The sequence below is a fragment of the Lolium rigidum genome, chromosome 1 (genome assembly GCF_022539505.1).
Source record: "Lolium rigidum isolate FL_2022 chromosome 1, APGP_CSIRO_Lrig_0.1, whole genome shotgun sequence".
In the NCBI taxonomy this organism is placed as follows: Eukaryota; Viridiplantae; Streptophyta; class Magnoliopsida; order Poales; family Poaceae; genus Lolium; species Lolium rigidum.
In genome coordinates, this window is record NC_061508.1 from 337,930,144 (window position 1) to 338,001,812 (window position 71,669).

Genomic DNA, 71,669 nt, shown 5'->3' on the forward strand with positions numbered 1-71,669 from the left:
CGACAAAACATTATCAATGAAAGCATAAAGTGATATTACAAGTCAAAAATTAAATGATCATAGAGGCTTTAGTTGACTGGTTATAGTCATAACATGATGTAAACATGCACCAAGTCAGCCAATAAAGCATCAAAGGAGAATACCACAATATTATGCTTTTTATGATGAAAACAACACATGATTCTTTTAATAGCACATAATGCACTCTCACATATTTGATAAAAGTCATGCTACAACAATAGATACTAAGCATGTAATAAGAATAAAATCCAACATGACATGCTAAATTCTATGCCACAGTCTAGGCAAGCTTTCTTTTGCATCACTATAAGCATGAAACATTTTACTCGTCTCCAACACCAATCAATTTATTTGAAAAAACTCTCAGAGATGAAAATCAATATGGACCAGAGAGCTAATCATACATGAATAAATAATACTAACAAGCTCTGGACAAAATAATAATAGAAAACCAAGAGCTAAACGCGGTACTAGAAAACTAGAACACTCGGAGAACAATAAGAGCGAAAACTACAGCGTTCTATGCAATTAAAATAGAGCGTGTCTCTCTCCAAAACAAATATGCTAGGATCCAACCATATACTACATAAAAAAACTAAAAAAACTAGAAACAAAAATAAAGATGCTCCAAGGACAACACATATCATATGAAGCAATAAAAATATAGCGTATAGAAAGATGACCTCATGCTTTGTTGATGAAGAGGGGATGCTATGAGCATCCCCAGCTTTGACGCTTGTACCTCTTAGATATTTATTCAGGTGCAGGGGCATCTCCAAGCTTGAGCTTTTTGTCCATTCTTCATCTTATTACATCATTCTTCTCTCCCTACACTTGAAAACTTCCTTCATACAAAACTTTACACAATTCTTTATTAGCAGTATTAGTACAATCAAAATAACAAATTCACTTGGCTTCAGTCTAACATGTATCAAACACCTATTAAAACATTAGATACTGTAGCAACCTCTTCAAAAAGCTCTTTGCTCAAAAGAACTTTAAAAAAGAGATTAAGAGGCAAATGCAAATAGTGGCAAAAATCTATCAAAATAAAACAACAAGTAAGATCGATTTTTTCGAAAATCTTCTGTTGCTTAGATTGAAAAGTGTTCAACTAACGAAAGTTAGATAATAACCCAGAGAATATGCTCAAAAATTGTAAGCTCAAAATTACGTTCTGACGGGGAATATGAATTTTTATGGTGACATCACATAAATTTTTTCTGGACAACAACTTTCCCAAATCTTACGTTCTTCCTATTAGAGGATATTCTTGGCACAAAACGAAATAAAAATGATAAGGAGAGGTTATTGCAAAGGTAATAACTTCCAAGACTCAACAAAAAAAATTACAAAAATAAAACATGGGTTATCTCCTAAGAGCGCTTTTCTTTAACGCCTTTCAGTTAGGCTCAGTAATTTGGAAAGATGCTCACATAAGAAATATGAATTAAAGCAAAAGAAAGCATCAAGGAGAAAATATGAAACACATTTAAGTCTAACCCACTTCCTATGCATATGAATCTTGGAAAACAATAAATCAAAGAAGCATATAGTAACAAGTATGGGTAGGTAAAACAAGAGCAACTCAGAAACTTTCAATATAAAGAGAGGTGTTTTAGTAACATGAAAATTCCAACAACCATATTTTCCTCTCTCATAATAATTTTCAGTAGCATCATGAACAAACTCAACAACATAAATATCACATAAAACATTCTTATTATGAGCCAGATAAATAAAATAATTATTACTCTCCACATAAGCATAGTCATTCTTATTAATTGCAGTGGGAGCAAATTCAATAAAATAGCTATCATTATTATTATCGTCACCATAATCATCAGATATAGGAGACATATTGTAATCATAATTAATTTTCTCCTCAATAGTAGGTGGACTGAAAATATCATATTCATCATTGTAATCATCATAGCAAATTTTCTCCTCTAAAGCTGGGGAACTAAAAAGATCATTTTCATAAAAACTACCTTCCCCAAGCTTTGACTTTTCCATAGCTTTATCAATAATGGTGTTCAAAGAATTCATACTAATAACATTGCTATTAGCATGCAAATAAAGTTTCATTGGTTTTTTAATTTTCTCTTCAAACACTTCATGTCCTAGCTCAAGATAAATACTATAAAGCTCTCTAATTTTGTTGTTGTTTTCCATTAAGCCTAACTAGTGAAAAACAAGAAACATCAACATGGGAGGTGCGCATAGAACAAACTAAGCAAAACAATAACAAAGTAAAGAGATTGGAGATGGGAGACTCCCCTCGCAGAAATCCTCTTTCTCCCCGGCAACGGAGCCAGAAAATCTTGTTGGTAGTTGACGTGGAAGTCGGCAACCGCGTTGGGGAACCCCAAGAGGAAGGTCTGATGAGCATAGCAGCAAGTTGTCCCTCAGTAAAAAACCAAGGTTTAATCGACCAGTAGGAGAAAAGCGTGACTTCTGAAGGTGTTGCTAGCTGACTATTGGCAGGACGCACTACCGGCATCAGCAACAACGTGGAACCTGCACACACGGCCAAAATACTTTGCCCCAACTCACAGTGAGGTTGTCAATCTCACCGGTTTTGCTGAACACAAAGGATTAGACGTATCGAGTGGAAAAAATGTTTGGGGTGGAATTAAAGAGAACAGTGCTTGTATAAAGTAAACATAACAGGATTGCAGTAGAAGAACTTATCGGTGTCAAGGAAGGGACCGGGGTCTACAATTCACTAGAGGTGTCTCTCCATAAAGATAAATAACATGCCGGGTGAACAAATTACAGCTGAGCAATTGACAGAATAAAGACCATACATGACAAGATGATTACTATGAGATTCGTTTGGGCATTACAACATAATACATAGACCGTAATCCAACTGCGTCTATGACTAATATCCACCTTCCGGTTATCGTCCGAACCCCTTCTAGTATTATGTTGCAAGCAACAGATTATCGCATTAAGCATTGTGTGTAAAGTAAACAATAGAATTACCCTTGGATAAACATTGTTGTTTTCTCCCTAGTAGCAACAACACATCTACAATCTTAGAAGTTATTATCACTCTTCCAGAAAACTAGAGGCATGAACCTACTATCGAGCATAAATAACCCCTCTCGGAGTCACAAGCATCTATTTGGCCAGAGTATCTACTAGCAACGGAGACCATGCAAGATCACAAATAACATATGACAAGAATATATAATCTATCTCAATATAGTATACAATATTCATCGGATCCCAGCAAACACGACATGTAGCATTATATAAGGATGATCTTGATCATGATAAGCAACTCACAAGATCTAAACATGAGGCCAAATTAGAGAAGACAACCATCTAGCTACTGCTATGAACCCATAGTTTAGGGATGAACTACTCACACATCACTTCGGAGGTAGGCATGGAGATGTAGATGCCTCCGACAATGATCTCCCCCTCCGGCAGGGTGCGGGGAAGAGCTTCAGAACCCTCCCGAGCTAGGGCCTGCGATGGCGGCCGTGATGGAACTTTTCGTGGATGGAGGCTCGGGTGTTTAGGTTTTTCCCGAGACCATGACTAAAAATGCAGAAGGGCTAGGTCGGTGGAGGCCAGGGTGGCCCACACCATGCCTTGGCGCGGGCCTAGGGCTAGCCGCGCCAAGGGGTGGTCTGGCCCCCCTATGGCTCCTCTTCGTCTCCCCTTCAGACTTCGTTGTCAGTACGGAAAAATATTGACTTCGGCTTTTGTTTCATCCAATTCCAAGAATATTTCCTATATAACTTTTCTGAAATACAAAAAAAACAGAAAATAGGGAACTAGCACTATGGCATCTTCTTAATAGGTTAGTGCTAGAAATGTATAAAGTGCAACGAAGTATGAGAAAAACATATTGGAATTGGTGTAAAACAAGCATGGAGCATCAAAAATTATAGATACGTTTCCGACGTATCACCCATCTCATAAAAGTTTTAAACCGCCTATTCACCGCCCTCTAGGCGACATCCGTGTAATTTCACCTAGCCTCCACCAAAGGGTGGGACATATGTGACATGTTTTGGTAGTAGGCGACAATGCAGATTGACACTCCACCATGGTCGGGGTCGTAACCTCTCAATCCGGAATGATATGTGTGAATTTTGTTGGACGACAACGCGAGGGAGGTCCCAACTCCTCAAGCGCATTGGGTTATCGGGGTCGGCATGGCGGAGGTACTAGCTCCTCCAGCCGTTGAGGCCATCCGGACGGCATCGAGGTTGATGTCACCAGAGTCGACGAGGGTTTCTTGAAGGTAACTCTATTGTTTTTTATTTGTAGAGTTACTTCCAGGTCTCGCGACATGTCGAGGGTTAATAGAGTAGGGAACTCGGTGTATTCTTGGTGTTAATCTGCACCAGAGGGAACCAGTTCTTCAAGCATAGGGTCATGTGGGCGCCACACGGAGGTTATCGTTGGTTGGTACCTCGTTAGCTCACCCAACAATGTTGACCTCATCCCGGTCGTCTCTATAATTTATAAGGTAACAATCTTATTTCTTGCACGAGTGAGGATTGCTTTTATTTACGAGGCATCCACCTTGCTAGTAACGACTTGCTTCGGAGGTGGAGCTAGCTTACCTTGTATCAGCAAGTAGCTTTGATGTCACGACGTCATTCACATAGACGATGCCACTGTTGTTGAAATTGAACAACTGATGATTATGGGGTGTCTCAAGTGGCGTGGTTACATAGCGTGTCTAATGAAGTTAATAGGGGGATGTGTATGCTGCCCTATAGTGAGGGTCGTCGTTATGAAGAGTTGACACAACGATGTTTTTTGAGTAGATTGGACTGCCTCGTGGAAGCGTGTGTCTTAATCCTTCGTCAGAAGATCATTGAGGGTGTTGATCATGGACCCCGGGCCATCGATAACTTCCCGAGGGTGAAGTCAAGCTACCACACAATGTAGGCCCAAGTCACGGATGATTCCTTGGGTCCGAAACTAGAGTCTGTGGTGGACCTCTATCCCTCTCCGCTTCTTGTATTGAGTATGGAGTGAATGAATTCTCCACCCTTATTGGGGGGTTTATATAGGGAAGAGATCCTTGACAAATGACCAAGGCTACCCTTCATGGTGGTAGGTAGGAGGGGCATAAAGCTATTGTTTGGTCCATAGTTCATGAGGCATGTGGATGAGAGAGGAGATGAGTCATGGTCCATGGTGGACTATCCCAATTAGGCCTCCATCCAATAGGCTTCTTCCTTCATGAACTTTATCGTTAACCTTATCTTTTATCATTTGTCTTGATCTTTGGCTTGTTGATAATGCCATGACATGCGTACTTGTTGACTCGTATTGGCTTGTCTTTGCTTGACATTTTCCCATGTATGCAACTAAATAGTCTTGGGGTGGTCCCATAGAAGGTAATTGCCCACTTCTACAATAAAAGGCCGTGCGAAATGGTAGGAGGTGACAAAAACATTTCCGCCGACTTTTCCGTACATGCACGAGCTAGCGCCATCTTCAATATTACACGAGCTCGACGCAACTTCTCCCATGTTATGTTGTGCAGAGCTTTGCTGGATGGCCATTTTGAGTGTTCCTCCGAGTGCAATCTGAAAGGTGCTTTAATAACGTGATGGCCGGAATTTAGAATGACCCAGGTTACCAAACACGCAATTTTTTTCCTGTCAGAGTTGAGAAAGAACACAGTAGGCAACTATAATATCCTAGAACATAGGGAAAACGAGGGATAGATTTAGAAATGGGTTGTGCATTTGATCGCAAAACGGGGGAAATTTTCGCTCTTAATTGCATAAAACCTAAGAGGGATCAATGTTTCTCTCTCGTTGCTATTAGGGTTAGAGCAATGTGAGTGCTATAAACTTCGACATGATCTCTTTTGAAAATTAGGGTTTTGAGGAGAATTTGAATTGGCATTTCAAATTTGAATTTCAAATATAGAAGTATATAAGTAATCAATATATATAAATGAATTATAATTCATAATTCAAAATCATACAACACTTACACAAAATAATTCAAAAATGAATTTCAAATAATTATAAAAAGCTCCTAAGGAAAACCTTGAGCTCTATTGATCATATTAACACACATACATTGTCTTTACAATATCTTTTATATACAAGAATGGGAAATATAATAATAAAAGTAAAATAAGATTACAATGTTGATCTATAACTACAAATCCTAAACTACAAGAACGGATCTTCTTGTCCATGGATACATTGAAGCCTTGAACCTGCATACACAAAGTAACAAACCAGAAATGGGATAATACAAGTGACAATGCCACTGGTCAGTTTCCAAAACAATGCCACTAGTCAATTTCCAAAACAATGCCAAAGGGAGATAAGCATCAACCAGACCATGGTGGAGCCAATGATGGGCTCAAGCTTCAACCCAAGCACACACACAGCTCACAAGGAGCTGTGCATGCTCAATAGCCAGACACTCTGGCTTAGTCACCAATGTGGCACATGCCTGTGTGTCAAGCCAAGACAGCAACGCAAGCTGCTACAAATAGGCAGAGACAGCTGGGGATGTCATCAAAATCGACCAGACCACATTTAGCTAGCAGCAAAGGATAAACAGTAGCAGTTCATAGCCTTTTTTCCTCAAGAACACAGCAAAACCCTAGAAATCATCCATTTTATCCAAACCAACCAAAGCCAAACCAACCAGTGACCATGGTAACATAAGCAAGACCATTCAGGAGCTAGGAGGAGAAGGACAAGGCAATCAAATCCATCAAGAAAGGCTCAATAGCAACCAAAAATGACCATCTAGGAGCTGGAACAAGGTATAACTTGTACCTGGAGTGGATCTAGAAGATCCAATCCATCTCTTAGCATGCTCACACAACATATTCATGAGCAGATGCTCATGACAGGGTTAACATCACTTGGTTTGACCAAGAGGGGCTGGCAGAAAGAGAGCAACTAGAGCCATATACTATCCAGATGCTATTTATGTGCAAATAAAAGAATATAGGTGCACATATAGCAAACCAGTAGAGTATTACATAGTTATTAGGAGCTACAGAGACCACCTAGCTATCTGTTATCACCAGAATTTGACCGGATCAGAGGTGGGCCGTGATGGGAGATGGGCTTGAAGAATATATATATAGAAGAAATACATGAATCGGCCTTGTGTACCAAGTTTGGGCTAGTTTGCCCATATATCTGTAACATAGTAGGATACGTGTCGTTTAGAAGTTAGAGTTTAACCCGTGCACGGTTAGGTGCACGCCTGAATTAGAAAGTCCCCCGGACTATAAATATGTATCTAGGGTTTATGAAATAAACAACAACCAACGTTCAACACAAACCAATCACGGCGCATCGCCAACTCCCCGTCTCGAGGGTTTCTTCCGGGTAAGCACCATGTCTGCCTAGATCGCATCTTGCGATCTAGGCAGCGACACGTTTATTCGTCATCCATGCGTTGCTCGTATCGAAGCCTTTTTGATGGCGAGCAACGTAGTTATCATAGGTGTTTTAGGGTTAGCATCGTTCTTCGTATCATATGCTATCGTCGTGCAACCCTTAGGCATCTAGCCGCCCTTACGCCTGTCACGGGTGTAAGGGCGGCACCCCGCTTGATCATTATTTAGTAGATCCGATCCGTTATGATTGCTCCTTGTTCTTCAAGGATTAGTTTAATATCTGCATTGTTAGGCCTTACAAAGGGTTGGAGGATCCAGCGGCGTGTAGGGTGTCGTTTGCTAGCCCTAGACAGGACGTTCCGGGGATCAACCTCATGTTGGTTTTTAGGCCCTATCTAGGATCGGCTTACGATCACCGTGCGCGAGCGCGAGGCCCAATCACGAGTAGGATGTTCCGATTGTGCGGTGAAAACCCCAAATCGTAGTAGGTCGCTTCAGCTTTATCTTGATCAAGCAGGACCACCATCCGATCGTACACCTCGTACGTATCATGGGTGGATCGGCTCTTTGAGCCGATTCACAGGACAACCCGAGAGCCGATCGAGGCTCGTATTTAACGTTTACGTGTATGCCATGCAGAAACTAAGCGAGGCATCATCCAACACCTTCCCGACCAGGTATAGGTCAGGTGGCACGCCCTTGCGACAAAGCATCGGACGTGTGACCGAAGGCTTTGCGGGCCGTCGCTCGGAGGGACCAGGGGCCAGCCGCAGTCCCGGGAGATTCCCGGCTCTACGGTGTTGCCCGTCGCTGCCCGCCGGTGGGTTTCGACCGCAACACATTTCGGCACGCCCGGTGGGACCATCTTCGACATCCACCGCATCGCCATCTACATCCGAGATGGCGGAAGGCACTCCGGTCAAGTACGAGGATCCGACCGACGAGCTCAAGAAGAAGCATGACGAGATCAAAGCAGTCCTCGAAGCCGACCTCATCGGCTCTTTCCACGTAACCCGCTCCCATGGCATCAGGTGGAAGGGGTTCTCACCGAAGGCGCGCTCGATGGAGTGGACCCGTCCGCCCCGTCGGAAGAACGCACCGGGTCGCCGCGTCGGGAGATCAACTTCATGGTGGCTCATTCGCCGCACCGCCACTCGAGAGCCCGGTGAACACTTTGGAGCGTGTCGCTCTTCGCGTGATCCAGGGAATCATGAGCCATCGGTACTCTCCGTCGGGACCGGCTCCGGGGACTTACCAAGGAGAGATGCCACTCCAGGTCCCGTCCACCGCCGCCGTTCGCGTTGGCAGCACCGAAGTGCCGAACTCATCGGCATACGTCGTCTACAAGATTGGTGGTGACCCTAGTGACTATCAATTCCTACATGAGGCGCCCAAGGAGATCCCGCACGGATACACGTGCGCATACGTGCCGACCGCAAGAATCGGACACTCTCGAGCCGAGGCTGCAACAAGCAGGGACCTCCGGGAACAGCAGGAGGAACGTCGGGAGCAGATCTTGAGAAGCGTACGTGGCTAGCTAAGTACGCCACTCCGACAAACCTCCGCAGCTCAGCTCCCGCAGCTTGGCTCGGAATCGGAAAAACAAGCATGGCTGGCTAAGTATGCCACCCCGGCGAATCTTCAGGGTTCGACACCTTCAGCCATCACCGCGGATCAGATTTGTACAATTCTGAAAGATCAGTTCGGCATGATGCCGAAGAGGAGGACAATCGGCTATACCAAGCCGTACCCCAACGAGTACGAATTGATCCCGCTACCACCCAAATATCGGCTCCCTGACTTCACAAAGTTTAGTGGATCAGATGGTTCCAGCTCCATCGAGCATGTGAGCCGATATTTGGCACAGCTCGGGCACGATCTCAGCATCGGACGAGCTGCGTGTGAGGTTCTTCGCACAGTCCCTCACAGGATCGGCTTTCGGGTGGTACACATCGCCGCCACCGAACTCAATCCGGACTTGGAAGCAGTTGGAAGAGCGAGCTCCACATACAGTATCACTCGGAGGCTTCCGAGGCTGGTATTGCCGATCTAGCACAAGTACGACGAAGCGCGGGGAAACGAGTGTCGAATACATCCAGGCGCTTCGAGACCGTGAGGAACCGATGCTATTCGGTTCACATAAGTGAAAAAGAAGCAGTCGAGTTGGCGGTGGTGGGTCTCTCATCATCGATCAAGGGACGTGGCCTCCCAAGCCGACTACCCTTCATTGGCGCACATGGTGCGAAGCCGTCGGCATATGAACAGCGCCACCCGGATGTTTACCAGGACAAATTCAAGCGTGCGGTGGTCCCGGTTGAGGCGATACGAGGATGAAGGTGCTCGCTGGAGATCAAGAGGTAGCAATGGCTGAATGGACTCGGGCGGCAAGCCCCGTGTCCCGTAAGTGGGTTAAGCCACAAGGCCCTCCAAAAGGGTTCGACTTCGACGTGACCAAAGCTGAGCGGATTTTCGACCTCTTACTCACGGAGAAGCAGCCTAAAGGTACCCGAAGGCCACAAGATCCCCACGGTGCATGAGCTGAACGGAAAGCCATACCGCAAGTGGCATAACACGTTCACCCACGCCACTAACGACCGCAGGGTGTGGCGTCGGCGGATCCAAATGGCGATAGAAAAAGGGCGGCTAATTTTCAACCAGCACGCCATGAAGGTCGACACACACCCCTTCCCCGCCGTTAACATGGTGGAGTATACTTACCATGGAGGGTGCCAGCCAGATTTCTCGTGCAATATCAACATGGTGGGACCTGGGCACCACTCTGGTAAGGACAGAGATGAGGGCAGCTGCTCTCATAGCAAAGACAAAGAGGAAGCCGCTCCACGCGATCGGCTCCGCCACGACGGCAAGCGCTACATCACAGAGGGAGAAGTGAGGAACGTAAGATATCAGCGACCTCTCTCTGATCACCTCCTCAACAAGTATGTGGGTCAATACGACCAACGCCGGCGATACAACGACGATGATGAAAAAGATCGTCTAGCTAGGGACGACAGGAGACGTCGTCGGCATGATCACGACGAGGAGCGATATGAGCGCCACGCCAAGGAAAAGTCGAGGGAGCAAGACGACGTGGATAGGCACTGGGACTGCCCCTTCTTCAGACACTCGCCGGGATTCAGGAATGAGCCGATTGCCTACAATCGGCAACCGCCCGTAATGTAAACAAAAGAAGAAGGATGCGGCTAACGTGTCCGTGTTCAAACGTCTAGGGCCTCTCCCGCCTCGGAACAAGCATGCCGAGTCCGCTCGGGTGGAAGATCTCGAGGAACTAGAGGACGATGATGAAGAAGAAGACAAGTATCATCGGCCAAGGTGGTGCCCCGATGGGCTCAGCCATTCCCAAAAGCGAAGGGTTCAACGACTACGTGGGTTGGAGGAAGCCGAAAGGTTATACCCGCACACGTTGAGGAAGGCGCGGCCCGATCCGGCCGCCAAAATTCAGCGAACCCTAGACGAAGAAGGTCGGCCACAAAGGAAAGAGTGGCGCCCCGGACAAAAGAAAGCCGATGATGAGACATCGGCTGGCACAAACATGGTGTTCATCCTTCCAACGGAGTTTAGTGCTCCAGGATTAGACGAAGCACCTGTGGCACAACTTAACTGCGGCCCACGGCCGGTCATCTTTGAGAAGTCACAAGAAAGCATCGACGTGACAAAGGACGGGGTTAGACTGGTTTTATCCACTGGCCTGACCGTGTAACAAAAGCAACATCGATAGACAAAACGTGGCGATGCCGATCCAGGAGATCGGCCCCAAGGATCTATGGAGGAACGTTACAAAACCTTCATCGAGCAAACAACATGGAGGCCGATTCCAGCAATCGGCCAAAATTATCCTCACCATACATTCTGCCTGGGTCCAGCATTTAATCCAACAGGGAATACCTGAAGAGCCGATACCATCAAATCCCTTGAAAGAATCGGCTCGGGGGGCACCTAGGTGGATAAAACACGAGGATATAAAGTAGAAGTGTCTTTCAAATACCCGGCAGCCCAAGATATTCTTTGAGGATGGGTATTGAAGTATGAGGGGCCGATACATAAATCGGCCGTGAAAAATTCAAATTTTTTTAAGCATAGCCGATGCGCAGACATCGACTCTAGCACAAAATTCATGGGATCTACCAGTGGCATGTGCAAAACACAAGGACCTCCAGCTCCGTGTCAGAGGAGTTCTATTTCTGAGCCGTTGTGTGATCATCTCCAATATCAACTTTCAACGGAGGAGGGGTGATCGGCTCTGGCTGGCTCTGCATGGTAGTTCTCTCAGACATGATTGAGCTTAGGTCCATTTGTCTGAATTGCGTGTCCTCGTCTCTGTTTCGCCTTGACTGAGACTCGGGGGGCAGCTGGCCTGATGGATGCTCTGTTTTTGAAAGCCAATTGGGTGGCCATCGGCTAGTCCTGCGGCGCGATTTTCGTCAAGAGTGGTTATCCAGCAGAACTCAAGCTCATTGGTCGAAAAAATGAAAGATAGATCATAAGGGCTTGATGCGCTGACATCGGCTTATTGAGCTTTGACCAAGATTGCAATCACCCCGTGGTCGAAGAGATGAAGGGCGGATTATGAGAGACCGATGCGTTGTCATCGGCTCATTGAGAATCGGCTTAAAAGAAATCGGCAAAATAAAATTGGGGAAATTTCTTCATTAATGAACAGGACTTCTTACAAAGAAAGAGCCGATTGCTCAAAGAAGGAAGAACAAAAGAGGGGTCTGCTGACCAAACTGCTACTACTAGACCTACACTAGTAGATCCTATCTACGGGCCGTCACTGCCCTCATCGTCGTCCTCGGAGCTCTCATCGGCACTACTGCCGATGGGCTCCTCGTCGCTGCTCCCGTAGCCCTCTATGGGAGCTTCATCCTCCTCTTCATCATCGCTGTCGTTGTCGTCCCACCACATGCGGAGGCGTTTCGCTGGCGGGTAGCCCTCGAGGGAGTCGTCGTCATCCTCCTCCTCTTCTTCTGAGGAGGGGCAGCCGTCCCAGGGGAACAGGTCATCCTCGCTCTCCGATTCCAGTTCCCCATCGGCGAGGAACTGGAGATCTTCATCCCCGCTGGTCAAGGACTGGTCATCCTCGGACCAAATGGAGGAGGCGTGGTCTTCCTGGTCCCATTCTTCTGGTGCGCGTATGTCCTCCGGCGTCTCGCGGGAGGAGGAAGACCCATAGGAAGGACCGGAAGAGGAAGAGGAGGAAGAAGACATGGTGGCGCAGGAGGGTTTTTTGGGTGCTAATGCGAAGGGGATGAAGAAGCGAACTGTTTAGAACGGTTAAATAAAAGGGGATATGAGGGAGATTCAATGCCACAACAGTTTCCGAGGAAGTGATGCCCAACAGAAAAATTTCGCAGGCCACGCGGAGAAGTGGAAGGGGCAAGGCATCATGATGAAGGATTCTGCGGCGGTTTCTGCTCTGCCACGACATGACCCGACGAAAGAAAAGCGTAATGATTTTGGAAATGTCATTTCCAAAACCAGGGGGGCATGTGTTATCGACAGAATTTGACCGGATCAGAGGTGGGCCGTGATTGGAGATGGGCTTGAAGAATATATATATAGAAGAAATACATGAATCGGCCTTGTGTACCAAGTTTGGGCTAGTTTGCCCATATATCTGTAACATAGTAGGATACTTGTCGTTTAGAAGTTAGAGTTTAACCCGTGCACGGTTAGGTGCACGCCTGAATTAGAAAGTCCCCCGGACTATAAATATGTATCTAGGGTTTATGAAATAAACAACAACCAACGTTCAACACAAACCAATCTCGGCGCATCGCCAACTCCCCGTCTCGAGGGTTTCTTCCGGGTAAGCACCATGCTGCCTAGATCGCATCTTGCGATCTAGGCAGCACACGTTTATTCGTCATCCATGCGTTGCTCGTACTGAAGCCTTTTTGATGGCGAGCAACGTAGTTATCATAGGTGTTCTAGGGTTAGCATCGTTCTTCGTATCATATGCTATCGTCGTGCAACCCTTAGGCATCTAGCCGCCCTTACGCCTGTCACGGGTGTAAGGGCGACACCCCGCTTGATCATTATTTAGTAGATCCGATCCGTTAAGATTGCTCCTTGTTCTTCAAGGATTAGTTTAATATCTGCATTGTTAGGCCTTACAAAGGGTTGGAGGATCCAGCGGCGTGTAGGGTGTCGTTTGCTAGCCCTAGACAGGACGTTCCGGGGATCAACCTCGTGTTGGTTTTTAGGCCCTGTCTAGGATCGGCTTACGATCACCGTGCGCGAGCGCGAGGCCCAATCACGAGTAGGATGTTCCGATTGTGCGGTGAAAACCCCAAATCGTAGTAGGTCGCTTCAGCTTTATCTTGATCAAGCAGGACCACCATCCGATCGTACACCTCGTACGTATCATGGGTGGATCGGCTCTTTGAGCCGATTCACAGGACAACCTGAGAGCCGATCGAGGCTCGTATTTAACGTTTACGTGTATGCCATGCAGGAAACTAAGCGAGGCATCATCCAACACCTTCCTGACCAGGTATAGGTCAGGTGGCTAGCCCTTGCGACAACATCGGACGTGTGACCAGAAGGCTTTGCGGGCTGTCGCTCGAAGGGACCAGGGCCAGCCGCAGTCCTGGGAGATTCCCGGCTCTACGGTGTTGCCCGTCACTGCCCGCCGGTGGGTTTCTGACCGCAACACTATCCTAGCCAATCAAACCATCAGTTAGTATGGATTTTCTTCACAAAACAAGTCACAATGGCATTCATATACATATGATACCCTACTGTGCATGATATATTGAGAATAGACAACAAATACTGAACCAACAGTGAGAGCAACATAAGAAGTAGCAAGTGCTACTGTGGTCACATCAACCACAAGCCATCCAACAGCCCTAAATCATAGGTCATCATTACCCAGGAGGAGTTCATACTGTTTGTATCTCCCAATTGATCTTGGAGATATCATACAACACAAATCAATGCATATAATCAACACTGCATAAGCAGTTCATATATATAACTAACCAGTGCATGAATACAAGTTAATTCATTGCTCAATAAGCAACAACAACACAGTGAGTCAACTAGTAGGATACCAAAGGCATCCTAGCCATTGATTCATGATCAATGTGCTATGAGAGGCAACAACAGCTCACCAGTACCTGGTAAGTAGCTATAACAAGCTAAGATAATTGCAGTAGCCTAGGCAAGCATCAAGATCATCCAAGCAAGGAACCAGTAACCTAGCCACTAGCATAGAGTGATCCAAATGAAGCATTTGAATCAAATACAGACCATAGGAGAGCACCACAGTCACCACAAGCATCAGGTTGTTAGCCACTACTAACAGGAAGGCAATCAATAAGCAATTGATCAAGCACAGGAGCATCAACAAGTAGAACAAGGCTAGCACATCAATCCAGTAAGCTTAATCAAGCAATGAGCATAGTAGCAGTAGGCTTAGGAGTGGCATCAGCATAGCATAGCATGCGTAACATGCAACAACAACACAAGCAACAGATAGATCAGTAGCTAGAGCTGGATAAAGAAGAGGGGAGAAGAGGGAGATAATCGTGGGCACCTGGTGGCGTTCATGGCGGCACGGTGGCACATGCCAGGCATGGCGGCGCCAAACCGCAGCCAGGCCGGTGCCAGCCACGCACCACCATCAGAGAGGGCGACGAGCAGCACCAGTACGTCCGGAGAGTCCAGATCGACGGAGAGGCGACAAACTCGCAAACCCTAGGCACGGTAGGGCTTGCGCACGAGCAGGAGAGGCGAGGAGCTTCAAATCGACGCGGATAGGTAGACGTACCGTCGTGCGCAGCGTCGAACGCGATCAACGGCGAGCGCCAAAACCGCGGGGAGTCAGCCGGAGTGTGGCGGCGACCGTGGCGGCGACGTCATCGCCACGAGAATCGCCAGAGAGGTTAGGGTTATGGTTCGTAACGAGTGAGAGAGAGGGGAAATGAGGCTGGTGGGCTGACCGACCTGGGGCGGTCCGGTTCAACCCGTGGGTTGCCCTGGTAGGTGGGCCCAGGGGTAGTTTTGTCTTTTCACAAATTCAAATAACCCTTCCACTTTAAAAATTCCAAATAAATTATGAATACCTCAAAAATTCTAGAAAAAATTAGAATAATACATTAAAAATATTTCTCAACCAGAATAAAATAAGAAAGTAAATAAACAATACAAGTTTAAATTTTGGAAAATTTGAAATAAATTTCAAATTGAGAATTTAAGATTTGAAATTTTCCTTTGACATAAAAATCAAGGAAAATTCCAAATGATTTTAAATAATTGTTACTCAAATATTTGTCAAAATTAAATTCTATTATTCCAAATCTTTTTCTTTAAAGCAAATATTTTCCAAAAGGAAATATATTCTAATATCCCAAATTCTTTATTTTAAGATAAAATATTTCAAAAAGTGAAAATTCTATTATTTCAAATCATTTTATTTGAAATAGATATTTTTCAAAGGAAAATTATATTATTCCTAAATTTTTTCCAAATGTTACTTTTCCAATTATGAATATGACTATGTGGTGGGCAATGAAACCATGGTATGTATTGATGGTGGAGGTTCCATTGCAAGGGTTCTACTCATCTAGGACTAACCATCAATGCCGTCTAGTGATTCTAGCGCCGTACATATCGCGTTAACCATGAGATATATAATAGCTCTGGGGAAGTCAGCTGTATCTTTTTCCTTCTGCATATCAACGGACTTGATAGAATTTTCTAACGGAGCACCAGTTTGCTACCACGGGCACCCTTAGAGCATCTCTAACAGAGCCCGAAAAAGTGCAAACTGAAAAAGTGGTTTTCAGTCTTCCAAAAACGTAAGTTCGTTCAATTTTGGCAGTGGCGCAGATTAGAAACCATAAAAATGGAACTGCAAAGCGGAATTCGAAATGGCGCGGTAAATTAGGCGATGATCATAGTTCGACATGAAATTGATGCTCCGATTGATCATCAAAACGTACATTGTTCGACAAACTAAAGCTACATTACTGGTACACCAGCGAGCGCTACTTAGCGAAAGCAAAATGCGACCAATATAGTGACCTGCGCGCGCGGCGATGCCGGTGGTGGCGCAGCGTTTCAGCAGCAGAGGGCGCCGACGCTGTCGTGGATGATCTTCACGCGTCGTCGGCGTCAAGCTCGACTATTTCGAGCTTGACGCGGCGGACGCGGGCCTCCCGGCGGGCCGCCTCATATTCACGGACCTGGCGGACGGCTTCCGCCTCCTCACGGCAGAAGCGCGCGCGAGCCTCCGCCGCGCTGACGGCCTTGGTCTGCGCGAGGACGGCCTCCTCCTCGTTGCTGCCGTGGACATAGTCCCCGGCGGAGATGGTGGGCGACCGCACGGGGATGAGGTCCTCGTCGTCGCTGACGTCCACGACGGGGAGCCGCGGTGCGCGGCTTGACTGGCCGGACGAGGATCCCTCACCGGCGTTGTCGTACCTGGCGAGCTTCCCTGGGGGTGTGAGCCCCCAGTTCGTCGACCGGCGGGCGCTGCGCTTGCGCGCGCCGCTCCGCGTCGGTGCGGAAGACGGGTGGACGCGGCGGCGAGTCGCCGCCGCCCAATCCGGCGCCACAGCCTTCGGAGCCACCACGGGACGCCATCGCACAACATCGGGCGGTGGATCGCTGCCTGGGGCTCGCTGGATTGCTCGCCGGAAATGGTGCTTGGCGGCGGCGGAGGGAGAGGACGGCGGAGGGGAGTAGGGTTTGCGAACCGAACTCCCCTCCGCGAACCCTTTTAATAGGGGCCGTGCGGGGAGTTGTTCGGGCCACTGAACTTCTTTTACGGGCCGGCCCATCTTTTTGGGCTCCGTTCGGCGGTCCGAACCCGTAAATCCGCCGGAAAAGTTCGGTTCCGACGGGATTTACGGGCTCTGTTAGAGATGCTCTTACAGGAATATAATTTCTGAAGAATAATAGATATCATTTCTGGATGATAACTCTAGCAATGTCGGGTGGGGCAAGTGCCCATGCTAAATATCGCAGATCTCATCACCGTTTGTGCTAAATCATGTGCTAGCATGTTACATGATCTCTTTACATTGTTGCAGCACACACGGTGGCTTAAGAGTCCGAGTACATAGCTCGTCGTCACCAAATTATTCTCAGGAATCATAACTACCCTAGCCTAGCCGGAGGAAAGCTGGCCACAAAGGCACATCGAGCCAAATTTCTGGCTCCTGGCTCCTGTGTCTGCATTTCAAAACAAAATTCCATGTTGCCGTATACAGTCGAAATACGAGCAGGCTTATAGATAGAGATCAACGAACTCGCACGAAGAGGTTTTTGCCAAGAGGCTAGGCCGTAGACCATTAGCCGCCATGTTGATCAGTGTCTGGTCTGAAGCTGAAGTTGGGAAAGAACGAAGAATCTTATCAGGAGCAGTCCCGATGCAGCCGCCGATGATGGAGGGCTCTGGAAGACGAAAAGTCGCACCATTCACCCCATGCGTACGTTAAACAGCTCTCGCGTCTCCGCCATGATCGACGTTGGCCACACGGATCGATCGTTTCACTCGATTGACCAAAACGTGCACCACGGGGCGGGGAAGAAGATAGCCAAAGTGCCAAACCATTGGTCCGTTTGGACGGCGGAGGGTTCTATAAGAACGGAGGCACCTCCCTCCGCCAAGTGCACTCAGATACAGCAGCGCAGGTGGACTGCCTAGCACCCTTCTCATCCGATGGGGACACGGTCGACGCTGCTCCTCTGCTTCTTCCTGTTGCTATGCCTCGCGTCCCGCTCATGCTCACAGGAGCAGCAGCAGCAGCAGCAGCTCGCCGGCGGCGGCTACCGTGTAGCGGCCGTCAAGGTGGACCAGGGAGGGCGGCAGCTCCGCGCCGATGTAGCTGCGGCTGGCGGCGGTGCCTCCACGGGCGACATCCAGAGGCTCGACGTGTACGCCAGGTGCGTTCGGTTTTGACAACTTTCGCATTTTTCCACACAGTTACGACCGTTGGTCGCCATTTCTTATTGGAAATCTATGGTATTGAGTTTTGAGAAATTTAGTCCCTATGGAGCGAGAACACACCGCCACTTGTCGGATAAGTGATGGTGGCTAATTTGGATAAAGAAGACTGCCTCATGGCAAGTTGCAACGTCCACCACACAACAGAACCTGCAGCACTGTCTATTGATGGAATAAATATATTGTGTACCAAATTTTGGTCAGTTTGGGTTTTTGGAATTGTTAGTTAGAGCATCAATTATATAGGGCATCGGAGCTAAAAGGTCTCAAGGTCAAAAACTTGCACACCTAATATCAAAGAAAAAAATATGTGACCTACATAAAACCCACGTTAAATGACCAAAATACACTAGACATGAGGGAATTGTTGAAATAAATATGTTGACTAGCCTATTTTCATGAGTTTGGAATTTTAGATTAGTCGGTTAGTGCAGGACAGGGATTTGGTGCACATGGGCACCAGTGCTCTCTCCATTTTTTTGTTTTTTGAAAATTTCAAAATCTCATACTTTTATGTTTTAAAAAATTAAGGCATTAAATATGTAGATAGATATATTAATGAGAATAAAAAATCCCGATAAAAAATATTTTAAATTTTAGGAAATAAAAAAAACAAATTTCTAACAAAATGATACACTATTGTAATACTATTTTACTACCATTTACTGTCAGAAATTTGTCTTTTTTTATATTGTTCAAAATACAAAGTATTTTTTAATGGGACTTTTTTGCATACACCCCACCCGTATATATCTATCTATATATTTAACTTTATATTTTTTTTCAGACTTAGAAGTGTGAGATTTTAAAATTTTCAAAAATCTAAAATGGAGGAGAGCATTGGTGCCCATATGTCAAAGACACTTTCCGTTTGGTGCATCAATTTTATAGGCACGTCCGCGCATTATGACGGTCACTCCATACTAAACGGCTTTGAGGGAAGTGTGGAAAATAAGCGGCTTGGCTTTCTATGCATACTGTTGTATCTAGAATTCTAGATTCTACACGTGTATCTAAACAAACAGGAGTCACTACTTTCCTTGACTTATCTTCAGTTAAAACAAAATCGACGATCGCGTAGTTATCGCGTGGTGTGGTTCGGAATCTATGCAGTACAAACTTATCTGCACGGGTACATGCGCGTGTCGGAATTCTCACGGTGCAACGTCCAACACTGACTATAACCTTCTGAGCGAGTTCACCAAAGTCTCGTCCAAGAACCAAAGTCTCGTCCAAAAAGTCAGAAATCTGATTCTGACGTCCGGCCACTACACTAGGAAATCTGATGCTCTCTGGCCCAGACTCGATCGAGGCTACTACTAGTACTAGTAGCTACTGTAACTATCAAGATAATCCTCCAAACACATGCGCTCTGCTCGAGCCGCACACATCGCCATCGGTCGGTCTGTCGATCGGCATCGATCAGCGAACGGTCGATCGCAGCACAACAGCTGCGCTTCAGTAGATGATACGTCACGTACATACACATATCATTGACGTCTTTTAGCCCATGCTTTGTTGTGCACGTACAACGCAGAACCCTCGCCGGTGCCGACCAAAGGGAAGCCAACAAATTAAGGTACAGCAGAGATAAGGTGGTCACACAAGCACAAATCCACGATTTGGTCCGTATAGTTCCATGCTGTTACGGCCGAATCGCTTTGTCCTTCACCGGCTTCTTTTAAGATTCCTTTGGCCAGTACGTAGCTCCATAATGTTCACTTCATGGAATTATTCCGCTTGGCTCGACGGTGGAGAAAAAACCCAGCACCAAAGGAGTGCCCACTATTTTTTCCTCTCGAGGAAAAAGGGATTTTCTCCGATTATAAGTTTTTGGTTTAGCCGAAGTAAAACTTAGTAAAATTTGACCAAATATTTCGGGTAATATATCACATACGAGTGTGACTTCTTGAAGGGTAGTATGGCTTTACTGATTAAGTAAAGCGGTATAACAAATAGAAACAACATAATAGATTGAAAACTCGGTGTTTTAAGTAGCGAGTTATAGCGGTTTGAGCATAATGCAGCTGAATAGAATCCATGCACAGTTGACCTCTACAGTGTCATTTAGCTCGACTTTAGCGCCCCTCTAGCTTATTTGGAGGTCCATCGCTATTTACCTTAAACCCTGATCCTTTAAACCATTAAAAAAACCCTAAAAAACGTGTCTGGTTCTCACCAAAAGGATCCTCATTGAGTATTATTTTCTACATGTATTGTGTTGCCTATTGTGCCGAGCTAAAACTAGTTGTCTGTTGCACCATCGTAGCGGGTGGAGCCAGCGTCGGGAGTTCTTTTCTAGACTTAGGACAACATCCCTTAAGTTATTTTTCCTAAGGGTATGAGTTTTACATATATGATTTTTAGGTGGTAGACTTAGTCGCTCAGATCAGTATAGCCCCCTCTTTTCTCCATTTTGAAAAAAAAATGTAGTCCCTCTTTCATCTATTTTGAAATGTCGCCCTCTTTCTTTTGGATGAAGTTACTACTATATGAATAGATGAATCCATCAAAATGATTGTAAGCAGTGTTGAATATTCCTAGAGTTCAGGGGGCTCGCCATGACACCACCGAATCTCAAGGTTGATAGATCATATACATACTGACCTTTGGAACATAATAGTGTTTAATTTTCGAATCAATTTAAGAGGAACTCAACCCTAAACCTTTTTAATGCACACCACAATAATTCTTCTAGTCTCTTATATATTATGAATTTTAGAATAGTAGAATTTCCTTATTTAGTTCTATATTTTATTTGAGTTCTTAAGAAAAGCATTTCTCTATCACATGAAGCATACTTTTTGCATGGCTTCCCTACACACCCTTCCTTAGTACTTTCCATGTCCCAAAAAATAAGGCACCTTTGATTTTCGTTGATCAACAACTTGCAAATTTAATTAAAATTTATATTATATATATCTAGAAAATCAGTACAAAGATATATGAAATTAGAATATTACAAAAACTAACACAAAAATAGCATCATTTATACTTTTTCAATCCATATATAATTGTATTTGTAAGGATCAAAGTGGACGTCAAAAACCGTCCAAAACAAAGGGCGCCTTACATTTTGAAACTGGGGAAATACTCGTAGTAAAATTATGTGTTTCCTTTTCACGTATTGACTGTGCCAATTCAATTGCAATTTTTATAATTTTCGGCATGTTTATCACATTTATACCTGTTAGTATGTCTACCATTGTACTGGAGAGTGAGATTTTGGGCGGTAGTTCAAGTAAACTTACGTCAGTGTTCGTCCCCTGCTTTTTTTCTATGGAAGCTTCTATGCTCATAAAAAAGAAACAATCCAAGTTAAGTAGTACCATTGAATATCCCATCTGTCCACAAAGATAGCCAGCAGAGACCAGTCCCACAACTTGCAGAAAAATACTGGTACAACGGAAAGACAGATTACTAATTGTTATCTTGATCTTCTGTCTCCTGACATGATACGGGATAAGCCAGTGTGGCCACCTTGCAATTGAATATCTTGTCAGGGATCTATTTATAGAAACTGATCTACTTCAGCGCATTTGAAAAGTATATCCAAAATTATTGGTGTCACCGATTTGCCGCTGTTTCTGTCAGGACCTTGTGACATCCAGCTTTCTCTGTTGTGTTCCTGAATTACTAGATTGTAAACGGTCACAGCAATGGAGTACTTAGTATACACATGTAGGCATCCTACATAGTACTTCATCCATCCCATAATATAAGATGTTACGGATTCCAATGTATAGTGTAATTGGCTATGATAACATCTTATATTATCGGATAAAAAAATTACACATTTATCATCCTAAGAACTGCACATTTGTGATATAATATTTGTAGCTGCATTTTGGCTTGTGCTTCTATAGGCTTCCAAGACTGAAACCTTTTCCTAATTAAAACACACAAGGATAGATGAGATTGAATGATACCTGTATTAGAAATTAAGGGTAGGATAACTGAGATTAGACGATACCACGATTCCCCTTCAAGGATTTACACTATTTTGAGATTAATTTGAGTGTCTATGAAAGCACAAGCCTTGCATTTTAAGTTTTAGGTCACTGATTACAATAACCCAGCGTTACAGAAAGCGCATGGCCTTTTAGTCCAAGAAGCAGTATCACATCGCGTATCGTCTGCAAGATTCTATAGAAAAAATGTTTATACCCCTCTCCGACAAAGTCGCTATCGACCCCTCTCCGATTTGATTGATTGATCGATACATCGATCGCGCGCCACTGCTTATTTATACCCGCGTAAATCCCATCACGCATTATTAAGCATTCAGCTGGCCCGCTGCCGGCCTCCTTGCGCTGCACACACCGGTGTCGTCTTCGCTTCGCCTGCGTTCTCTGATGGCGACGCCGCGCTCTGCGCTCCTCCTGATCCTCCTCGCCGTCGGCTCCCTCGCCGTGGCGCGGGGCGATGACTGCTGCGGGTACGACGTCGTGTCGGTGGCCGGGTCGGGGAGCGCGTTGTCGGCGCGGCTGGAGCTTGCCGGCGATGCGCCGGCTCTCGCAGAGCTCGGGCCAGACGTGCAGAGGCTCTCCCTCACTGCAAGGCAAGTAGTATGAAATATGATATGATCGCACCATTTTGGTTGCGGTATGATACTATGATGAACTTAGCTTCGTGGTCACTGGTCACTTTGAGGCCATTCAGTGTAGTGGATAGAGTACTGTAGGGTACAGAGCTAGAGCTAGAGGGTTGGAATTAGTATTGCTTCAGGAAAAGATTAGAGCTGGAATTGTTTGTGATTTTTCTTCATTTCTACGTAAGATTAGAGCTGATTTATGAAATGATTAGGACTACCTACCAGATAGCAAGTGCTAACAAAAGAGTGTAGGAGTACAAGGCAAAAAGATAACTTAACGGACACCCAAAAAAGTGAAGTTTTCTGACGATCACACTGGGACTCGAACCCAGAATCTCCCGCTCCGGAGGCGAGCGCCTTATCCATTAGGCCATGCGACCACTTCGTTGAAAAATTCGTAATCTTTACTGAACTTACTGTTTCTGTTCTTTGCAATGCCGTTGGCAGCCTCGAGACGGACACCCGGCTGCGCGTCCGCATCACCGACGCCGACCACTCGCGATGGGAGGTGCCGCAGGACATCATCCCGCGCCCCGCGCCGGAGGACGTCTACCTCGCCGCCGCCGCCGCCTCCTCCTCCTCCTCCTCGCCGCCGCGCACCCGCGTCCTGTCCACCGCCGGCTCCGACCTCGTCTTCACCATCCACGCCGCCCCGTTCCGCTTCACCGTGTCCCGCCGCTCCACCGGCGACGTGCTCTTCGACACCTCCCCGACCCTCGTCTTCAAGGACCGGTACCTGGAACTCACCTCGGCGCTGCCGGCGGGCCGGGCGTCGCTGTACGGGCTGGGCGAGCAGACGAAGCGCAGCTTCCGGCTGCGCCACAACGACACCTTCACGCTCTGGACCGCCGACATCGCCGCCTCCAACGTCGACCTCAACCTCTACGGCTCGCACCCCTTCTACATGGACGTGCGCCCCCCGGGAGCCGCGCACGGCGTGCTCCTCCTCAACAGCAACGGGATGGACGTCCTCTACGGCGGGTCCAGCGTCACCTACAAGGTCATCGGCGGCGTCCTCGACTTCTACTTCTTCGCCGGCCCGTCCCCGCTCGCCGTCGTCGACCAGTACACCCAGCTCGTCGGCCGCCCTGCGCCCATGCCGTACTGGTCGTTTGGTACGCGACCTTTAACATTGCATCCTTCTCGTCATCTTGTACTCTGCACATTCCTCTGTTTCTTGAACGTGCGTGGCATGGCGCTGCAGGCTTCCACCAGTGCAGGTACGGGTACCTCAACGTGGATGACCTCAAGGGCGTGGTGGCCGGCTACGCCAAGGCCAAGATCCCGCTGGAGGTCATGTGGACGGACATCGACTACATGAACAAGTTCCAGGACTTCACCCTCAATCCGGCCAACTTCAGCTTCGCCGAGCTCCGGCCGTTCGTCGACAGGCTCCACCAGAACGGACAGAAATACGTCCTCATCCTAGACCCAGGTACACACAACGGCAAGGGTCGTCGACAAATGTACAGCACCAATAATGGTGAAAAAATGGTGGCTGATCGATCTGATGATGTGCAGGGATCAGCATCGACCCGAGCTATGCAACGTTCGTCCGTGGGATGAAGCAGGACATCTTCCTGAAGCGGAACGGCACAAACTTCCTCGGCAACGTGTGGCCGGGCGACGTCTACTTCCCGGACTTCATGAACCCGCGCGCCGCCGAGTTCTGGGCTAACGAGATCTCCATCTTCCGGCGCACCATCCCCGTCGACGGGCTGTGGATCGACATGAACGAGATCTCCAACTTCTACGATCCGGTCCCGCTCAACGCGCTCGACGACCCGCCGTACCGGATCAATAACAGCGGCGTGCACCGCCCCATCAACAACAAGACCACGCCGGCCTCTGCCGTGCACTACGGCGGCGTCTCCGAGTACGACGCGCACAACCTCTTCGGCCTGCTCGAGTCCCGCGCCACCAACCACGCGCTGCTCCGGGACACCGGCCGCCGCCCGTTCGTGCTCAGCAGGTCCACGTTCGTCGGCTCCGGCCGTTACACGGCGCACTGGACTGGCGATAATGCCGCCAGCTGGACCGACCTCCGATACTCCATCAACACCATGCTCAGCTTCGGCCTCTTTGGCGTGCCCATGATCGGCGCGGACATCTGTGGCTTCGGTGGCGACACCACCGAGGAGCTCTGCGGGCGGTGGATCCAGCTCGGCGCGTTCTACCCGTTCGCCAGGGACCACTCGGCGATCGGCACCGTCCGGCGAGAGCCGTACCTCTGGGCGTCGGTGGCGGCGTCGGCGAGGAAGTCGCTCGGCCTCCGGTACCGGCTGCTGCCGTACATGTACACGCTCATGCACGAGGCGCACACCACGGGGGCGCCCATCGCGCGGCCGCTATTCTTCTCCTACCCGGAGGATGTCACCACGTACGGCGTGGACAGGCAGTTCCTGCTCGGCCGCGGCGTGCTCGTCTCGCCGGTGCTTGAGCAGGGCGCCACCACCGTCGACGCATACTTCCCCGCCGGCAGGTGGTTCTGCCTCTACAACCACTCGCTCGCCGTCGACACGCGCTCCGGCGAGCGCGTGACGCTCCCTGCGCTGCCGGACTCGCCGTACGTGCACGTTGCCGGCGGCAGCATCCTGCCGCTGCAGCAGAGCGCGATGACGACGGCCCAGGCTCGCCGGACGCCGTTCCACCTCGTGGTCGCGCTCGCGGAGGACGGCATGGCCGCCGGGGACCTGTTCCTGGACGACGGCGAGTCACCGGAGATGGGTGGGGCAAGAAGCGAGTTCAGCCTGGTGAAGTTCAGCTGCGCGACGTGGAGCGACGGCAAGATCAGGCTGAGGTCGCAGGTGGTGCACAACTCGTACGCGCCGAGCCGGACCCTGGTGATCAGCAAGGTGGTGATCATGGGGCTCCAGTCAACAGAGCCGCCCAAAAACTTCGCCGTCTATGTCAACGGCGCGGCGGTGCAGGCGAATAGGGCAGTCAGCACCAGTTACAGGAGCAGAGGAGGACTCGGCTCCGCCGACGTCGGCGGGCTGTCGCTCCTCGTCGGAGAGGAATTTGAGCTGAAGGTCGCCATGTCCTATTAAGCTTTAGACAGTTTGAGCATTGGTGTATAAGATTGGATTGAATAAAGACAAGAAATTGAAGCCCAAATATGTGGCACCATCAAGGCAACAATTAGTTGATCCTTCTAGCAATTTAGTACTACATTAACTTTCATATGTGAAGCAATTCTTGTATCACAAATGGTCAGTGTGCACGGAAGGTAAACATTTTTCACCCTGAGATTAGTCAGACGCTGCTGCCATTCTTGATAAATGAAAATCCATCATCAGCACTCATTTGATGTTGCAAGAAGCCTTTTATTCCTTTATATAGAATTTTAGATATATAATAACAATCCACTTGTATAGAATCAATGATATGGGGAATATTATTTGCCGCTACTATCTATCCCCCACTAGGATTATCTACGTCAATACCTGACACCTAGCTCTTCAACTATGCAGCTACTCCACCGTCCTCATCAGAAACAATATATAGTTTCCTCATTGCAGCTCAGACACAGGCCGCTCATGAGGAAGCTGCATGCTGGAGATATCCTCCCGGGGAAGATGACCCAGCTGAGAACCTTCTCCCTCGGCATGGACTGCGCCTCCGAGCGTGGAATCATTTTTTAGCAATGGCAAGGTGCACTTCCTGTTCTTCCGGAAGACGAGGTAGAGAATTGCAGCGATATATATGAGCATGCCAAGGAACCCAAAGATTCCTGCGAATACTTGGGAGACTGTGGACATTCCACTGTGGAGGAGCAGCTTCACAAAGCTTGTTATCAGGAAATAGATGTTGATGATCATGATAAAAGAACCGATCACCCATGTTAGCACAGTAATCTGCATTGGAGTGCCAGTTAGATGCAAATCATAATGAGTAACAGGATCGCTGCAAAATTGTTGTCTATATCCAAGTTATGGGGGTGAACGACTTACGAATCTTGAATTTGTGTGCTGTCCCATCTTTGTTTTGCTACTAGTGAATTTAAGGAGTGGTACTAGAGCAAAAGGAAGTTCAAAGGATAGTATCATCTGCATATAACAGTCAGAAATTAATATTTAAAATTAGAATCGGGAAACAAGCAGCGTGTGACCTCAATGTGCACTGAAGTATGCTATAAAGATTATGAGCAGAGTGATGGAATTACCGATGCAATGATAATCAACTGCCCAGCTGCTGAGGAGCCACCAATTAGTGACACAATCAGACTAGGTACAATTGCCAAGGATCTAGTTAGAAGGTTCCTTAACCAGGGCGTCATTCGAAGATCCAGAAACCCCTAGATTTAGGAAACAAGTAAAGTTTCTCTGCTGTTATATGGCAATTCATACATGTGGAATTTGATCTTTTTTATTTAGCAGGTAAAACCGTAAAATACATAAACAGAACAGCTAAAAAAGAAAAAGCAAGGCACTCTCATTGTTTCCTCCCAAGGCCTATGACACGACCATCCCTTCCCAAGTTATCCATAATATAATTAAGGTTGATTAAGCATGCACTACCAGTGCTAGATCCCCAAGTTCTTTAACTTTCATGTCTATTTTCTTCAACATTTATTTAAACAAGAAAAGTTTGAATAGCTGGAATAGCAAAAATAGCATACATTCAAAATATAATGTTTTTCCTACAATTATTTTCACCATGAACCTACATATATCTCAGAAAGATACTAACGCCATTAACAATCACACGTGGTTGAGTCTTCATGCATTAGAACAAGATATATCTAGTGCGCAATTTACCTTTGCAGTTTGCTGCAAGATATGGCTAATAATAGAAGAATAGTAATAGAAGAGATTAAATACCTGCATGACATATTGTCCTGCATAAGTTCCAGTAATTGTAGAACTCTGGCCAGATGCCAATAATGCAATTGCAAACACCTTTGAGCTCCAATTTCCGAGGACATTCTACAGCAACAGACAGAAGGAAAAAACAGATCAGAATATATACTGAAAAAAGGGACTTCGTAAGTCTATTTGAGAGCTCTTGATGTATAAATAGAGTAAAACCCAAAATCCTCCGAGTATGGCATAATGCTTTTTGTCAGAAAATGTTTCATATTTATTAATATAAGAAAATGCATCAGAGAGGTTTTTGCATAAAACTTGTGCAAATGCTCAGCTTAGCACATGATATATACAGCAATGTCATTAAATAAAAGTCCATCTAATTAGCAGTAAACTTCTGTCGAAACCATACAGAGTTTCGAGCACAAAATGAACAACATATTCTACACTGTCAGCTAACACAACAATGCAAAAACCAGAACTATCTGACCAACCTTTAACAAGAATGAAGCTTTGTTAAGATCTAGATCTTGGCAATTCATCTGATCTTCAGGGTTCAAATTATCTGAACTGCAGACTGCGCCACTAACAGATATGATAGATATGTTGATCAGAAAGGCTACTGTGAGGGCAAATGCACTTTCAATCATATAGAATCTACAGGCTTCCTGCAATAAGGTGGAAAGATATGTTAATTAATTTCACGCTTGTATGTCTGAAATTAGTAGCAAGTCATGCTCTGAACACATAGACTGTATGAGTCAATTTAATAGAACAGACCAGCAAGGTTTGACAAATCCAGGTCAACATAGGATTTTCTTTTTTCGAACCGTGGTCAACATAGGAATATGCAATTATGAGAATGATTAACAAAATGGTTTAAGGTAAAGTAAGATTACTTTGATCCCATGAACTGATCGTGGCACTTTTCTAGATAGTACCAATGCTGAGTGGAGAAAAAGATTATGCCTGCATTTTTTATCAAAAACATGAAAAAGGTCTGCTGATGAAATTTTAAAAAATATTTGAGGGAACTGGGGGTATATGAATCTTACGGCATCACCATAGCACCAAGTAGTGAGATAGCAAGACCAGTAGCTCCATTTCCTTTAATTTCAGGAACAAAAAGACCCCTCACAACTTCTGAAGAATTTGGTTTAGAATATCCAAGTTCAACCAAGAAGCATGTTGCTATTAAGAATACCAGAAATGCTATCAGAAATTCCAATTTACGGACCTGCACAAAGGAAATCAATGTGTAACATGAGAAACAAGACAAATACAAACACAGCTTCTGAACTAACGTATTATAAGCACATTTAAATAGTGATTCTGTTGTATCACAAGTGACAACAAACAGGTCACCAATCAAAGGCAAATAATAAATTACCTATAGCATTGGAAGTTTATGGTAAAAATACTAACTTGTGAAAAATATTGTGAAAGAAAACAGAACATGCTCTTACCCCGTATTGTTGTAGGAACAGGAGCATCAGAGTGCTGAGCCCAGTTATGAGAACACCACACCATATCGGGATTTTGAAGAGCATGTTCAAAGCAAAAGCAGTTCCAATTACTGAAATAAATAGGCAGCCACCAAAGCCAATTAGGATAAATTACAACACAGAGTCCACATAAAGTTTCGTATGTCTGTTATATGCAACTACATTAGCTGAAAGTTTCCACATCACAAACTGCCATTTTAATTTAGATTTGGTTTATGGTACGACATCATCTGCAATATCCTGAAACATCTAAAATATTGAATCCAGGTAGCTTTGCAATTCAGTTAGAAAAATGCAACGTATTCGGCAGAAGGTCAAGTTTACACATTTTAATACCTTCAGGGATGTCGCATGCAACTACAGCCAGTTCTGCGAGAATCCATAAGATGAAATTTGTGACCTTGGGATATTCAGCCCTGCAGTGCTCAGCAAGATGCTTCCCTATGAGATGGTGGAAGTTATAAGAAATATCAGCAACATTCACATGAAAAAACAAACACTCAGCGAAAGAAGTGCTAGTGCTGCATATCTCATAATACTGACCAGTCACAACCCCTAGGCTGGCAGCAAGTGACTGGATGACAAGTGCAGCACAGGACGCAATAAGTATGATCCAAAGAAGCTGCAACCAAAAGAAGATAGTTATGGTTCCTTGTAGAGATGATCATGACATAGCAAGTTTGGTCTATAGAGTTCCATACTTTAAAGGAAAGATAGGATGGACAGTACCCAAAAATATGCTAGAGACAAGAGAAGAAAGGATGCACCTCATATTTGTAATGTGCTCCAGCCTGTAGATCCGTCTCGACTGCAAGAGGGCAATTTTATTGACCGTGAGCTAACAACGATAGCAAATTAGTTGAAATTAGCAATACATAGAGCTAATCTTACAATTGCCAGGATCAATATATGCAATAGAGACGAGAAATCCGGGGCCTATGTATGAAAATAAGTTCTTCCAACTAGTTTTCTGCAATGGGACAAAACAAGCAATAATTAGTTTTCTTCATCTGGATCCAGTATCAAGAAAGAAATTCAGCGCACAAACTGATTTTGGGGCATCAGGTTAAAAACTGAAAATTCTATTCATGCCAGGACATCAGATCCACATGTAAGAATTATTTTGTTGAACGAACGAATGAGCCTAACTAGTAAAGGATGCAAATCAACTGCCATGGCAATATTTTTGTTCTTTATTTTTCCAAAACCAATCAAGAACTATAAAAGCTTCAAGCACATGCTGCATACCTCAGAAATAACAATCTGATCAACATCTATGGTGTCGATAAGAGGGGTGCCGGCTCCATTGGAGAGATTATTGTTCCCGGCGCTAGTCATAAACTGTGGCTGCGACGAGCATTGCCTCGGTCCACTCATCTTACTCTCTCCCAAGGATGCTCAAAGCCGTGGAGCTGCAAACACAATGCAACAGGGGGGCAGTTATTTATAGGTACGCTTTGCAATGACGCTAACTCACTGGGTTAAGTACCGAGAATATGCCTAGTGTGTAGGATAGCAAGAACCATAGCCACTAGCACGATAAGATAAGTTAAACGAACATCAAGACCAGAGAACAGTGGACAGCAGGAAAGATACAGTACACATGTGCACAAAAGTAGCAGTTTCAACCAATCTTAATCGATCGGGCAATAGGGACGAAGGTTGAGCCAAAGACGTCTACTTTAGACGGGAGGATAATATTCGCCTGAGCAAATTGGACGGTGTGGAGGTAAAGACACTTAACGTGTGATTACCAACGCAGCATCGATCGGGGAATATAGAAATAACAACAGTTCCTGATATCTTCTACTAGCGGTGGCCAGTATTGAAATGCAAGCTTCGATTCAACGTACTCCTTTATCCCCATACGTACAGCTAAACAAATGGAACAGGATCCTACGGGCATGTGGCAAGAGGGAAGTAAAATAATGGAAAGGGGTTTATAGAGTGGGTTAACGATAAAAGTGGCATGATGTCATCAATCTGAGACGCCACGAACAAAAAGATGGATTAGCCGACGAGAGTTAAGGAATCTGGCTACGGAGGATGACACTCGATCACTAGCTATATCGCAAAGCTAAAAATGCTTGCTTTTGAGTTTATAAGGTGTGAGCTAATCACGGGACCGAAATTAAGGGCGGGGTCTTGGCCTTTTGCATGCATGCGTGATGAATCTCTTTCCAGGATTCCTAGCAGAAATTCCGTCTCCTAGAGGAAACAAACGGGGAAGGGAAAAGAGATCACTAGCGACTTGCGAGGTCACCAGAGGAATTGCAGAAGTAAACCCAGAACCGAGAAGAAGAAAAACAGAGTTCCGCAAGATCGGCAGCGCGCGGCGGCGGCGGCCGCGGAGAGAAGAGGAGTTACGTGCACGGATCCGACGGGGGGCGGCGCGAGTCGCGTGGCCGGGAGTGAGGGGGCGTACCTGCTGTTGCTGCTGGGGCAAGAGAGCGGGCGCGGCGGAGACGTCGTCGTCGCCGGCTCTTCTTCTTCCGCCCGCCTCTGACAGGAGCAGAACAGGAGTCGCCGGGGCTTCTCGGTCGCGTGGTCCAACGGAGTCCAATCCGAGTAGGTTTTGTCCCGGTGGCGCGCCACGTCGTTCGCCTCCCCGGCAGCCGTCCGATCGAGCGGGCCTACGGATAGGGGGCGAAGAGTTCTTGCAGAAAAACGAAGTCTTGGCATGAATGCAGTGCCGTCACTGCCGCTGTCAGTATCTGCATGAGAAAAACTCGATATATACTAGTACTCCATACACAATCTTCTGTTTTGTCGTTCTCCAAAAAAAAAAATCTTCTGTTTTGTCCTTGTCGATTTATTCCACCCAGCTAGTACTACCTCCGATTCAAGGAATAAGGCGCCCTCGTTTTACGTGTTTTTCGTTTGACTAAGAATTGCTTCAAATATATAAAGATTATTTGTATGAAATTAACATCATTAGAAAGTGTTTTTCAATATGAATTCAACGATACTAATTACATATAATATAACCAAGATTTTATTGCTCAATTTTTATGATCAAAGTTTGCCTTGAAATACGCGTGCGCCTTATTCCTTGGGACGGAGGTAGTACTACCCTACGTTCTTGCGGGACTGAATTTATATTGATCATCCTTATCACTTGATTATCTCAACAAGCATATCTTGGTCAAAGATGGCGGTTTCCTTGGTGGACAAAATTGCGACTGAACATGAACCACGACGTTTTTAAAGCAAACAATGCAACTTTATGAATTGACCTAAAAAAATATATATCTAGACAAAGGACCTAAAATGATCACGGGACCGAAAAAAGACAATGTTAACAAGTACCACCATAAGATATGCATGGACACAAAAGAAAACATATAGGTTGAAAGACGTATCATAGTGTTTGATATTTGTGCTTACCAGCTGGCACCCGATGAAGAGGCCGTGCAATTTCCAATAGGTGGTGGTGCCCATCCTCGATAAGGTTGCATCTTTGAGGGAACATTTTAGCTGCAAATGCATCACCGTCCTCCTCCTCGCCCTCATGCTTTTCCTCCCCATCCTTATCTTTATCCTCGTCACCGCGGAAGTTGAGATATATAATGACTATCGGGGCACTTGAGCTTTCAAGTTATAGTGTATCCTCTCCCCCACTCCCTCCCCCAATTGAGATTTTTCCTCTAGTGAACCGGATCCATTATTCGCCGCTAAGAATTATTGGGATTTTCACTCTGGATGGATCTTGGGGCGCGATTGTTGGTAGGTAGAAACAGACCCCAGGGAGCAGAAAACGGCCCGACTAGATACCCAGTCTACGCCCACGTTGTGGCCCGCACGCCCCTAAAAGCACCTTCGGGCCAGGCCCCTGGGAAGCTCCCGAATCGGTCGTTTCCCGAAGCCACCCTCGTCTCGTGCTTTTTTGAGAATGTGGTGTACGAGTGAATGCAGGCAACGGAGATGGTGTGAGCTTAGGTGGTGCGATGAAAACGTGGCGAGAGATTTTCGATCACCGCCCGCCTTATTTCACCCCTTATCTAGCTCTACTCTCACCGCCCAAATCCAAATCCGCCAATCCACCCACACCCCTCCCCAGTCGAGCTCTTCCCCTTCCGAGATACAAGGGGATGGCTGGAGCTTCTTCACTAGCTATGACAAGGAGCTCGGCAGTGGTCGTCGTCGACTTGCCTTCTCCATCTTCGTCGACACTTGTTCTGTTGGATCCTCATTCGGTGTCTATAAGAAAACTCAAACCCTGGATGTGGTTGATGTATATGGAGGGAAAAGTGCGTAGATCTAACCGTAGATGTGTTAGATTGAGTTCGTAGATGATGGATTTAGATTTTATGGAACTATATTTATGCTTCATAGTGGATTTAGGTAGTGTTATAGATTTACCAGTTCTGTTTAAGTGTTAAATCTACCGTAGGTTGTCATGCATTTCACTCCGTCGAGCACATCCACGGTGGTGTTGCCTTCTGATGGCTGTGGAAAACAACCATCTTTATCCATGTTTAAATCTGATATTAGTCAACTGATGATAAAATATCTATTTCAACTTGGCACTAACCACTAATTATTGCAAAGATGTGCAAATCTCCTCTTTTATTTCTCTGTGTGCAGATATAGACATTTTCTAGGCAGAATCAAGGGCAATACGTGAAGATTTCCAAGTTGTCAAATCTACCAAGTCAAAGAGATCACGAAGATAAGCATCGGAGTTTGGCAAGCACTGGTACGGCCACAGTCTGCCCGTGCGGCGCACTCGTACCAGGTGCCACCACCTTACCCAGGTCAAATGGAACAACTTCCATGGAGAGACCTATATATTAGGCATCACAGGCACCAGAAAAAAGAGAGACGAATAGAAGAAACACCACACACAAATCAGAAGCCACCACGAGATCCGTTTCACCCTTCGCATCTAAGGAGAGGGGAACCGTTGCTCCATCGACATATCCATCCTCCCCCTCTACTTAGTCCTATATCCTACTTGTACCATTGATCTCATCACAATGGGGGTCATTATAATACTATTTTATATTGATCTTAAGAATTCCTTTACAATTTATGATTGTTGATCTTATCATGTGTGAGTAGTCCTCACGAGCTGAGGGCTAAGGTCTAACCTCGCAGCATCATGGGCATCTAATCTACATGGGTGTTGTACTCAATTTTTATTTTAAGATTTTATGATTGTATCTCTATCTCCTACCTCATTCTAGGACTTTTTATGTACCCAAGACCCCGATGATTGATAAAGGTAATGATCTAATGATGTGAGATAGTGATAATCTGTTGCTTCATGTGAAACCCAATGACAATAGGGGGCATGATGGTAGTTTGACATCCATTAGGGATAACGATTCCGTCATTGATCTTAATGATTTGGTGTGTAAATCAATTAATTAATTATCCTTCATAATCAGCTTGACTGGAGTGAATGTGTTGGACAATAATCTATAGATAACCAGCTCGATTGAAGTCTCTGCAAGTAAATCCTTAACCCTGATCTATCTCCATCCATTGATTCACAAACCCCAAGTAAACTAGGAGGTTTTGTGAGACCGAGATTCTACAAGTTGGTAAGGTCTTGATTGAGTAAATCACCACAACGGTCGTTTTCCAAGGATCGATATAAACATAGGTTTTCTAGAGAAGAAACAACTATACTACATCCAATATTTTGGATCGAAGGTATCACCTTTCACTCCGTTGAGCACATCCACGCTGGTGCTTCCTTCTCCTCCATCCAGCTCACCAACCTATGCGCTAAATCCGACCTACTCCCCCCACAGTAGGCGCAACTAATTGTCATGCTTATCATTGTTTATTTGTCTTGTGTAGATCATCTCGCCTGCTGCCGATGTAATAAACAAGCCATCTATGTCATCGATGGTGCATCACAAGGCGCTAGCTCATCCACCATTGTTTTCACCCAAACCAAATATGGTGTGGGTAGCACCTTTGTGAGAGTTCACCCTGAATGGGGTTTCTGAACTAGTAAAGATGAGGGTATAATATACTCATGGCTAACAACATCTGCGTAGTGTGCAACTATATTCTTGACTTCACAGGCGTTACAGTCGCCCCTACTCAGATGTACAGCCACATGAGAAAGTTGAGACTTAGGTGGGCAATGGTGTGCAAGGTTAAGAATGTTTCAGAGTGACATTTTGCAGCGAAAGTTGTGATATCATGATGTGCGTTGCATATAACTTTGAACATGTTCATTCTGTTATGATGAACTCAACTAACAAAATGTATTCTCATTCTTAGAAATCCCCGAAGGTGGTATATACATACTAACCCCTCTAATGATATATTAGCACCAGCTGTAACTAAGGTAGCTGCTATTAAGCAGTACCACCCTCTATGATGAACTGTTTAGCATATGTTGTAGTTCTGTCAATTGTATTGCCAGCTATATGGTAGGTAACCTCACATCACAAAGTAAGAGGTTACCATGTCAGTGGGTAATGTTGCAACCAAATATCAGTAACTAGCTTTAGTGCCTGTTTGTTTGGGCTGCAGCTGAACGAAAAGCAGCTGGAGCTGGTAAGATCTGAGAAGCAGCTGGAGCTGGATGGCTGGTCAAATGTAAAATTGCTGTTTGGCAACCGCATCCAGCTGGAGCTGGATGGCTGGTCAAATATAAAATTGCTGTTTGGCGAACTGCATCCAGGACGACTGGTAGACTGGTCAAATGTAAAATAGAAAATAAAAACAAAAAAATTATTTTCCTTACTATTTAATAATAACAAAAAATTATTTTCCTTATTATTTAATAATAACAAAAATATTATTTTCCTTATTATTTAATAATAACAAAAATATTATTTTCCTTATTATTTAATAATAACAAAAATATTATTTTCCTTATTATTTAATAATCACAAAAATATTATTTTCCTTATTATTTAATAATAACAAAAATATTATTTTCCTTATTATTTAATAATAACACAAAAATATTTTCCTTATTATTTAATAATAACAAAAAATATTTTGTAAGTGAGAAGCCACGGGAAGCTGCGGGAAGTACCCCGGGACGTGCTTATGGGCTTCAAGTGTAAATGTGAGAAATGCTTGTAGAAGCCCATGCCTAGAAGTTAGGTGTTTGGCTGGGCTTGTGCTTTTAAAGATCCAAAAGCAGTAAAAGCTCAAGCTCCAGCCCAAAAAACAGGGCCTTAGGCTTTCATACAATGGTGTATTATGTAGCCAACCAAACGCTACAAATACCATTTTCTCCCTTGTGCAAAAAAAGTTTCTGACGAGCACCAAACGAAATGTGGTGGATTCTGGCTAAAACAAATCTCCTCCAGTACTTGGTAGGTCAATTCTTGTGTAAATTAAGATGTGCATTTTCAGGCAAGAAAATCATCTCTTCTGGTTACGAATAGAATTCGAAATTACAGAAAAACTGGAAGCATGATTTGAAAATGTTTCGAATAGGTTTAATAGGAAAAATGCCCGTGCGTTGCACTGGGAAAAATGAAAACTTCAATGCTCCAGCATGTCCATAATTACTCAAATTTTGGCTGACACTACTTAAATTTTGGCTCAAAGTTAAGCTAACCGCATGAGCTTAGTCTTAATATTTTTAATCTACTCTTTCTATGCTTTTTTTTGCGAAAATACTCTTTGATACTTCATTATCATATTACTTTTTATCAACTATTATGAACAATAATATTAAGTATAATATGCTATATGTTTCAGTTTAGTGAGGACCTATTTCTCTCAATGTTAGCTCTACCCTCTACTCTCTCCACCTCCACTGCTTGTAGTTGTACTTACGCTTGCCGGATCGAATCATCAAGAATGGTCGGTGGCGGGCTGTTGGCGGCGTGGGGAAGCGGCACACCAAGGCACAACACGTCATCGCAGTGCGTTGTTGACTTAGCTGCCGGTCATCACTTCTTTGCACCCGGGCTTTTCCTTCCATGTCTGATTGGCGCTCGCATAGCTTTTCACTAATCCGACGCCCTCGGATCCTCGCATGCATGTCATTTCTTGTTGTTTCCTTCCATATCCGGTTGATTGAGTTTTTCTTTCTGATAGCGCTCGCATAGCTTTTCACCACTCCAGCGCCCTCGGCTCCTTGCATGATAGCGCCCGCATGATCCGTACGGCCGTCACTTTCTCGATTATGGTGCTACTTGTTCTTTCCTGGACGACCCGTTCACAACCATGAAACTTACGTATATAAACCAACAAGACACCCTATTACCCAGCGAGGTGGGACTAATCAACAAGGTACAGACGGTTTCTGGCTTGTTTTTCTGGTGTGAGATCGCCGGATCGTACTTTTTGCTAGTGGCCCGACCTAGTATATAACCAACCCAGCCCATAGCAATGCGAGCTAAGACCAAACAATCACCCAGCCGGATCGACAAATCGGAACTGAGCGAATCATTTTGCGATATTTTCTATCCTCTTAGGCCAGGACATATTGTCACATGAACCGCTGGAGCCAGGCCAAGAGGCCCAGCAGGCCCGCCACCCAACCGTAGCGATGCGCACACCACATCCCCCCGCTATTCCATCTTCTCCCGTTGACCGCCACCATCCCCTCGATTCCTCTCTCTACCTAGCATTTCTCCCTTCGCTGCTCTTACCCGCACAATGCTCCTTCCCCGATCCGGCCTTCTCCAAGCAAGGGCGTCGGACGTGCGGCCTGCCCTGCTCCCGCAGCGTCACGCGCTCTGCTTCCATGGAGCTTTCCGCAGCGTGGCACACCCTCCCGCCGCCGCCTTTGCACTCCAGGGATGGAGGCAGCAGACCTCGTCGTAGATTGGAATGGATTCAACCGGACTTGTCGCCACTTTGGGATGGAGGGCGTAGTCGATTGGGGATGGATTCAGCCGCCATCGTTGCCGATTGGGGACAGAAGCATCTGGCCTCGTCGCCGACTACTTCAGAGGAAACCAATCTCGTCAGCTACCGGGGATGCACGCAACTCCTTTCAAGTAAAGCAAGATGCACGCGCCGGCAGATTTTGTGGGACGGCAGCGGCTCTGGTGGCCAGAAATCGAGAGGGTGGAGGCTCCCTTCTGTTTGGGGGAGCGGTCTCGTTCGCCCGGGTGGGTGAGAAAGAAAAGGAAGGAAACGGTTCGGTAACATGGCAAAAGTATGTATTATGGGATTTGGTGGGAGGGCAAAATCGTCCAAAAAAAAGTTGGACGAAAATTTTGGCAGAAACCTTAGCTCCTTTATTATTAGGTATATATAGATTTGGCCCCGTTATGTTTTTGGTCACACTCCCGCCACTGCGGGTCTGCGTCCGTCCGATCGGATGCGGACACACCAACCGATCCGTCTCGCGGGGCCTTGGACCGGTCGTTGCAAGCGCGGAGAGGGGCCAGAGCCGAGAGCTTTTCAAGACAGGTCAAAATCTTGGAATGGACAGCAGTGTTGTCACTGTGCGAGTGTCACCTTCAGTTTCTGGGTGAAGAAAAATGGATGCTATTCTATTTATGCTGAGCATTTGACGATACTCGGCACACGATCTTCTAACCTGTCCCTGTACACTCATTCCGTTTCGTGGACGTCGTTGCGCATTGATTTATGTTATCCACGGAATGTGATCATGGGAAAAAACGAGATCGGCCATTGACGCCGTGGAGTCGTTGACCCAAAGGGCGGCTAAGGCAGCAGCATCAACACGCTCACAGCTAGCCAATGAGTTCAATACAAAATCTCTTCCATATGCCGAATTTATTCGGCCATTTTCTAAATTAATTTAGAGTAGTACTAGCATTTTCTAAATTAATTTAGTTTGTATCTAGTCTATTTTTAGTGTGTAGGTTCACTCCTTTTGGTTTGTATCTAGTCTACTTTGAAAATGTCTCAAACATCTTATATTAATGCCACGAGGGAGTACTTCTCCATGAGGAAGTATAATAAAGGCCTAGGTCAGGACTGCGATGCAATGACTAGCATAGTGTTGAAGTATTTTGTGTTTCGAAGGGCAGCGCATGCCAAGGCGACCCCAGGACGTCCAGGCAGCTTGGACTAGGCCACCATGACAACAGTCGAGTCCCGCAGGTATGCGAGCGAGGGCCAGCGGGAGAACAAGAGGAAGCGATGTCCCATGCTCGACGGGGAGGTGCACAAAGCCAAAAAGGACGCCTCCAAGGAGGAGCACGGCGCCATCGGGGCGTCGTCGACCACAGGCTTTCGCCCGGATGTGCACCTACACCATCACAACGGGGCAGGCTAACCTCCCACACCCTGCCGGAGCCGCAACAGGGGGTGGACACGGGCCACCGAGGAAGGGGAGCCGCCGAACTGCAGAGGTCCCACACCTTGGGAGGAGGGGCAGCCACCTTGAGGCACGAAGCAGGGCGCCATCGATCTGCAGAAGTGCAACATCCAGATGGGCGGGCCACAACCACCAGGAGGAGCACGAGGCCCAGCCAAGCTAAGCCAAGGGGCCGAGGATGGAGCAGCTGGAGCGAAAGCCGGGGGACGCGCATCAGCGCTCCCGAGGACGGGATCGATGGCCAGCCGCCGGAACGAAGAGGAGGCAGGCTTCCCGGACACGGCCTCGCACGAGGAGGCCAAGATCTGAAGCCGCAGGGGCCCTCCGGCCGAGCACGGCCACGCCGCGGCGGATGCACAGAGAGCACCAACCGGCGGCGCACTAGGCAGCCACCGGCCAGCCGAGCAGCGCCGCGCCCACCCCCAACCGCAAAGGCGCCGCTGCAGACCACGCCTCGGCATGGACGACGCGCGACGAGGGAGAAGCGGGGAAACGACGACGAGCAGGACGGCGGCGGGCCAAGCGCTGGAGCCTAGCGCGGACGGCGGCGACCTCCGAGGCTGGCATGGCGGCCTCCCTCCAAAACGGCCATGCAGGAGCCCGGGAGGCATAGATCCTCGCCGCCCCGTCCTCGGCGGCTCACGGCTTAGCCGGCGGCAGCCTCGGGAGGTGACGAGGAAGCGGGCAGAGGGCTAGAGAGGCGGCGGCGGCAGGGAGCTAGGGTTTCGCTCCTGAGGACGGGATCGATGGCCAGCTCATATGTTTTCTTCTCATCACGAGTCCTTCTCACCGATCCGTACATGTGCAGAAACAACTTATCAATCCATACTAGGAAAGCCACCATTCAGGTTTTTTTTTTGAGAGAACCATTCAACGTCTATGATTGTACATTCGTAATGTGTTTTAAAAAAAAAAAACTAGAAAGCCCTCACATAGTCATCTGGGGAGGAGGGGGGTGCTCTACGGCTACCGTACCGACGAGCAAAGATCCGGACGATTTTCATTGACGCGGCCCTTGCAGCTGGTATGCGAGGTTCCCGTGGGAGTCTGAATCTGTGTCCATGGCGTGCTTTCGCCACTACACCAAGTGGACATGCTGATGGTCGGGAAGCCCACTGATGTCAATGGAATGTCATTAATTTGCGAAAGACCCATTCACATGTTGTTTTGGTGTTGTTCTTTGGTTTTCCTCATTGAGTCAATCTAACTTTTCATCAAACATTCAGAGCTTTCATCATCTCGGTGTAGGTTAGTTACCCCTGCGCTCACTCGGTATACCTTCCGGATGCCAGTTACATGATCACCTAAGAGCATCCTCAGCCGTTGGGGCTCCCAGGCCGAAATCCGGCGTTATTTAGCGCCGGATGGATGTAGTTTTTGGCCTGGGGAGGCCCATTTTTCCAGCCGCGAGCCCATGGACGCGCACTCACCGCGTGCATAGCGACGGCGCAGTCACCGGGAAGGGCAATCGTCGGAGTTCCCTCGACGCATTGAACCGTCGCGAAGTGGTCCGGAGAGCCGAAACGACTCGTCGGGAACGGTCGAAGTGGCCTCGATGCGAGAACCGCCGTAATGGAGCACGAACTCCGCGGAAGAGCAACCGCCGCTCTCTTCGTCGAGAGACCTACATATACGGTTTCCGACGGCCGACGCCATTCATCTGTTCTCTCGTCACCATCCTCCGTCAACCATGAGCGATCTCTCTTGGCCATCGGACACCGACAGCGAGGGGAAGCCGCCTGGATGGCGCCATTGGTGGGATAAAGCTGCATCGTCCAGCAGCGACGATTCCCCTCCGCCGGCCAGCGAGGACGAATGGGATGACGACGAGGAGGACGAGGAGGAGGACGAAGAGGCCAAGGAGCGAGGCCGAGGAAGAGGCCGAGGAAAAGGAGGAGGAAGAGGCCGAGGAAAAGGAGGAGGACGACGAAGAGGCCGAGGACACCGACCGAGGAGGAGGACTCAAATTCCTCCGACGAGGAGGTGACGAGCCGGAAGCGTCGCCGCGACGACGATGAGGCGGGGCCACGTAGGAAGAAGAAGTAGTTTAAGTTTGTTTTAAAGTTTTTATATGTAATTTTTATGTTTATTCGAATTATATTAGAAATATATGTAATCTATCTATGTTGCACCACTTGAGATTTCAAAACTTTCGTTCGACGAGGGTATTGCCGTAGATCGGGAAGACGAGGGTATTGCCGTAGATCGGAGGCCATTGTCGCCGACAAGTTGGGGCCACGCGCGCTTTCGTTTCGTCCGGAGTCTCCGAGCGCTCCCCGGGGGGCTGGGGATGGCGTGGGATCGCCGGATGAATTTAGGCCCAAATCCGGACGAAAACGAGGAACCGGGGGCGCGACTGGGCCGAATTACGCCGTCCGGATGGAAAATACGCTCGCCGGGGGCCTGTTCGGGGAGACGAGTGGAGATGCTCTAAGCCCAAGAACGACGGGGTAGACAATGAAGAGGAGATCAACAACCAAAGCTTAAACCAAGAATAGTGGAACTGCCTTGGCCGCAGGAGGGGATATGCACGCGGAGAACAAGGTGAAGGCCAAGTTGCCCAGTCCCAAGTCCCAAACCCAAGGAAGGCTTAGCTCAGAATCAAGCAAGTCCCGTAAGTTTCAAGCAGATGCTATTTGGCCTGCTGTTATCTTTCTTTTTTTTTTGAATTAAATCCCGCCATTTACCTATCATATGTCGATGTCATTGCCCCGCAGTTAGTTGCATCTATTTAATCGAGATTCAAAACTGATCTCGGCTGGGTGCATATGCACCTGGTATTTACAAAACATATTTCAAAAAGTTAAAATGTTTAGGAAAAAAATTCCGCATGTAGAGTAGAGGGACATGCTATATATGCGCACGCAAAGTTTCACATAAAACCAACATTTTTTCCAATGTCAACAATCCTTGCAGCAACACCCGGTGTAGGTACTTATTCAAATTGTCTGAAACCCAAAAACTATGATCTCAAATTAATTACCTCTGATCCAGTTCAATATGAAAAAATATAATCAACATAAAAGTAACACATAAGTGTACCGTACAGAAGGAAATCTGCTTGCAACAACATGATAAGAACTTGATGAGATCATGTCATGACACGCCCTGCCCTTTCGCACTGTCGTTACTAGCGGCTTCGTCCAATCTCACATCAGGCTTCTCGGAGACGATCACCGGTGGAGCCCTGCCATGAGCTATGGTAGTTTGCGGTAGCAGCACCATCGTCGTGATCTTTCCTTCAGGTCTTCCTCGCAGGTGCAGTCATGGGAGGCGTTAGCCAGGCCGTTGAGGATTGCATGGATCTTGTGCCGCACATCCTCATCCTTCTGCTTGCAATCCAACGCTGTTGTGCAGTATCACCTTCGCTTGGTCTTGCCACCATGGAGACAAAGGATGGAGGCTGGGAGAGTGCGGCGCGGAGGGATTGGCGGCGGCGCGTGGGAGATGGGAGGAAGGCGGGGGCGCATCTTAGACCTTGGGTTGTGACCTCTTTCAGTATTTTTCCTTTTCTTTCTCAACTGCTCCATGGTCTCGGACGGACGATGGCGGGCGCAGAGGAGAAAATTTGCACTCCACAGGTGGAGCGTGGCCAGTCGACGGTAATTTCTAAGCGCACTTTTAAGTTAGGTTTAGGGTAATCATGCCGGTTGGATGTAACCAAGTGAGGTGATCTGGTGGTGTTAATTATTTGCGTATGTTAGGTGGAATGTACCTATAGGAAAGAAAATGTTTGCACTTTTATGCCTAGTAATAGATAATAGACTAGTAATGGTGCACATGCATATGCATGTTTTATTGACTCATAAGTTAAAACTACCAAATTATCTTGTAGACTTATTTTATCTTGAAAAATGTGATTTTATTACAGTATAACATATTCTTACTTAGTTAGTACCACAGCCATCTCTCTCAGCCCATCGACCCACCGAGCCCACGGGGTTGGTGCGTGCCGCACCGCACCGCACCGCACGGAGGGATTCCCCCGACCCCGAGTTTCCCCCTCCCACTTGTCGCGCCGCCGCCCACCATGGAATCCCGCGACGGCGACACCCGGAAAAAGCGCAAAGGGACCCCGGCGCCGCCATCAAGGAAGACGCGCAAGCCAACAGGCGCCGCCCCGCCACTCTCCCTCGCGCCGGCGCCGTCCATGCGCATGGGCCCCGGCGATCGGGGCGCGCCGATAGCAAGGACGAGGTCCAAGCCAACTGGCGCCGCCGCTCCCCCACCCTCCCGCGCGTCTGTGCCGCCGGTGCGCATGGGCCCCGTCGATGGGGGCGCGCCGACAGCAAGGAGGAGGTCCAAGCCAACTGGCGCCGCCGCCCCCCCACCCTCCCGCGCGTCTGTGCCGCCGGTGCGCATGGGCCCCGGCGATGGGGGCGCGCCGACAGCAAGGAGGAGGTCCAAGCCAACTTGCGCCGCCGCCCCCCCACCCTCCCTCGCGCCTGCGCCATCCGTCCGCATGGCCCGCGGAGACGGGGGCGCGCCGACAGGAGGGAGGACGCGCAAGCCAACTGGCGCCTCCGTCCCACCCTCCCTCGCGCCTACGCCGTCCGCCCGCATGGGCCTTGGCAATGGGGGCGCACCGACTGAAAGGAGGAGGAGGCGCAAGCCAACTGGCACCGCCGCACCACCTTCACTGGCGCCTGCGCCATCCGTGCGCATGGGCCTTGACAATGGGGGCGCACCGACTGAAAGGAGGAGGAGGCGCAAGCCAACTGGCACCGCCGCACCACCTTCACTGGCGCCTGCGCCATCCGTGCGCATGGGCCTTGACAATGGGGGCGCACCGACTGAAAGGAGGAGGAGGGGCAAGCCAACTGGCACCGCAGCCCCACCCTGCCCCACACCTCCGGCGTCTGTCCGCATGGCCCATGGCGATCAGGGCACTCCACCAGAAAGGAAGAGGAAGGGATCCTCATCACTGAGAGAAGGCAGGAGGGGCTGGCCCGAGAGGAGCTCAATCCGGAACAATTCCGCTGTGTGGCATGGTGGCCCACAGAAATCAGACGATGGTGATAGCTCGGAGAGTTCGGCAGGGGAGGATGATACCTGCGAGGATTTGGCAGGGCACAGTGATGACCCCAATGGTTCAGGAGCAGACGGTGCTGGCCAGGAGAGATCAGAAGATGATGATAGCTCAGAGAGTTTGGCATGGGAGGATGATACCCTGGGGGTTCTGGCAAGGCATGGTGATAACCCCAATGGTTCAGGAGCAGTTGGTGCTGGCCACACACATGGATCTCCTGACGCCCTAGCTGCACTTAGTGATCCGTCGAAGAATGTGGCGACACATGGAAAAATTGTGGTGGCTCACACTCCTAACACCCCTCCAAGGTATGTGTTAGATGAAACATCGCAGAGTAGACACATCTGTTCTTTCTCTTTTCAGAATTCTAATGAAGGTTCTAGTCAACATGTAAAAAGTGCACTTATCTTGCTAGAAGACAATTGGCATGCGCCTAAAATTTGATAGTTTTTCTTGCTCGCGTGCCTTTCTGGTAGATTCGAAGGGTTGTTGAGAATCATTACATCGCTCATACCTTGTGAGAATAAAGGGAAGTCGTACGAATGTAGCTTGGGCCAGATGAATGCATTTCTAAGATGGAGCCAAGCAGAGAATGCCTTCTTTTTTGAGGTATAAAACTTTACCTGTGTACAAATTCAGTATTACTTTCATGTATTTAAAGGAATTTGGCTGTTTCTGTTTCTGAAATCAGTGGAGTGACGATAAAATGGAAATGACATGTTGGATGCACAATATCAATAAAGGACAAACTTTCAAGTTTACCGTGAATGCAGGTACATACTAGCCTGTTAAAGTCTCTTGCCTATTAGATTTCAAAATAGTTATGTTAGCTCAAAAAATATTGTTAGTGTCCGTATTTGCTTAATTCAACATTCTTTGGCAGCATTTTCACATAAAATGGATAACTTAAGTGTGGAAAGAGCAGCAGTTGCATTCTCGGAAAATTTTATTGGTGATGATGAATATTGGTCAGATTTAAAAGACACACTCCTGATTGTAAGTATCTCTATGTTTAATTTATTCTTTAGGTATTCAACTTTACTATATCTTTGCGAATGTAATTGACATGCTGTGCTATCTTTTTGTAGATGTTTGGTTCTTTCGAAGACAAAGATTTGAAAGACTATGATTATCTTTATGTTTTCACCAGAGTGGGAGAGTCTATCGGTTTCAGAAATTTTAAGGTATCAATTTAAACATACCAGCTAAATCTGTTGTTATGTTTTGATAATATGACTCAAACTACGTAAAATTCTGTTATTGTTGCTTCTGCTTTGATAACACATGGCGTAAGGAATACTAGGTAGATAACTAAGTTGATACTAGCACATATTAGATACTGAGATTCACTTGATTCAGCATGTCTCCCTCCGCTCCTCCTTGAAGACAAGAAGAGAGCATGTATAGCACACCAGTTCAGCTGGTGAGCAAAGAAGTTGCTCAAAGCATGCTCTGTTTCTTAGTATAGGTCTTGTATCAGCACCAGTGCTGAGGCTAAGTACCCCTAAATGTACTTAAAAGGTAGCAGCTACGCACCCGAAGAATAGGTGACGATAGTAACCTTTCACTTTTGAAAGATGCCCAAATGATCTACCAGAACCAGTTCTACGTAGTTGTTGGTATAAGATCTATCAACGAACTTGCTTAGTTCGGTATTTCCTTCCACGGAATCAATTTCACCATTCAGGATTCCGGTCATCATCTCCAGTCGCGCCCCTCAAAAGGTGCCGGATTGATCGAATGGGGGATGCCTAAGCCTCCGGCGCGTCCGTTCCTAGCCGCGTCCCCTAAAACCACCCCCAAACATAAATTCAAATAGTTCACATTCAAAAGAGATTGTTCCTGCCGAAGTCGTTGTGATCAAAGTAGCCGCGATCAAAGTATTGGGCGCGATCATATTACAGACCGGGGGTGGGGGAGGGGTCGAATTGAACATAATTTAGAAGAAGCAGTTCGGCGACGATGACGACACATCCTGAGTCGACGCAGGTCCGTCGAGCACGACGGCGACCTCGTCGTGCTTTGCACGGTCTGGCTACGGCTGGGCATGGGCAGCCTGGCCCAAAAATTCCGCGTTAGGCCGGGTCGGGCTTGGGCCTGATTCATGGTTTTAAAGGCGGCCAGGCGGCCCAAGGCGATGGGGGTGCGCCTGGACGCATAGGCGCTCAAGGCGCGTTGCAAGGCGACGCCTTCGGTCGAAGCGAAGCGAAGGAAAGGGCTCCGGCCCAGTTTACTCAAAGGGCAAAAAAGAATTATCTCCGGCCCAACCGGCCCAACGAGACGGGGCCGGACGCAGAAAATACGTGCATCTCAACCTCGACCTCTCCGTCCCCGCAGCTCGCCGTTGCCGTCGGAGGAGGCCATCCGAGATGGGGCAAGGAGGAGGAGGAGGCCGGGCGGAGAGGCGGCCACCGAGGCGCCCGGCGGTGCCGCGGACTCCTAGGACGCCCGGAAGGAGATGCCTCGAAGCTTGGCCGGAGGAGGAGGAGATCCGGCGGAGGAGGAGCTGGCCGCCGGAGAAGAGAGAGCTCCTCTCTCTCTCTCAATCCACTCGATTTAGGTCACGGTGTGTTCCCCTCCTTCTCTCCTCTCTTTACCCTCTCAATCCCCTCTCAATTTCTCTCCAATTTGGCCCCAATTTCACTTTTCCTGCCGCCATCTCTCTTTCCCGCTCCCCTATCTGCCGGCCTCCCCAACGCGAGCAGAGCGTCCAGATTCTTGAAAAGCGTCCATTTTTGCGCCTAGGCGACGCCATTGGACGCCTCAGAGACGCCTCTGGACGCCTTGGTCAGAAATCAAAGGCGACGCCGACGCCTTGCCCTCCTGGAACGCTCAGACGCTTAAGCGTCGCTTAGGCGACGCCTTTAAAACCATGGCCTTATTTTTTAGCCCGAACGTCGGGCCAGGCAGGGCTCAGGCTTGCAATTTTCGCACTTTAGGTAAGGTTTGGGCCGGGCTTCTCGGGCCGGTTTCGGGCTTGATTTATAGGCCCGATGGTCGGGCCGGGCTTGGGCTTGGCATTTTAGGTTCGAGCTTTTTGGGGCTTGGCCCGAAGCCCGGCCCGACTTGAGTTTTGCCTAGGTGTAGGTCTGGCTGCTCCGTCGCCGATGCTGACGCAGGTGTACTAGCAGACGTTGTCGCCGACGCGCCTGCTTGTGCCGTTGCTGCCTCCGGAGGTGGGGTTGCTGCCGCTGCTTCAATCTCGTCGAGGATCATGCCTTTGTTGTAGTGGTGCGCCGCCAGTGTCCGGGATCCACTCCAACTATCGATGCGGTCAACGGGGAGAAGTCCTCTTTGCGTTCCTTGAGCTCCATCTTCTCTTCTTACCTTTCGTCGGCCTATTTGTCGCGTATGAGCAGGATCGAGGAGACCACGGCGAGGCACTTATTGATCGACGACTGCGTCTTCTCGGTCGCCGCTGCGTCTAGCAAGGCGGCCTTCGTAGCCTTGTTGCTGATAGGGCGCACTGCCGATGTTGCGAGCGGCGCATCCTGATCAAAGGCGCCATCTTTTCCCTTCGTCAAGACAATACACGTCAACCGCCACTTCTCGCAGGGTTTTAGCTTGCTATAGCAATGCAGCAACACGAAAGACTTAAACCCTTCTGAATTCTTCCGGCACAACCCCATGGCGCGGTCGAACTAATCAAAGGAAATGCAATAGACTATCAAATTGTGATTGAAAGAGGTGCTAAACTGGTGGTAGAAAGAGGCGTACCAAATCATCGGCGTTTGCACCGCTATCCCCTCTTTTCTCGAGCTCGAAATGGAATCCATGGAACATGTTCACCGACGTTGACATTGCCTTTTGGCTCCTCTTCATTGGCATCGTGCGGTAATCCTTGTCGAGGAACTTGCACTCGTTGAACTTTGCCTTGATCCTCGCCCAGTACTTCCCGTACTTTTGGTTGGCGCCGATGACCGAGTCGAGGCTCACCGTCGCCCACGAATCGCAGAGGCACTAATCTTCCAGAACCTTCCTCACGCCGGTGCGTCAACCTCGACGAGATTCTCTGCATCCTTGAAGGCATCCTCCTCCTCGTCCTCTTCGTAGCCGTCGTCTTCGTCATCCTCGTTGCCGTCCTCCTCGTCCTCCCCGTCCTTTTCTTCGCGCGCTGCCTCCTCCCCGAACGGATCACCGATGCCCTCGAATTGGAGCGGACCCCTACGGTAGTGAAGGCAACGATGTCCGCACCGTGGCCTTGCTGGCGCTGCTGCTCGTGGTATGTCGGGGAACACGACGTTCGGGTTGAAGCCGCCGCGCACTAGTGCATCCTTGTACCGCGGCTACAAGCGCGGTGTCAAGCACCCGGGCGTTGCCGCTGCGGCCTCACCAAAGAAACCGGCTATCGACGGGGACGCCACTCCCGGAATGTACGCGCTCGTCGAACAACTCCATGGCTTGCGGCGGTCGCAGTGGCACACGAGGCCAACACGGCCTTCTGCTGCACAAGCGACGCCGCCATCTTCCTCGCTTGCTCCACCACCCGCCGCTCCCTCCGCTCCGCCGTCGACAACTTGCACCGCATGCAGTCTTCCTGCCACGGTTCTTCGGTCCACTCCTCCGGCTTCACCTTCGCCGCGCCTTCAGCCCCTTCTTCGCTGCCTACTTGCCCGGTGGCTTGGTGGCCGATTTCTTGGCTACTTTTTGGGGACTGTCGGCGCCATGGCTGGGAGAGAGTAACGGCAGTGGGAGGGAGAGTATCTGCGGCAAGAGGGAGAAATGAATCGGCAGGAGGGGGTGAAATCTTTTCGCAGGGGTAGAGAAATGTGCGGTTGGCGGCGGGAAGTGGCGGGAGGGCGTGATGTGGTGGGAGACTAACTAAATTTCAATGTGTCACTGCCGCATCGGACTCACCAGTCGCGGCTCGTTTCTCGCTCTGTCCGGCGCGCCCGGAGCGTCCCCTATGTAGCGGAGACAGCCTCGGGGCGGCGGACAACGTAGTGGGCCACGCCGGGCAGAAAGGACCTTTGGGTCGCGCAACTGGGTATGGTTAAATGTCCGGCGGGCCCCAAAAACCTTTGGGGGATGCGACTGGAGATGCTCTAAGGCCAATATCCCGTGAAGTGATTCCCCAAGGGTGTGTTGCAAAGATTCAGTAACATGATCTCATACAAACCTGTGGATTGATTCCCGAAGGGTGTGTAATAACATCAGGAATCATCCAAAAAAATTGTGTCCACTACCGTAATTCTGCCAAAATGATATAATTGTGTAATTGCTACCTTTCACTACCGTAATTGTGCCAAATTGATATAATTGTCTGATTTTCAAAAGCGACATACCGGCAGGCAGTCGTTAATCTTGTGTGTAGCATGCCCAGTTTCAGACCAAGCTATTTCTTCGTCACAAACTTCAAACTTCTATTTTACTGTCATTACTTGTCTGGTTTTCAGCCTCCTCCATCACTTGCATAATAGGCTCATAGTGAAGTTTCTGAAGCATGGATTATAAGTCACTATCCGTTTCACCATGTGAAATTTCCTTTTCTAAAGTATTCATCTGTTTCAATCATTAAACCGCACGTCCATGCATCCATTTCAGCTCCCTAAACTCATATATACTAGGCGAATAGGCGTGCTTCGCCATGCCGCCTGCCCCTTGTTTTGGCACAGCCTGTCTGTTGTGATTGACAACAGCGCATGCAGTTCTGAACTGGTATGGCGTGCGTATTGTGTGGTTGGTGGGAGTGTGGGCTGGCTGGTGTGGACTGTTTAGTGACTTCATGGTGTGCGCAAGCGTGTGACCTAAGTGTCAGACGCAGCCTGAGTAGCGGATTGCTGTGGCATGCTGATATTTGCTTGCATGGGGTTTTGTTTGGTTGAGACCTTGGGAAAGCTAGCCAGGTATATGGGAAAGTTGGCGCAAGCGCAAATATAATATATCTGTAATAGGTACAGTGCTACAAGAAGTATACATGATTGAAAAAAAATTCTGACCTGTCTAATTGTGCACAAGCAAGAATGATAGTCTGAGAAATACATCCGTGTATTCACGAGGTTTCATCTCGAGAAAACCTGAATGTAGTGTATTAGATCCATATTCGATGCTCCCTATGATGATTATAGAGCAAAATCAGAATTAGATTAGGCAAAACCGCACGAAAAAACAACAGACTGTATTATCCAAATTCAGGAAATTCAACTCATATTTGTCGAAGTAATAGGTAGAACTTAAAGCTGATTTGAAATTATTGAAATGCAAGTAATTCTGAGCGAGGCCATCATACAATTGACTATGCCGGAGGGATGTGAGAGTAGGGGCAGGGCCAGATCAGTAGTGAGGTTCCAGCAGACGGAACAGGAAGGCGACGCACCACAGGAACGCTTACCGGCTGGACGTGTGGGCATGCAACCGTACCACATTATGCCAGCTGCACCGCATGCACCCAAGCCAACTGAGTTGTCAGCTGTCAAAGCCAACCCCACAATGGGTCCCACATCGCAGCGGCACAGCGTACACCGATGGCCTGGGAAGAGCCGCAACTCTCCCGGCTTACAACTCAGAGGAATGCTCTCATTTCCCCATACCTGAAGAGAATTTGAAACATAAATGAATATTTGGATGACCTTAGAGGCGACTGGGTCTATGCAGATGCTCTCTTAAACCAACCTTCATCATGCTTCCAACTTCTCTGCAGCTTCTAGCATCTAATCTCAGTTCTCTCCTTCAGTCTGTCCTCGTCTAGATCCAGCAATTACATCTAACAGTAAAAGTTCGCCCAGGACTAGATTTAACAACATGCACGCCACCTGATTCCTCGTAGCCAAGAACACACACATGAAGGAAATAGCCATTGCTAGATCTAGCCTTTGTCATGTAGATTTAATGCTAACACATGAAGATCCAACCTTTGGAGGTGGAAATCACTGAACTTGAGAAGATATACGCCACCATTGGTCCTGGATGCTGTCTTAGGGCCGGTCCTCATTGCTTGCGGTCGCGCATGCAGCAACCCCCAGAAGGACCACCACTAGCAGGAGCAGCGCTTGGCCCTGGTAGCACCTTCCGTCTCGACTGCGGCATTCTATCCTCTTGAGCCGTGAATCACCAGAGAGAAGAGATATGCGAGAGAACCAGAAACGAGGGGCGTGAGATAGCGATGGGTTAGGAAAGGTGAGCACACACCGGAGAAAGGGCGCTGTGGAGGGGCAGGTTGGCTGCATCAGCCAATTGATCTCGAGTTTGGCCAGCCAGCATTTGGAAGGAGGTCCAAACTTTGAGTTAGTCCATCCCAATTCATCCTTCTACGCAAACAGCTGGCCCGACTCCAAAATGCGGATGTCTACACCCCACGTGAGAATAACCCACTTAACCATACACACCCTTCGTGTGTCAACCTTCTAGAGTTCTTCGTACTACTCTGGTTCTCTCAAATTCCAGATCCCTTGGCAATCTGTCCAGACCACACTATAAATAATTGAGAGGAAGAGAGACATCCATATCCTGTGACTCATGCATGACTGTTTTTCCCAAGCCACCATAATTTCTTTTATTCTGGTAGAGTTTAGAAAGGCTGCACAGGCATTGTCAGTTTTTACTAAAATGAGACCGCACACAGATGATCTTGTACAATTCCATGTATAAGCGGACAAGATAATGACATTGTGCTGATTTCAGTAAATTAAATCAACACCTGATTTGTTAATACTGTTGTTTTAGGGGTTGGTCTGGATTTGTAAACTCATCCATACTAAAACTACTATCCGATGAGTGGAAACATCTAATAACTGTTTAGAATTTAATTGATTTGAAATCATAGAAAGTTATTTTCTCTCGGTATAGGTTTGCTTCTGTAATAAATAAGGATTTGTTCAATGTTCGAATAATTTAAGCAGATTTTGGTGGCTTAAATGTAAGTTAGGTTCTGCTGTATTGTTGAATTTAAGCAGATATTGAGGTGCATCAGTTATGAATTATAGTAATTTTGGTTGTTGTGAATACTTTGTGTTATTCAATCAAATGTTTATGTTTGGCCTACGATTAAAATTTCTTTCTTATGGAACAGATAACCAGCTTACCCAAGGCCGGTGATTCTTCCAGTAAGTTGGTGCTCAAAGAGGTAGGTGTTGCATTGTCATTCCTAATAATATAGCAAAAAAAAATCGAGAGTAGGCCAAAGTGGCATACCATATTTTTATAGGAGAGAAATTCCTAGTATAACAATTTACATCAGACATAATGAAATCCGTGAATTGTATGCAGATCAACACCAACTTTTCCTTAAAGCTTGCTGATGACCAGGTGACCCCCAACAACTCATATATAGGTGCACATCTTAAAGAAGATGAGGTAAACCATGTTCATAATCTTTATAACGATGCTTGTTCATATAAATAATTACATTTTGAAGGAAAAATACCTCATTTCAGTATGATAGAGTTTTCAGGTGTTAAACAATGTTATTTGCATGGATATGTGTTGGTAGAGTTTTAGGATGTAAAAAAAAAATTCATTGTTATGTTGTGCTAATTGGACAAACTTTACACATGCAGACTCTAAGCCTTTGTGAGGTTACCCTATATGGTATTTCAAATGGACAGACTGGTTCCTGCTTATTTCATCATGTTGATTTCAACGGAACAATTTACTCAATTGCTCTTAGGAATGGGACTTATCTGTCAACATTGGAAAAACTTCAAGGGTTTAATACATCACTTGCAGAGATTGTTGTGATAGAACCTTCATTGAAAATGAAACATATTATTGGGTCAGCAACAAATAAGACATACTGTTTTGTTCGAGAGAGATTTAAATCAATTCTCCAGTCTTTGTTTGCTGAGGTCGCAACGCTGTTGGAGTCTGGGAAATGCATCAGCGAAACAAGTCACCTATTCATGCACAATATACTTGTTAGAGGGACTAGCGTTAGGCTATATGGACTCGATCTGACAGATTACAGTGATGATTTAGCCAAACTTACTGTTGAACAGCTTGTGGATGTGGTCAGAAAATGCTTTCCCATAGATACAATTCCTATAGATTTGCATGAGTTGCTTGAGGAGTTGGAAGAGAATCCATTGGATGGAATAAGAATAGCAGAAGATGATTGCTCGTTGTTGAAGGCAGAGGAAAGAAGGAAGATGTTGATCGACTTCAATAGTGAATACATGACAAATGTGGAAGAAGGACCTGCTGATTCTGACCGTATCAACGAGATAACTTTCTTCGAAGATTGCCCATATGCGGCAGACTGGGACCATATAATGAAAGACAACGAGTACATGGTCCAGGTTGGCAATATGGATAAATCTAATCAAAAGAACGAGGCTGATGAAGATAATAATGATAAGAATGCAGTAAAACTGAGAATGGAAAAGAAACAGAAATTGGCTAAAAACACTGCGAGCATCAAGAAATTTGCCGATAAGAAGAAACTGCAGCTTCAGCTTAACAGAGGCAGTCAGCAGTTCAGCTCCAAAAGAAATTTTCTGATGCATATGCCTGAAAAGGCAAAAAAGGTAAATATCAAAAGTGTGCTGTATATTATTTTGTTCATGACTTTGTATGTTCAAATCTTTGTTTTTTATTTTGTGTTTCAGGATGGTATAATTCCATTCAGGCTAGGGATGTCTGATCATATTTTGACAGCCTACTTCCCTAGATTCCTCCGATTTGTTCAAAAGAGGATGAGAGATCTGAAAGCGCAGAGAGGAATGTAAGTTTCGATATCTCCACAACTAACATAGTTAAGTTTTTATCCATAAATTCGAATTGGAACTCGGGTGTGCGACGAATTACATGGCAGTTTCGAATGCACCCAGGCCCATGTTTCTACACCTTAGTCTAAAACCATACAGATTTGTTACCCCTACTAAGAATACAGCGATTTCAATGTTAATTTTAGATCACAGCGGCACAGTTTCCCCTTGAGTGCAAACTGACCACACTCAGCAATCACAATCCTGTCCGTTGTCTATCATCTCTACATTGAATTCTTCATGCTCCATTTCTCGCGTCTTGCTGCATTCGTGTACTTAGCCAGTTAGCCTTGTATAGTTTGTTCTTCTCAATTTCTGCAACGTGGTACACTACAATTCAGCGGTATATGGGACCCATTTTTTTTTGTTTGTGCTTTTAGTAACTTACTGAGCACCTAGAAGTTTGTGTTGTTTGCACAGTGATCTCCCAGCTCCTTAAAAACCGCTGATCGATTTATCTAGCGCATTTGTCTTGTTTGCACAGTCTCCAATCTTGGGGAGCGAGTCCGACTCGCACCCCCTGCGTCGATAAACATTTGCCAACTTATAAGCTATAAAGTTAAGAGGTCGATCCCCCCACCGGGGGTTTGACAAAAAGAGAAAAATAAATGCTGTTAAGTTTCTGCACATTTCTGTCTCTGAATTTACCAGCCTCTAGCCCATTTCTGTCTCTGAACTACGGCGGTGCATTATCTAAAAATCACCTCCCATGGGAAAAATAGAGATACAAGTGCTGGTGTGTCACTGGATCCAGGGGGGAAATTCATCCCGCTGCCGTTTATCACCACCATGCCTTTGACTCTGCTTGTCTCACACCTGAGGCTGCATATCAATTTTTGGGCGCTTTAGGTGGGACGAGGACGAAGGTACCCTGTCCCTTTTGCGAAGAATGTGGTTGCTCACTACACAGGCCAGGGTCACCCGGAACTATCAGGGGCCCACGCCCAAGGCCTGGATGGAAAATTCTGTACCACGGCTGTCCGTTGACTTGCCGCTTGTGCCGCTTGATTACACGGGATTAAAAGTTCGTTTGCTTAATTTCAGCTAGTCTTCCGTGGCATCCTTTAGCCCGCTTAGACCCGTCAACAAACAGCGTTGGCACTTGGCAGTCCAGCGGCACTTCGTTCGGTCAGCTCTGCTCGGTTCCCTATCTGCTCCTCTACCAACCGATTAGGCACACGGCAAAAAATGGGTCTACATGCCAACCTTACCCTGCCGTGCCCGATCCAGCGTGCTGCCTTGAGAACTCCACTGCTAGCTTGCATGTGCAACGTTATGGTGTTTCTTTTCTGCTGGCTGGTGAATGTGCCAACTGTCGATGTTGTTGTGCTCTAATTGATGTGGAGGAAGCAAAAACGGTTTGCTACTGATTGAACCTGAAATACCTTGCTACACTGAACAAATGTGTATCTAGTTTTCAAACTTGGTCACAATTTAAGGCCCCTTTCTGACATGTCCAAAAAAAAATGTAGCTTTTGAGCTGATACTCTCAAACGAAGAAAAAAATATTACAACAGCAGCACATGTCTGAAGAAGGAGCCTACCGACTGACTTAGTTGTCATACAACACAAAAATCTGTTCCAGAAAAATATCGCATAATAGAATGGGCTCTAATACAATCCAAGAATGTCACCAGTATTTGCTTTCTCAACCTAATAAAAATAATATAACGTCAACTTTCAGAACATATTAGTCTACTGTTCATTCTATGGTGCTAAGGGAACTGACAAGACAGACCTCAACGTTCTCCATCGTGGTTGCTGGTGAACGATGTACAGAACTGGGAGATTGTTGAGGTGTTGAGACAATTCCTAGCTTCTGCCTCTATTCCATGTTGTTTGATTTAGTCTTGAAATAATTATCTGCAATAACCACAAAAGATCAGATAAGGCATACTTTTTCAGAAAGCTAACTAAAGTATAGCTTACCCAGTACATCTCTAAAAAAATGGTTAGCCAATATCGCACAAAGTGCAGAACTTACCACAGTAAGGTCCTGCTCTATGTCAGCTGCTACTCGATGAGTCTGATTGATCTGTTCACCTTGTCGATGCAAAGTCAGCAGAATTTGTGCAGCATCTTCTCTAATAGCTTCAGCGACCCTAACTCAGTATTCAAAATGTATTATTTGCATGATACATCTCAATAGAATGGGATAATTTCGGGGTGGGTAGAGAAGAGCCAAGTTATACATCTCACCATATCAGAGAGGGCATGTAACCACCAATGAAGCACTGAATAAGTAGTTTATTTAGTACCTTAAATCCAGAATCAATCAATGTATATGTTTAATGGTGCCAAGCGTAGTAACAGAGAGAAGATGCATAAATAAGTCATTGTACAAAATCTAGGACTATAATCAGGCTACAAATCAGGTGGTGCAATGTGTGCTTGAAGCTGATGAGTGCACACTTTCTGTGGTGTGGTGTTTGACACTACTCACAAAGACGTAATGGGATATAGCTGTGTAATCATGAAGGTTGGGTAATGGTGTAATGCGTAATTGATATATCGTACCCTCAAGACAACACTCTGATAACAGTGCTCCAAAATTAGCTAACAATTGTTTTATTTATGTGTTCTTGGATAGATATTGACATGTTAAAGTGTCTTGGACAGCCGACGTGTTGTCTACTTCCAAAATCAACCAGCCGCTCAACCCTGCTATATCTTCCGAGACAAGAGCACAAATCAAAGAGCATTGAGGAAACCATAGACAGGGAGAAATTTACCAATGTCATCTCTATTTTTCTTGAAGTCAGATTAGTGTGCACGTTTAATTTACATGTCTTGCTAGTAGTATTCCAAAGCATGAACACTAAAGTTCCCGAAACTGAAGCTAATTGATCGACGTAGTCACATATTAAGAAAGAAAAAATATAGAGATGAACCCATCCCAAATCATTGTAACTTGGGGACCTCGCTGCCGTCCAAACCTAGTGCAGATGATCCAAGGGATACCTTATGCGAGCTCATCTTGAAGGCGGTGGTGAGCAGACCTCGCCACCGTCCAGCTACACCCACAGACCTCGCTGGTTCTGTGCCCCACGGAGCTCGCCAGACGGCTGCGGCTCCGCACAGATCTCGCCGGAGGCCTGCTGCTCCCCATAGACCTCGCCGGAGGCCTCCTGCTCCCCACCGATATTTCCGTCTGGAGATGGGGAACAAGGGGGATCGGAGGGATGGAGCGACGAGGCGATGGGATTCCTCCGGCCCTGGCGCCCGCCACCAGCGCCACGGAGGCAGGTGTTGATGCTCGGTGGCTGCCTGGCGGCAGTGCTGAGTTTTTTGCGTGCCTGTGGGGGGTCACTTAACCGATTTAGGTGGGCGGCGGCGCCAACTTACAGGCCAGTTAGCAGACTGCCAACTTTCCAGTGAGTCCAAAACAGCATCGTCCATGTACACTCCGCGCCGTCCTTTCCGAGCACCGATATTAAGGGCCCACGGCATAGCTTTGCAAATACCACGTGTTGAACACAGCATTTACCTCTGGCATGTATCTCCTTATGCTTTTAGCTGGCACAAACCTCCACACTTATTTCCACGGTCATCGTCACTCGCATCCCCTTATCACTTTATTCTATCTTGTGTCTTGACATCCTGCTGTGTATTGTGCAGATTCAAGAAGAGGTCACGTCCTGGCTTGTGGGCTAGGGGTCAGCGACAGTAGAAAAGGCTGAGTTCGAGCCGGCAAGTCCAACCCAGGACATGGCTAGCTTGTTCCATTGGTTGTTTGTCTAGCAGCTAGTCCATTTCTTTTTTGCTGGAAAGCAAACCTTATTGATGTACAAGTAGTTTGGTTCACTTGTGCCATATCTTTGTACTATGTGACTAAGCTCATGATTGGTACTCCCTCCAGTCCATAAAAAATGTCGGAGTTTTAGTTCAAATTAGCTCAAATTTGAACAAAAAACCTAACACTTATTATGGATCAGAGCTTTCTGGAGGAAAAATACACTTGGTGTGATGATCATGTGATGTGCCATGCTCGTCTCACTATGTACACTGGAGATGTACATATGCGGACTGTGGCGTGGCTGTAAAGTATTTGATAATAACCACGTACAGCCGCATGGCAGGGGATTCCATGTGAAAACTCAAAGTCCGAGTCTGCTAAATACTTTTTTGTGGGTACAAGTGATTACACTTTAAACAAAATCTGATTGTTGAAAAAATAAATAATTATAAAGTTGTACCAGGCAGCTTGCTGCATTGGCTCAATCATGTATATGCCCGGTGAGAATCTGAAACTCTAGGACAAAAGAGAAATACACTAGGTAGGAAAGCGTGGCTTGCCCGACTAACAGTGAGCAAGCAAATATGAACAAACATTATGAAAACAATTTATAATACAATAGCCAACAAACGGTTTATCGGTAATTACATAATATAGAAAGTTTATAGATAATTATGTAATACGTGACATCAGATGAACTGAATAACTAATAAATACCGTATATATACAATTTTAAAACCAGTACACATGAGGATCGCCATGACAGAAACAGAAACATGAAGGGGAAAACCATCTTCAGCAGCGGCAGGTATTTGATTAGATTACAACCATAGATATCGAGCACATGTACTCACACAAAAGGCCTAGAATAAAAATATAGGAGAAAGTGAATTAGAATTGCATGCTAAAGAAAAGTACTCCCTCCGATTTATATTAATTGACTTAACTTTATTAAGATACAAATGTATCTAGTCAACAAATGCGTCTAAATACATTCGTATCTAAATAAAATTGAGTCAATTGATCAGAGGGAGTAATAAATTGCACATGAAACGGTGGCATGCTGTAATGTGCAAACGTTTTGATAGACAACGTTGCCGAGTGGTTAAAGAAATTTGTAACGGTAGAAAATTACATAACATAAAAATTACATGATCAGGTTACTTTTTCTTGTTGGACCTGTCATTTGCATTTTTGTAGCTCAGCAAAATTAGCATATTTCATGATTATGCAACTAATCTACTTCAGATATGCTCTTTGCCACTGCTAGACATACTGATTGAATAGCTTCACATGCGCATTGACGTTCAGCGCAAAGATAAATTTTTGGCTTTTCTCTGAATTTTGGCAATGCTGCGGAAAGTCAATAGGCAATGAAGCAGTCAGATCTCCGTCACCCATGTCGATAATTCTGTGCAATGTAGCTCCAATCTTTTCAACTGCTTGCTCAAGAATAAGCATGTGGTTGATGGTAATTCGAGTAGGTGACAGCTTCATAGCACATGAAAGGTATTTTTTTTGCGAGAAAGGTAATTACATACTCATATTATCAATCTGAATGTATCACAAAGGAAAACCATGCCTTTTTTGCGAGAAAGGTAATTTTTTTTGCGAGAAAGGTAATTACATACTCATATTAAGTAAAGAAAGTCTTGCTTTTTAGCATGTCAGTGTTTGTCCAGTGTTAGTGTTCATACCATGCCTTTTTAGATGCAAAGTTCTCGGAAATCCAGTTTAGCTCCCGAGACTACATGCTCCCGCATCCTGGACCAAAGAGTTCACGCCACATGGAAGCTCTTGTGCGTATTTTGTCACATATTGGTCTCAGTATTCAGATTATGAGCAGTGTCTCCTGGCCCACTAGCCATCACATTGAATACGATTATAACTGCCGGTACAGATCGTGGGAGCATCAAATTATCTTTCTTGGACCGCATGTATCCTCGGAATAACGGTACTTTGGAACCACAAGTTGATTAAGGGTATCTAAAGCGCCTAAACATAATCAAACCAGTAAGAGCATTTTTACCGGCGGCCCCAATAGCAGCCCTGATAGCATTTTGAGGGTTGGTATCGAAAATGGGCTCACACTGGCGCGTCCCAAAAAATGGCAGTGCAATTTCGAGTCCAATAGAAGTGCCGGCAACTCTGTGCCGGCCCCTTTGTAAAGGGCGAATTGAGCGCACCAGCGCCTCGCGGAACTTCGGTTTTCGCGGATGGAGCCGCCTTGGCAGAGAGAGGAGGCGACGGTTCGCATTGGAAACGACGCGGGAAGGTTGGTCGTCGGCGTTAATGGTCTCCTGCATGGAAACCGAAGCGGCGACGAGGGTGGCGAATGGCCACACGACGTCCATCCACCTCCCGCACGCGCCTTCAATGCGCGTCCGCCGCCTCCCTTAAAACCCCACCGACGCACCTCTCTTCTTCCCCGTCTTCCAACCCTAGCCGCCGCCACCGCCATTGTCGTAGACGCCGCGCCAAAGACCCACCGACGCAAGCACCCCACTGACGCGATGGCACACAACGACTAGGCCATGGAGATCCAGCCGCCAACACTGACCAAGGAGGAGGCCATGGAGCTAGCCATCGCCTAGAGCGAGCTCGAAGAGCTCGGCCAATAGCATGGCTAGGGGTGTAAACGGACCGGATCAAATCGGATTTTTCTCATACCTTATCCTCTACCACATCGCTCATCCCACCCAGTCGTGATACTCCACGCTAGTACAGGGACAAGCCGGTGACACATCCAGTCACTCCTACACTCAACCCTCCTCCCGCACCAGCACGTAGGTCGCCACCAGCTGCTCCTACGCCAGCGCCAACAGCTGGTCCTCCACCGGCGCCCTACTGGCCCTGGCCATGGGAGCGACCAGTCTTCATCGACCTTGGCGACGAGAACTAGGCGGCCATGGCGCACTCCCATCTTAGCTAGGGTTTTAATTAGTCTATTTAATTTATGTTTTCCCTTTTTTGTCCCTACGTAAAATAAACCTTCTATCAATACAAATTATCAAAAAAAAAATTGTGGACAAGCGCTCGTTTTTTCTCCCATTTTAATGTCTGTGGCCCCAATCGAAACTAACACTTTTGGTGTTCCAAATGCTTGGGGTTGCTGGTGATGGCTAACACAGTGCAGCTATCCCAGAAGATGATGCCCCATAAACACACGCGTTGTCTTGTTAAAATCGAGCACCACGGTTGCCATCTTGGTTTCTTCCCAAATTCAGACATCCACACCATCCATGCCGTCTTCCTCATCCAATCTAGGCTCGAAGGGCACTGGATCTCGAAGGACATGGTGCCCTGTCCGGCGGGGCCACCCTTAACCTGCACGGGTACGAAACAAGTATACCAAGTTTAAATCGTGCCTAATTAATTTTTGAAGGGAGCGAGCGCACTAATTTCTTTCAATGTTTTCACCTTTGCAGCGAGTACAAAATATGATACTGTTTTCAACCAGCTAGCCAGCACTGCAAATTCATGCCCAAATGTTTCTGTAAAATAGTCCTAATTCTGAATGACATTTTCTGCCCCCAGGTTTACGCCATAACTGAACATCTCTGTCCATATCCAGGAATGCATAATTCGGCAGATTCATGGCTGACAGTCCAGCTATTCCACATACAATTTCTCAACCTTTCTCGTTACTAACTTGACAGGACTGCATCATTTATACAAATAAATCTCTGAACTACAAGGTGTCCTATCCGGTGGTAGACCCTGCACGAGTAAGCATCACAGCCAAAATCAGATTTGCTAAAATTTTGTGTCCATGTTGTGGTACCACAATATTTATATGGTTTTCTCCTGGCATCGCAGGGAGTCAAAACATGTACATGCTCTGATGAATTGGATATAATGACATCGACCGCATTGCTACATCTGTACCCAATATTTATGAACTACTATAGTCAGCTGTTTCTGATCTAGCTCCAGCATTTTTTCTAACCTCCACCTCCCAAATTGGACATAGTACCAGCTACCACAAATACAAAATCTGTACCCAATTTGAATGAACTTGTAATACCGACAATGTGGACGCAATGAAATAAGGTAACAAAGGTGCTGGCGAACCATCTGTGGATTTAGTCATTCAGCTCACACTGTCCTAATGCTAAACTGTACCAACTTTGGGTACTAAAGTTCACCTCTCGGTCAGTCCCGGAGCTTTTGGATTCATATTTCCAGCGGACTAACGGATCCAGCTTGTCATTCAGCTTCTGATTCATCCGCGCCGGCTACTGCTACAACGATGCCCATCACGGATCGATCCGGCTGAACTGACCTGACATAGCCGCACTCACCATTTTTCTCCTGGGACTGCACCATTAGCTGTTGTCTCCGTTAGATAGCCAAACTGTAAAGGAAGACACAAATAGGCCCTGTCAAGACTGGAGAATAAAGACCTTGTCGCGCAGGCGGCTAAAATTATTGCATCAACGAACCTGCTGATTAGATCCAAGGGGAGTCCATTGATGTCGCCGGTGAAGCGGCGCTCTCTTCCGGTGTCCTACAGCGTATGCCCCTCTTTCCGCTGCCTAGCCGCTCGTCGAGTCGCCGGAGGCCACACCTTGTAGAAGAGCCGATGTTCTTCTAGAGGAATTTCACCGCTCAGATCTCAAACTCATGGCGCCCTGGTAAACCTAATTTCGTTCATGTACCATGGTCCAGGACGGCTCCACCAACGTGTTCTGCAGGTCCAGATCATCGGGGTTAGCCGCCTGGTTCCTTCTCCGTCACGGATTATTAATGTACCATGGGCCACATGTACGAACGGACGCAGAACCAGCAGTGTATTCCTCAATTACTACTGCTCGAACCTCATTCAATTTTCCCCGAGTCAACAATCTCGACGCAGATTCTCATGGTCCAGATAGCAGGTTCATATAGACCCGGGAGCCAAAACTTCACTCCCCCAAAGTTCTTGGCTATTTAAATAAGAAGGGACATTGCAGAGGACAAGGCGTTTCTGCTCACGAGCTCATCTGCTCCCGCACGGTGATTGGCCACAAGGAGCATCGGGAGCTGTGCCACTGTATTTTGCTTGGCAAATACAAGACGTGGAAAATCATGGATACCAATAGCTGTCGTACCGCTGGTCCAGAATAAATGCTGCAGCACAACTTCAGGTAATAAATGCTAGTACAATAGTATTTTTACTGTAGCATCATCTTCTACCTCCGATTCTTCACCGAGAGTTGCAGTCTTGAATCGGTGGCGCGGAGCTGAGAAATGGCAGCGCGTCAGAAAGAGGGTAAAGATCTGGCGACACAACCATTACAGGCAAGACAACAATCCCGCAAGCAATCTCTGCTCACCTGTCCTTAGCTTTGGTCCCAGGTCCGAGCCTGTTCTTCTTGGCCGCGTGCAGGCGGCTGCCGACTATCACAGGCGAAGCTACTCAAGCGGCGTAACACGCGAGGAGGACGAAAAATTTAATCATTCCGTGAGCTGCGGGAGATCCTCGCTTGGTTTGTCATGTCTCTTGACTCTCTTCCTTTACGCAATGCTCCAGCTTAGCAGCGTCGGCTCGCCGACGGGCAACCCGTTCATGAGTTCAGCAGCGGCTAGCTCCCTATTCCCCTCTCGTGGTTCCAAATCAGGGATGGGAGATGCAGCCCTGATGTGGCCTCCCGTACTCAGAGTAGCCTCTAGTTTTTCTTTTGGTGGGGTCGGTGGAAGCAGAGATGCAGTGAGTGCTACTGCTACCAACACAGTCACATGTGACTTGATATTTACCCATAAAAAATACGTGAACTATACATACGCAAGTACAAGGACAAGAGCACGCTAAGGCATTTGATTGGTTGGTTTCTCCAGGAGCAGATGAGCTCGAGCTCAGTTTTGTATATCCGCATTGCAGAACAGAACTATATTATGTGGCATGGAGCTTACAAAACTATGGCTTGTAATTAATATGAAATGTATAACCCGTAAGAAAAATCAAATGGAAATAAAATCAAACATGGTTTGTGAATGTAAGCATGAAAAAGCTGGAATTGGAATTTTAAATTTGCCTTGCCTTTTGAGTGATAAAAAAACCAGGTCCGAACCAGTTTTTTTTTTTTTTTGGATAGCCAAGATGCTAAATTGATAACTGATAAATTTGTAGAGCATGATCTACGATGAGCAAATTATTTGCACTAACTAAGAACTACATTTGGACCACTAATTTTTGTAAGTACTCCAAACATCATCGCAAAAAAGAAGACCAAGTGCAAATGATTTTACTCGCTATATTTTATAGCTTAATTTCTTACTGGGACCTCTGTCCCGTAATACCCCGATAGTGCAATGTTGAAGTACTTCCCCAGTAAACATGGTTACGGTCTAGCTCATTACTCATAATCAGTCAAACCCACAATATGCATAGTGGTATTTTCCTTCAACACCTTACTTTCTTAATTATGAGCTTTAAATTACACAAAAAAGATATTTTGAAAAGGTTGGAGGAAAACCACACACATTATACTTGGAATAGAAAGTTCTATATAGGTAGGTATGATAGACATTGGATTTGAGTTGATCTTAGAAATACATAGACCGTAATCCAACCGCGTCTATGACTAATAATCCACTTTCCAGTTATCGTTCGAACCCCTTCCAGTATTAAGTTGCAAGCAACAAATTATCGCATTAAGCAATGTGTGTAAAGTAAATAATAGAATTACCCTTGGATACAACCTTGTTTTGAAGTTATTGTCACTCTTCCAAAAAACTAGAGGCATGAACCTACTATCGAGCATAAATACACCTTCTTGGAGTCACACGCATTTACTTGGCCAGAGCAACTACTAGCAACGGAGAGCATGCAAGATCACAAATAACATATGACAAATATATAATCGATCTCAACATAGTATTCAATAGATTTCTACGGGAGTCAATCCGATGGATGAGGAACAAGTATTTGAAAAGATACCCTCTCTATTGTTTAGATTGTACAACACGTACAACCAACCCGTAGCACATGTTTCCTATAAGTCAATTCCATTGGTCATGATTTGCATGGAGCTAAGTTTTCTCAACCATCGGATATGTAGCTTATTTTGAAGTTATCATATACCTCAAGATCAAAGCTGGATCACTTAAGTCACTCGATCGAATGCATTCGAGGTGATATTTGTGGTCTCATCCAACCATTGTATGGACCAAAAAACGAATTACAATCAATTTAAATGGATAATGATGCAAAATTCTCTTCATGTGCCTCCAATAATTATTGCATGGCTTTCGAAGATTGAAGTTCAGCGCTTTGTCACATACGTTCATACACAAAAGGTTGGTTGAATATCCGAGCAAGAGAATCAGACTTCTTGCACGACCTTTGTTAATGAGTTGAAATTTACCAACTTCACTTTGGAGTCATGCGGTTTTACACGTCGTTGACTAACTAACAGTATATTGCAGTACTTCCCCTCTGAAATTGATACGTGGAAATCCTCCGAGCATTTCTATTGTGGGTATACTTTATGGGTATATCAACGACGTGATCTAGATCCGGCAAGCCCGGGTGGCCCACAGATGGTGATGGTGGCATATGGCCCATCGGGCGGCCTAGTTCCTGTTGATAGAAGATGGATGAAGTCCAGCCCAGGAACAGGAGCCGGATCTCAACCGACCTATGCAGGCAGTCGGATCCGTGAAGGCCCATGAAGTATCCGGATCCAATACGGTGTATAAGGAAAGGTGGATCCTTGATGTGCACGGCAATGTAATATTCCGTAGTTAGGCATCTTGTATTCCGGCTAGGAATCTCCGTGTAAACCCTAGATCGTGGCGCCTTTATAAGCCGGATCCCGAGAGCCCTAGAGGCACAACCAAAACTCATTGTAACAACGCGAAATCGCCCAGATAGTTCCAGACAAAGCAGCAGTAGGCCCTGTCATCATGCAGGTGTTCCGAAGCTGGGTAAATTGCATACCACCGTCCCGAGGACTCTCCGCCGATGGCCCCTACTTCTTCTCCCCCTCGTGAGGATCCCTCCTCCGAGGTACCTTCGAATAGGCAACGACAGTTGGCGCCCACCATGGGGCCAACGGCGTCTGGAGGCCGGAACCAGGAGGGTTCCGCCATGGGAAGCTTCGACGACTCCATCGCTGTGGGGCGTGTCCTCTACGCCGGGAACTTTCGATCATCCCTCAAGGACGAGTGCTGGATTCCGGCTAAGACCGACCCCATCAAACTCTCTATCGTTCCAATCGGCGGCATTCACATCTTCATCGGCGAGACCGTCGATTCCGACGGAAACGCCCTGCTAAGTCACGCTGACGTGACCGCCGCTGAGCAGGACGCAGTCGCGAAGATCCGATCTAAGACGCAGGAACTTCCCAAGGAAGATTCCGCCTTAGATCTGGAAATTTCAAAACCCACCAAATCCGCCCCTGAGCAGGAAATTACGGTGGAAGACCAATGCAGATCCGCATGGGTCTCCCGGGTGTTAGAGAAGCAAAGGTGCCACTTCGTGCACTTCCTCGCACATACCGCAGGAACCGACCCTCCTCAGGATGGAGATGGACCCATGCAGGTTGAGGCTACCGGAGACAGCGATACTCCGGATCAGCAAGAGGTTACCGGAGACAACAACGCTTCGGATCAGCAAGAGGATGCCGGAGACAAAGAAGAATCAATCCTTGGCAACCTAAGCCCAATCTCTGACGATGCTTCCTCTATGGACACAGAGGAGTACAACCGCGTTATGAAGGAGTTGGAGGATGTCAACACCCGGATTTTTAAGTCCAGATGCCTATTATGCCATACATCGCAATCCCAGGAATATTGTTGTTGCGAGACATAATAGTTGAATATCATAGAGTCATCATTTATTACAACACATAATCGTCTTACAAAGGTAGATCACATGATCCAATATTACAATAGTAGTTGATCTATCGATCAACGAACATCACAAATAGCGGAAGCGAAGTAGTAGTGGCTATCTAATCCACGAGGCCAACGCTTGACGTCGGGAGCGAGTCCTAGTTGTCGTAGACGTCCTGTTGTCCATCTTCCTCGTCTTGTTGTTCTCCTTCATGGTGCGGCCATTTGAATAGCCGGGGACAAAGCCATGAGTACTTTAAAGTACTCGCAAACTAATACTAGTGTAAGAACTAACAATTCTAGTAAGGGGATACTAAGCTCTAGGTTTATTTGCATAAAGCCAAGTTTATTTCATAAACATTTAGTAAAGATGCTTGAATCACTAGACTAACTCAAGTGGGAACATTAGTGTCATTCCCACAACTTGGTTGTGATTTTAATTCAAATCCACCCTTCACCTTTCAAAATTTAAAACCCAAGTCATATGTCACATTTTTGAAAATGGTCTGATGACGGAACAGTATGGCCTTTCCAACCATCCTTAACCGTGGACGCGGCTATTCGAATAGGTTTACACTCTGCAGAGGTTGTACACTTGTGCCACAACTTTTGATTTCATCCGTCAGGGGTAACCCTGAATAATCGTAACTCGATACGCGGATCATCAACCATAACCTTTCACTTATATATGCTAGTATGAGCACCTCTCCCCATGAGCTTGGCCTCCCGGTGAAAACCGCGATCAACCCGGGAACTGCACAGGGCTTGGGCCGGACATTCACCTCATCTTTAAGTCGTTTCTTTTGTGTTGTGGAGGCAGCTCTTGGCATAACCCCGATGACGCTTGTTTAGAGGGAACCCATACTAAGACACATAAACTTCCAGTTAAGCCCTACCCATAATCGGGTATTGTGGGGGTACTTGTAAATTGGAATGGTATCGCATCCGAACCCAACCATCGAGTTTTCGTAAAATTCACCAAGTCATTCACCAGTCATATTCACCTTCAAAATCTTTCAATAGAATGAATCATCATTCCAAGGTTTTCAAAGTCATTTCATTTCATATGATCCCATCTAGAGTAATCAATTTTATTTATTTAGCAATAGCAACTAGTCATGAGGGGTGCTAACTAGCTTTTCTTGCTCTAGGCTAACTTTGATGCTCTTGTTCTACTCCATATCTAAACCAAGTGAATCATGAATCAAAAAGTAAACTTTGATAAACAAAATTTAGAAAAGCTTGTAAAATAAAAACTTGGGATAGGAGCATTAAGCCTAAAGTAAAAATAACGTTGCCTTGCTCTTGTAGAGCTTTGCACAAGGGGACCTTGCAAGAGTGTTAGTTTGCAAGGATATTAGCTTGCCTTGGTTGGTGTATGGATCAAAATGTTCCTCCTTCTTCTCTGTAGATGTTCTCGTCGTCCCCTTCGTAGCCTTCGGTACTAGCGTCTATAAACGAATACGAGGATACAATCACCACACAAAACTTGCATGCTAGACTAAACACACCAAAGATTCACACAAGCCTATGCTAGCATCACATCTTATTAGCATGGTGATTTACTTTGTTTTATTTTAATGAAAACAATAATTTCCTCTCATTATAATTATTTATTAGTATAACTCTTAAATGCTTTGGAGGAAATAGTTTCCTCTCATATTAATTAATGTTTCTATTTATTTATTTGGAGAACTAATCCCTCTCATTAAATATTGTTAAGATTTAATTTCCTCAAATACTAAGGTATGAGCACATGTTGACTAAGGTCAACACTTCACACTTATTATTTGAGAAACATGATTTAAATGAGGGAATACACCTCATGCAATTTAATACCAACATAGTAATGATTTAATATCCTCAAATAATTCCATATAAGAGTTAATAGACCATGGTCTCTACCTCATGTAGAATTACTTGAGACAAAGGTTTAAATGAGAGGGATACCTCTCATATGATTTAATAATTGGTTGGAACAATTTAAATGCTACTATGGCAATCATTTAATATTCTTAAGTGAGCAAATATGAGACCAAGCAACAAGGGTCATCACATTACTTCATATTACTTGTGAGAATGATTTAAATGAGGTGCTACACCTCATAGATTTAAATTCCTAAAATTTGAAATAGTTTACATGGGCTAGTATTGACTACATAGCCCATATTTTGCTTCTAGCCCATGATCATGTACAGAACCCAGATCATATTTTTACATAGTAATTTAGGGTTTGTTAAATGTGAATTATTGCAATTGGATTCACTTCAAAATTCACAATGGTTGATTTTTAAGATTTATTTGAATACAGAAAAGTATCTGTTTTGTTATTTTTGCTATTCAAAAACTACACAACATATGGGGTTGAATCCAGTGAGGTGAGCTAGATAATTTCATAAGCTTTCTGAATATATAAAGTTTGCTGAATTTGGTGTAGTAGATTTTAAACTATTCAATTTTAAAGTGTGCATCAGGATTGAATTTGGAATTAAACGAAATTCGATTTTTGAATTGTTGGGCTTGGCGGGAACGTTACTTGGGCCGAAACGAATTTGAAATACACTGCGCAGCCCATCTAGCAACGGGTGCGTGTGGGCTGCCCTGACGAGGTGGGGGCCACCCGTCAGCGGCTCTTTAAACGCCGAAGCGGTACGCGCTCGTTAGGCCGTAGGATTAGAAAGGGATCCGGCGGCCGGGGATCGTCGTCGTCTCCGACGAGCGACGGGCTCAGCGGCGGCGAGCCTAGGGGGTCGGCGGCCTTACCCAGGCGTTCCCGCGAGGTTCTGCTGGTGGCGAGGCGAGGTTGTCGACGATGCTGGAGCTCCTGGTTGCAGTGGCGAGGCGTGGGGAGGCGTCAATCGGTGGCGATGATCTGCGGACTCCGGCGGACTCGAGCTCTCGATTCGAGCTGCTCCGACGACTACTGGTGAAATTGATCGTGGGGTGTTGCTCAGTGAAGGGAGGGGAGTGTTTGGTGTGAAGAAATGAGGAACCGATCGCCCCTATTTATAGTGTTGATCGGTGGCCGTGAGGTGCTGCAAGCGAACGGCCATGGCGCGGCGCTTCTGGTGATCGAAAGGGCAAGCGAAGGACGGCAGCGTGTAGGCGTCGCCCTGGAGATGCTCTAGGTGTAGAGGGCGAGGTGATAGGGCTACGGAAACGCTTGAGTGCTTGCAGTAATCATGGCGGTACCCGTGGTACGTCGCCGGCGAGGACGGTGGTGACAGGGCCGCCGCAGTCGTTTGAGTGTGGCTAGCTGGTAGAGGGCGAGTAGGCGATCCTCGTTTCAGTGATAGGGATGCAGGGGGAGGACGGCGTCGATCAAGTGCTGGGCGTCCTGGCGCGTCCTTGCGTGGCCAGAGCGCGATCACCGCGCGTGCTGGCATGATCTGGCGGGTTTTGGGCGGGCGCGTTCCGGCCAATGCCGTGGCTTGGCGAGGCTGGGCCGTGTACGCGCTGTGTCCTTGTGTTGCGGGGATACTCCAGGACAAGAAGAAGAGGTGAGATGGTGGCCGGGGATGGAGATGCCAAAGGTGGCCGAAAGTGCAATGGCATGCTCAGTTTTAGGGTTTTCTTCTCCCTCTCTCTCACTTTAATCGATCAAGGAGAGTGCTGGGAGGATGCAGGGGTCCTAGAGATAGCTAATGATCACAAGTTTAAAGTGGTTTAGTGAAGAAACCGATGGATAATAGTGTGTAACACAATTCAGGAACTCTGCCTGCCAAGTGTTCGACACAATGCCCGCATGAGTATTTTTGTCGAATTATGGAATTCTTTTTGGTACATCTCAAACATATAAATAATGTGAAAGATTGGTGGTGGTGGTGGTGGATTTGGTTAAGGTTTGTGAGATTTCAAATTTGGTAGGATCTTCACATAGTTTCAACATCACCACTTGTCAAAATCATACTCGGTCAACCTAGTCAAAGTTAGCATGTGTGGTCAACATGAAAGTTGTTGACCTTGACATGGTCTTGGATGACCTGGCTTTGTTTGACTAATTTTAGTTTAGGAATTGAGAAATACAGGGGGGTAAAGTGGTGAAGAAAATATTTTTGGTCCATATGACCATTATCATATGTATGAAGAAATCTTGATTTCTTTGGGTTTGATTCTTGATCCAAGGATGCATTTGTGTTAGTTTATCACTTTAAAGTATTTTAGAAGCAATGGGGCAAGCAATTGTGGCCTAGGTTAAGGAATTGCAAATTGGCATATGGTGTATGTAAGTGAAATATGGAATTTTCTCACCATTTGAATTCTCTCCATTTGATTTGACCTTTGTTGACTCTAATGTGGTTCTTATTAGTTTAGAAACATTTTAAGAGCTTTGAAACCAATTCAAAGGGTCTTGTTCAAAGATTTGCAAATTTGGCCTTAATACATAAGAGATGAGGTGTCAAAATTTTACTAAACTTGTAAGTGGTTGATCTTGCTTCACTTGGACATGGGTTAGGGTCCATTTAGTGTTATATTAGGTTTAGAGATGGTCTCACATCCTTTGGTCAAGGTTTAAAGTCATAGGGCAAAAATTGATTATTATGGCTATGTGTCACATATGCCTTTATGCATATGTTGCATTTTAGTTCTAGTTTGACTTGGTTTGACCCAAATGGTGTGGTTGAGTGTTGAAATGGTATATAGGAGTGATCCCACCATTCATAACAAATATTAAGGTCAAGGTTCCCAAATTCATAAATTTGCATTTTACTCTCATATGCCTCTATGGCATTTTTAGTTTCTTTTTAATTTCTTTGGTTTCACTTTGGATTTGGTTTGATAAGTGCTAGGTAGAGTGTATGAAGGTTTTCCAAACCTCTAACAAAGTAGAAAGGTCTAGGGTAAAGATTTGTAAAAATAACCATAGGCACATATAC

At 46.5% G+C, this 71,669-nt stretch overlaps 3 protein-coding genes, 1 long non-coding RNA gene and 1 other non-coding gene across 5 annotated transcripts; 2 read left to right on the top strand and 3 right to left on the bottom strand.

The window, feature by feature from the left end:
- The first annotated feature begins 18,083 nt into the window (after positions 1-18,083).
- LOC124663930 (probable alpha-glucosidase Os06g0675700) lies at positions 18,084-26,205 on the top strand. The gene is made up of 5 exons (XM_047201563.1): positions 18,084-18,307; positions 22,657-22,929; positions 23,410-24,077; positions 24,167-24,397; positions 24,484-26,205. The coding sequence occupies exons 1-5, from the start codon at positions 18,084-18,086 to the stop codon at positions 26,010-26,012; spliced, it is 2,925 nt and encodes a 974-aa protein (XP_047057519.1). The 3' UTR covers positions 26,013-26,205.
- TRNAR-CCG lies at positions 23,270-23,342 on the bottom strand. Its single transcript has one exon. It is a non-coding gene; the product is annotated as a tRNA-Arg (tRNA).
- A 187-nt stretch (positions 26,206-26,392) lies between the features above and the next one.
- Positions 26,393-31,049, bottom strand: LOC124700540 (metal transporter Nramp3). The gene is made up of 13 exons (XM_047232650.1): positions 30,524-31,049; positions 30,167-30,245; positions 30,043-30,083; positions 29,819-29,897; positions 29,612-29,716; positions 29,237-29,346; positions 28,826-29,007; positions 28,670-28,739; positions 28,265-28,438; positions 27,786-27,890; positions 27,128-27,259; positions 26,916-27,011; positions 26,393-26,819 (listed from the first exon to the last, which is right to left on the bottom strand). Exons 1-13 carry the CDS (start codon positions 30,650-30,652, stop codon positions 26,475-26,477), a joined length of 1,647 nt encoding a protein of 548 aa, XP_047088606.1. The 5' UTR covers positions 30,653-31,049; the 3' UTR covers positions 26,393-26,474.
- Positions 31,050-44,098: 13,049 nt separating this feature from the next.
- On the top strand, positions 44,099-58,332 carry LOC124700551. Its single transcript, XM_047232658.1, has 10 exons — positions 44,099-44,843; positions 45,012-45,144; positions 45,227-45,308; positions 45,419-45,531; positions 45,624-45,719; positions 52,544-52,597; positions 52,741-52,827; positions 53,031-53,996; positions 54,078-54,193; positions 57,855-58,332. Exons 1-10 carry the CDS (start codon positions 44,170-44,172, stop codon positions 57,904-57,906), a joined length of 2,373 nt encoding a protein of 790 aa, XP_047088614.1. The 5' UTR covers positions 44,099-44,169; the 3' UTR covers positions 57,907-58,332.
- A 3,629-nt stretch (positions 58,333-61,961) lies between these two features.
- Positions 61,962-62,672, bottom strand: LOC124684446. The gene is made up of 2 exons (XR_006997024.1): positions 62,418-62,672; positions 61,962-62,329 (listed from the first exon to the last, which is right to left on the bottom strand). It is a non-coding gene; the product is annotated as an uncharacterized LOC124684446 (long non-coding RNA).
- Positions 62,673-71,669: the final 8,997 nt, after the last annotated feature.

Bases quoted from the DNA above. Each gene is read 5' to 3' on its own strand.
- LOC124663930 (XM_047201563.1), top strand. From the start codon at position 18,084: ATGGGGACACGGTCGACGCTGCTCCTCTGCTTCTTCCTGTTGCTATGC. The intron at 18,308-22,656 runs GTGCGTTCGGTT...TTAAGCATTCAG, and splicing joins AGGCTCGACGTGTACGCCAG to CTGGCCCGCTGCCGGCCTCC. The intron at 24,398-24,483 runs GTACACACAACG...GATGATGTGCAG, and splicing joins CGTCCTCATCCTAGACCCAG to GGATCAGCATCGACCCGAGC.
- LOC124700540 (XM_047232650.1), bottom strand. From the start codon at position 30,652: ATGAGTGGACCGAGGCAATGCTCGTCGCAGCCACAGTTTATGACTAGC. The intron at 30,246-30,523 runs GTATGCAGCATG...GTCCCATTGCAG, and splicing joins ATCAGATTGTTATTTCTGAG to AAAACTAGTTGGAAGAACTT. The intron at 30,084-30,166 runs GTAAGATTAGCT...GCCCTCTTGCAG, and splicing joins ATATATTGATCCTGGCAATT to TCGAGACGGATCTACAGGCT.
- LOC124700551 (XM_047232658.1), top strand. From the start codon at position 44,170: ATGGGCCTTGACAATGGGGGCGCACCGACTGAAAGGAGGAGGAGGCGC. The intron at 45,309-45,418 runs GTACATACTAGC...ATTCTTTGGCAG, and splicing joins CAAGTTTACCGTGAATGCAG to CATTTTCACATAAAATGGAT. The intron at 52,828-53,030 runs GTAAACCATGTT...TTACACATGCAG, and splicing joins CACATCTTAAAGAAGATGAG to ACTCTAAGCCTTTGTGAGGT.